This window comes from Ranitomeya variabilis, chromosome 2 (genome assembly GCF_051348905.1).
Source record: "Ranitomeya variabilis isolate aRanVar5 chromosome 2, aRanVar5.hap1, whole genome shotgun sequence".
NCBI classification, from domain to species: domain Eukaryota; kingdom Metazoa; phylum Chordata; class Amphibia; order Anura; family Dendrobatidae; genus Ranitomeya; species Ranitomeya variabilis.
Window position 1 is genome coordinate 881,630,941 of NC_135233.1, and position 72,089 is coordinate 881,703,029.

The following is a 72,089-nucleotide window of genomic DNA, read 5'->3' on the forward strand; positions in this document are numbered from 1 at the left end:
CGTTCAAAGGCACTCAAATCACCTTTCTTCCCCATACTGATGCTCGGTTTGAACTGCAGGAGATTGTCTTGACCATGTCTACATGCCTAAAAGCACTGAGTTGCCGCCATGTGATTGGCTGATTAGAAATTAAGTGTTAACAAGAAGTTGGACAGGTGTACCTAATAAAGTGGCCAGTGAGTGTACAGCTGTATATAGACACTGCATTGCAAATATTGAGCCTCATGTTCTGTGTGAATGTTTCATACTGTTCTGCCGAGGATAAACATTTCACTGTGAATTTAACCGAAGCAACAAGGAGATTCTTCAGGGTCCTGTCTCAGGGGATGGATCAGCTGCAGAAATTTCACAGCAGCAATATTTGCCCTAAAACCTATGACTATCACAGCTGTTTCAGCTACACAAATACTGATCTACTGCAGACCGCATCGCAAAAGCTGGAATCCATGCAGGAATTGTAATAACTCAGCAATTTTGCTCCATTTCTGTTGCAGGTTTTCTCCGCGGCTTGTGTGTGAGATTACATAAAATCACTACAAAGCCCAGCAGATTGCCCATAACCTAATGTTCAGATTGTTTCCTAAATCTCACTGAACTGAAGAACGTCAGCGATTTTTCTACCCAGGAGCCTATAGGTGATGTACACATTTGAGAATGTCGAGGTTTAATGCAGAGCCTAGAGTGTTGGGTGCTTATTCAGGGATCCCCCATGTAGGCTCAGTGGGGTGAAACAAGTCTAAAATATGACATGTAGACAGTCCGACCTTCTGTCAGGCAGTTTCCACCTTTTACGATGGACACTATCGCAGTCTACCAAATGGAGCAAGATGTCATCTTTTCTACTCTTCTAACTGAAATTCTATGTCAGGACAATTTCCGAACACGGATTTTGGCCAGTGTCTGTACGGCTAAAGCCTCTTTCACACTTCAGTTGTTTGGCGTCAGTCTAAATCCGCCATTTTCCTCAAAAAACGGATCCGTTTTTTTTTCGACGGATCCGTTTTTTTCCCCATAGACTTGCATTAGCGACGGATTGTGACGGATGGTCGTCCGTTCCATCCGTCATGCGACGGATCCGTCAAAATTTGGCGGACGTCATCTAGACATTGACGGTCATTGCAACGTTTTTTGTCTGCGTTGAAATGGCGGATCGCGACGGATCCGTCGCGTCCGTCATTTCATAGAATGGCCACCTATGGGCGACGGATCCGTCGCGACCGTCATTTCGGCGGATCCGTCGCCCAATCCGTTTTTTCAATTTTTTTCAATTGCGCATGCTCCAAAAAGTATATACAACCCCCGAGTAACGGATCCGTAAAAAAAACCGGATCCGTTACATCCGTTTTTTCAACTATTGTGACGGATCCGTCATTATGTCGGAAGTGACTGACGCCAAAAAACTGAAGTGTGAAAGAAGCCTAAGTTCAGACTAAGACCCAGAGTTGGCTTATTCCTATTAATACGACCTCCACCCTAAATCACCCTACTATAGCCAGTGAGGCTCATCGGGTGCAGATTGGGCCTGTCATGGGACTGATCCGTCTCCTTCAGTCCTGTTGTTCTGTTCTTATACTACTGCAATCTATATATTTTTCCACGCCTGTCTTCTGAGGTGATGACAGCACAGAGGAAGAAGGATGCGAGTCTCAACAAACTGCATGAAAATGGTAAAGTTCATTGCCTGCATTCACCATATGGAGCTAACGTAAGCCTGCAAGCGTCAGGTTACAGTCTGGATTCCGCTTATTACAGCGCTCATTCCGATAGGATCCATGTTGCTGTTGTTACTAAACTTCTGTGCACGGCACTACATTATTAAAATGACAATGTAAAGACCTTGTAAAGGGATTGTATCATCACAAAATGGCCGACTTTTAAAATCAGGTTAACTATATTTTAATAACTTTGGCATTTTTTTTTCATATTCCAATCTGTAGTTAACAAAAAAATCTTACATTTTTTGCACTGGCTAACAATCCATTTTATACATCATGTTTTTTTCAGGAAGAGTTTTCAGTAGCTATATTATCATCACAGACAGGATAAAATAACCAGCAACCCCACTATACACAACTAATAACATTTACCAATCACAATAGGTGATGTCACAGCTCTCCTCCTCCTTCCTTCCTTCACAACGACGTTTGTGGACACGATAAATGGCTATGTAACCTGAGAGCAGCATGATGTAGAGACCCGGATTCTAGCAATGTATCACTTACTGGGTCGCTTGGCGTAGTTTTGATGAAACCAATGTTTTCTATGCTGCCGATCTCTCAGTCCTCTGAATGCTGAGCTCCGTATAACCCACCCACATCACTGATTGGCAGCTGTCTAGTACACTGGTGAGGAGGGGTTACAAAGAGCAGGACTACGTGGCACAGGGCAACTAGTCCTCTAGTGATAATCCCCTGCTGATAAAACACTGATTTATTGACACTGTATCAAGCAGGAATCAGTGTCTTTGCCCCTACATCATTCTGTTCTCAGATTACGTGGTAAAAAAAAACCCTGACAGAATCTCTGCAATACAAAAAAAGTGTTTGAGTCAGTGTATTGCTGCCAAGGTACATGGTGGACGTACAATGTGAAGTTTAAATGGCCAGAAACCTAATTTTAGAGAATTTTAAGAGGACTTCATGAAAGGGCAAGAAATACGCGTTTATGATAGACACAGTGGTCAATGTGAAACTTGCAAAATTTCTACAGATTTTCTTTTTAATACAGATAGTTAAAAAAAATTAACATTAAAAACTTGATTTACACAGCAAGACATTTTCTGATGACACATTCTCTTTAAGATCAATGTACACGTAGCAGTATCTAGAATAGAAAAGACCCAGAATAGAATAGAAAAGCGCCAACAGTCTAATCCTGTTCTTGGCACTGAACACAGCAGAGGATTTTCTTTTGTACCGTTTGTGATTTTCTTGCATGAGAATCAAAATGCTGCTGGTTGAGGTCTGAATGAAAATCCTGTTTTCACTTGTTCTTTGTGTGCTGCTGTGATATTGGAAAGCTTCCATACGAGCTCTCTGCTTCTGTATGCTGCTTTTTGCCAACTGGCCTGTACCATCTGTTTAACAAGCTCCTCCGTATTGCATGGTCAGGTTAGTACGGCTTTGGCATGTTTATCTTAGACTATTACTAATGATGAGGGAGCGTGCTCAGATATAGCGTTATCTGCACATACTCAAGTGTTATCCAAGTATCGAGTGTGCTCGAATAATATGTCAGAGTCCCCGCGGCTGCATCATTCGCCGCTGTTAGACAGCCACACACCTGGTGATTCCCTAACATACAGGCAATCCCTGCTGTCCGGATAACGCTATATCTGAGCACGCTCACTCATCACTAGCTATTACCCTCAGAAATAATGTTCACATTTTAGGCGTCCAATCTATTTACTCCTTTTTGCTCAATTTTAAACAGCAGGAACAGTTTCTCTAGAATTGGGTTTCTGGCCCTTTAAATTCACAGCATACCTCTGCTATGTACAAAAGATAGGATCAGGGGATCAGAGTCTCTTGGGATAGACATGCAAATTGCCTCTTCCTAGAGAAAGAGGACAGAAGAGAATTTGCATATTTAATTTCCCAGAGGAGCATTGCATGGCCTATAAGTCTCCTTACTCCGACATGTCACTTTCCACAAGGAGAACCTTTACCCCTTAGGGTATGTGTCCACGTTCAGGATTGCATCAGGATTTGGTCAGGATTTTCCATCAGTATTTGTAAGCCAAAACCAGGAGTGGGTGATAAATGCAGAAGTGGAGCATATGTTTCTATTATACTTTTCCTCCAATTGTTCCACTCCATGTTTTGGCTTACAAATACTGATGGAAAATCCTGACCAAATCCTGATGCAATCCTGATCGTGGACACATAGCCTTAGGGTATGTCTCCACTGTAAGGATGGGCGGCGGTATCGCCGCAGCGGCGAAGCCGCTCGGCGCTAAGCCCCGCCCCCTTTCTGGGACGCGATCATGCCGGATGTGTTAACTCTTCACATCCGGGATGATCGCTCTCTCCCATAGCGCCCTGTGATATGCCTTGCGGGGACGCTGCGTCCCCGCAAGGTGTACGGACATGCTGCGATCTGAAAAGACGCGCAGCATGTCCGTAGTCGCAGGGCCGCCGCGTGCGGGTTTCCACACATAGTGGAGACGGGATTTGATAAAATCCCCTCCACTATGCTGGAACATCTGGACGCTGCTTGTTTGACGCTGCAGCTCCTGATTGCGTCAGGATTTGGTCAGGATTTTCCATCAGTATTTGTAAGCCAAAACCAGGAGTGGAACAATTAGAGGAAAAGTATAATAGAAACACATGCACCAATTCTGCATTTATCTCCCACTCCTGGTTTTGGCTTACAAATCCTGACGTAAAATCCTGACCAAATCCTGATGCAATCCTGAACGTGGACACATACCCTAAGGGTATGTGTCCACGTTCAGGATTGCGTCAGGATTTGGTCAGGATTTTCCATCAGTATTTGTAAGCCAAAACCAGGAGTGGAACAATTAGAGGAAAAGTATAACAGAAACACATGCACCACTTCTGCATTTATCACCCACTCCTGGTTTTGGCTTACAAATACTGATGAAAAATCCTGACCAAATCCTGATGCAATCCTGAACGTGGACACATACCCTAAGGGTACTGTCACACAGTGCAATTTTCGTCGCTACGACGGCACGATCCGTGACGTCGCAGCGTCGTATGATTATCGCTCCAGCGTCGTAGACTGCGGTCACACTTTGCAATCACGGCGCTGGAGCGATGCCGAAGTCCCCGGGTAACCAGGGTAAACATCGGGTTACTAAGCGCAGGGCCGCGCTTAGTAACCCGATGTTTACCCTGGTTACCAGCGTAAACGTTAAAAAAACAAACAGTACATACTTACATTCCGGTGTCTGTCCCCAGCGTCTCAGCTTCTCTGCACTGTGTAAGCACAGCGGCCGGAAAGCAGAGCGGTGACGTCACCGCTGTGCTCGCTTTCTGGCCGGCCGGCGCTCACAGTGCAGAGAAGCTGAGACGCCGGAGGACAGACACCGGAATGTGAGTATGTACTGTTTGTTTTTTTAACGTTTACGCTGGTAACCAGGGTAAACATTGGGTTACTAAGCGCGGCCCTGCGCTTAGTTACCCGATGTTTACCCTGGTTACAAGCGAACACATCGCTGGATCGCTGTCACACACAACAATCCAGCGATGTCAGTGGGTGATCAAGCGACGAAAGAAAGTTCCAAACGATCTGCTACGACGTACGATTCTCAGCGTAATGTCTGATCGCAGTAGCGTGTCAGACACAGCGATATCGTAACGATATCGCTAGAACGTCACGAATCGTACCGTCGTAGCGATCAAAATTGCACTGTGTGACAGTACCCTTAGGCTTCAGATAGACAGACTCAGAGCAGCAGGCACACCAAAGAGTTCATTTAAAACTTCAGGCTTTCTTTTAAACTTGCCTGAACCTACTTAATTTGCTTCTTATGGAAAGTAATCACATCAATGGTAAAAAGAAAATCATATTTGATCTGATCAGCAACTACTAAGCATCATCATTTGCCTGGCTATCTGGGTGAAGGTCTCCATAATCAGGACTCTCACTGGTTCTGAGATGTGTAATTAAGGGCTCATTCAGCCGTCTGTTTTTCACGGACAGAACTTGTACCTACGAGAATGGATATGTGAATAGACTATTTCTTTATTGGATGGAGTGGTCCACGCAAAATTGTTGAGACATGTCCAATAGGGTTGAGCGGCTTTTGCTTTTTTAGGATCGAGTTGGGTTTTGTGAAACCCGACCTTCTCGAAAGTCGGATCGCGTGAAATCGGCCGATTCTACTGTAAAGTCGGGTTCCGGACCGGAACACGAAACCCAATCCAAGTCAATGTGGATTATTTTTTACATTTACTTAATATCTCTCTCTCTCCCCTCCGTGCAAAGCATATGTTGTGTTTGACTGCGGAAATCACTGCAGCCCAAATGGTAATATGACTCTATGACGCCGCAGAAACCAGGCCGGAACCTATGTCATCACGCTACCCACACTCCTTAATTGGCTGAAAAAATGGCGGGGAAGGCGTCATACAAAACGCGACTTTGGCGCCAAGATCGCCGACCACGTGGCCGATCACACGCTGGGGTCGGGTCGGGTTTCACGAAACCCGACTTTGCCAAAAGTTGGCGACTTTTGAAAATGACCGATCTGTTTCGCTCAACCCTAATGTCCAATATTAATCCGAGTGCTAGATCAAAATTACCAATGTTAGTATATGTATTCATGGAGAAAAAAAAAAAAAAAAAAAAAAAAAAATCAGGCAGCAACTGGATGCCATCCGTGAGTTGTCCCATTTTCATGGACTAATTGAAAGGAGAAACTTTTCATTTGAGATAAACTGATGAATCTCGGTCTGTCTATCTCATACATGAAAAAAACGGATGTCTGAACGAGCCCTAAGGCCATGCAAGCAAATCTGTGCACCCCAAACTATTTTCCGAAGATTTTGCAACTTTTGTCATTGGCTACACGTTATATCTATTAATTTAGCAGATTCTCACAAACATATGGTCAGAGCACTTTACCCCAAATAATAGTATAAGGGGTAGAAACTTTACATACTGCAGGTCAGAATCACAATTTACCATCCACCAAAGACAGAAAGTAAGAATATGCTGCTGGTGGCAGATTACGTCTGTGACCGATCAGATTATGGCAGGCAGAGCACATGTCCTGCACAGTTACACAATGGCATGAAACTAAAGTTCCTGGACATTATAAGCGGATTCTTTTCTAGCTTAAAAGTTCTTAAATGCACCAAGTCTGTTCTTTATCCTAATCAGGACAGGTTTCAGCTTACACCCGTGCCTGTCATTTACTCACCCCTTTATGGGGACCCCTGAAGACAAAACTGAACAATAGACGATTCAGCCCTGGAATGATGACCAGATTTATTGCACATGGCAGCTATTGTCACAACTGCTATTGGACAATAGAATATTGGAATATTAAAAACTGAATTGTGGTAATAAAAATGTACAGCGCTGTTCAAAATTTCATCAGTCCACGATTTCACACTCATGCATCCAAATGCTTGTTAAGCCTGCGGACTTTCTCTTTCTTATTCCGGTTCCCATGCTTTTTCCAGGGCTTTCCTGTAAGTGTCTCTGTGCTGGTTGTAGTTAATGGTATAGGACCACTGCCAGGCTTGTATCCCATTACGGACTGCACACCTTTGGTCAGAGCTCGAACATTTTCCTGTAAAAATGAATAAATACTTGCGTCAATATAAAACTGAATGGCGATGACATGCTCTTTAAGCATAAATGGCAGGACTGAAAGATGAAGCTTGCTTTACTTCATTAACCCGTACATATACGTCATAGGTCGTGTCCCTGCATTCATAGTGGGCTCTGGCAATGAGCTGTATGTTTTCTGGCACATGACAGCTGACATGTTCCCCTAACAGCCGTGGGTGGAATCACGATCCACCCTTGGCTGTTAACATGTTAAATGCTGCTGTCAATCTCCGACAGCAGCATTTAACATGGCCGTGCTGGAAGCACATCACTAATCCAGCCCATCGACGCCCCGTCGCATGACCGCGGGGCGCCAATGGGCTGACAATCTGGGGTCCGCAGGAGACCTCTGTGGTTGTCATTGCCACTCTGCTATGAGTGTCGCCTTGCGGCCGGCATTCATAGCAGATGACGATTTTTGCTTCAGCCCTGCTATGTGCAGCACAAGTGATCAGAAGATTGCAGCTACAAGTCTCCTAAGGAGACTACTGAAGCATGTAAAAAGTAGAAAAAAAAGTTTTTAAAAATATTAAAAAATTTCAAGTTCAAATCACGCCCCTTTTGCCCCATATAAAATAAAAATAAACATTTGGTATCGCCACGTTCAGAAACGCCTGATTTATCAAAATATAAAAATAATTCGATTGGTAAACAACGTAACGAAAAAAAAAAAAAAAAAAAGTCAAAAACGCCAGAATTACATTTTTTTTGGTCGCAGCAACATTGCAATAAAGAGCAATCAAAACATCGTATCTACACCAAAATGGTATCATTAAAAACGTCAGCTCGGCATGCAAACAATAAGCCCTCAATTACCCCCAGATCCCGAAAAATGGAGACGTTAAGGGTTTCAGAAAATGGCGCCATAGTTTGCAAACTTTGGATTTTCTTTTCACCACTTTCACGCTCGGGTCGGTAGAGCAGTGGCTAGTCCAAGCATTGTGTTGCAATCGCTGTCTGAGTTATACAACCATCTGACTCTTCCCTTAAGGGTTAATACCTTCTACTTGTAATTCTCTGTTGAAATTTACCAAAAGTCATGGAAAATGTGCATTCAAAAACTGTACCTGATGAAAAAACGTTTTGTCCACCACATTCTCAATATGTCTGACTTTCTTGCTGCCATGACCTTTTGCCTCTGCCATGGCGCCTAACGCAGCCGTCTCCCCGTACAGAGAATGACGGAGCTGGAACTCCGAAGCATCTACCCCAGGGGGAGGGTGGCAGTACAGCAGTTTACCCTAAAATGGAAAAAAGCAGCATTTCATTGACATGCCCCACCTGGTTGACAAGCATGATTTTCGATTTGGCACAACTATGTATATATGAAAGGAGGAGAAAAAAAAAAAAGTAGAAAACAAACCCCTATGACGTACATTGACATAGTCTTTCAATATGTACCGGGCAGACCTTGGCTGATCAGGCTGTCCATGTGCAGTCATAAAACCTCTCATATCTGTGAAAGCAAGATGTAAACTCTGTAAAGGCATAGTTCGCTGAATAAATGCTCTCATTTGTGTCGATTCCTGAATTCATAGCCCCATGTACATCACTTACACCCGTACGCAGCTAGCAGTTCTTCTGAAGTGGGCGCACGGTCCTGATCCTCATCCTCCCGAGGCCTAATGATATTTATGCCATAAGTGGCTTCTACCACGTTTCGTGGAATCCGCTGCGCGATGTTAGCATGTTAAGGAATATATAACTAAATACCATCCGTTACATCTCAAATTGGACCAGTCAGCTCTCCGGAGAGCGGCAGTAAGGGAAGGTTTTCACAGTCAGGTTTGTGATGCAATTTTTGAAACCAAAACAAAAAAAAAAGGACTAAACAACCATAGAGCGGTAATTTGGGGCACGCTTCATTTGCAAGGGGAATGGTAACATCCAGATGTTGATATATCCAGACATTCCCAAAATAAATAAGAAAAGAATAGCAAATTACAGAGCTGTAAGAAAAGATGCTCTAAAATTCTTTTTTTGTAATGGGTAAAAAAAAAGATATATCCACCAAAAAGACATCTCAGGGAAGCAGACGGGTCTACTTTGGTCATCCGTGTAATGTGGTGATATGAACTGACGAGTGTATTTAGTGTCAGGTCATCACAGTAATGGCCTTTTCTAATACGTGTTTGACAATTTACGGCTTTTCTTTGAAGGATATGAGAGAGATGGGTGGCACATGGTCTCTCATTTGATCGATTGGCAGGATCCCACTGCATATCATCTCAGCTTTTGTGGACACAAATGATGGCATCACAAGGCCAGGGCAATCACAGAGGCATAGGCCGGGCTCCACATACAGCGTCTACAGGGGAGGAGAAAATAGGATTTAGAAATGAGAAGATGCAATATGAAGTGATGGTTGTTCCCAATCTACACTAATAGCCATTAGCCCCAAAACACCTGGAGAGTTACCGACAACTAATCAGACAAATATTACAGTCCTCATGTGATAACCAGCCATATCCAGAATGTACAAGGCTAAAGGCCGGCGGTCTAATGTGTATGGGGACACAGGATTCCTGACTAAGGGGAGGTCAGAAGAGAAACATATCGGCAGAAGGTGTTTTTCCGTCTGTCAGCTCTTACATTTATGGGGCCTCAAGCCTTACAAACGTGTCCATCTCGTATATCCAGACAAGCGTTTAGTGACCATGGTGTAGTAACCAGAGCAGTGCTTTGTAATACTGTCTAACTAGTAACGGACTAATGTAAGCACAATGCCAGGCTGCTGGCTCATGTCGCTGCATACTTTGTAGCATGCCTTTAATAAACCCTAGTCAGTTTACAAGCATTAGACACAGGATAACAAATGGTTTTGGTTTGTTGGCTGTGGCTACATTGTGTCTTTAGCCATGACCTCTCGTGCGCCCAAGTTAGCGTGGCAATACAAGTGAATGAGATTGCACTGTGATCCCAAAGGTACTCCGAGTGCAACTAAACAGATGAAGCTGGACTTCTTGTGACTTGTCGCTGTGCCCTCAGGGGTCACAATGTGATCCCATTCACTTCGAATGCTCTATATTGTGGCTGTGATACCTACTGAACTTTATCAGCTGTCACAGGGAAAGTCGCCATGTAGCCATACACTTAAAGGGAAGGTGCCATAAAAAAAAAATTTTTTTTACAGCAATTGTAAAAATGTAAAGAATTAATGTTTAAATTTTCTTAAAAAATATTTTCATTTGTTTATAATTTAGTAAAATATGAAAAATAATTTGAAAAGTTTTGGAATTTCCACTTTTAAACACTAGGGGGAGCAGCTGCTGAAATTTGACAAAAACCTAGTGTACAACTAGCTCACATTACAGCACTGCAGTAATTATGGGCGGAGTCTGCTGACGTGTGTGATGTCTCCTCCCCTTCTGGGTGTTTGCTAAGGGATAAGAGAGGATGATATTCAGGAACCCAGTGAGCAGCCATTTTGTTGGTGACTGCAGAGTAAGGCTGCCGTCACACTAGCAGTATTTGGTCAGTATTTTACCTCAGTATTTGTAAGCCAAAACCTGGAGTGGAACAATTAGAGGAGAAGTATAATAGAAACATATGCACCACTTCTGCATTTATCACCCACTCCTGGTTTTGGCTTACAAATACTGATGTAAAATACTGACCAAATACTGAATGTGTGACGGCAGCCTTACACTGACAAGTAGACCGTCACCGAGGATGGCAGGCAGCAAGGATTCTGGGAGATATATGGTTGAGGGAGCAGGGTGACAGCAGCACAGAGTATTTCAGGAGAGCAATGTGCTGGTCTATGGCGGCACCATGTTCAGTGCGCAGAGCAGCCAGGGATTGTACATAGAACGCTGTCTTTTATACACATGGATGGACCGTCTGCTCCACAGAAATCCAGGAAACATTTCTGCGGATTGATGACCTGTTCTGATCCAGACATTGCATGCAAAACCCATTCCCCTCCTCAGATCCTGTCTTCTCCATCCTGTCCTGGCGATGTGTGAAAGTGAGACGACAGGCGAAGTACGGGGTGACGCTGGGAAGGAAATGTAGCCATATAGTAACGATAAAAATGAGACCCCTCTCTTCAGCTGCCTCACCAACCTTCCCCTGACTGCACCTAACTGGAGGTCATGCTGCCCCCTCTATTACCCCAGACCCGCGTGCAGGTGCTCAGCCAGAACCACCATAGAATGGGTCCGCTTTCTGAAGATAATACTGCCATAGTGTTCTCACATAATGCCACCATATAGATCACACATAATACCGCCATATACATCACACACAATACTATCAAATAGATCACACAATACTGTCATACAGTTCTCACATACCACCATATAGATCACACATAATACCGCCATATAATTCTCACCTAGTACTTGCACATAGATCACACATAATCCCACAATATAGTTCTCATATACCACCGTCATATAGTTTTTACATCATTCCACAACACTGAGCAAACATAATATTGCCATATAGATCACATATAATACCGTCACATAGATCACACAATACTTGGCGGCATAATGTGTGATATTATATATATATTATAATATCCCGGCACAATGTGTGGTCTTTATGGGAGTATATGTGATATATATATCGGCATTATACGTGATCCATATGGTATTGTGCTGCTCTAGGGAGGTGAGAGACGTATGGTGGAATGAGCAGGGTGACAGGAGCACAGTATTTCAGGACAGCAGTGTACTAGTCTGTGGGTGGGAGGGTGTGCTCACACTCACACGCTCGCAACTGTATACTTATAGCCTTTACTGGCTATTAAAATGTTTGACACCCCCCAAAAAAAGACGTGGGGCTCCCTTATAATTAATAACCATCAAATATTATGCAGACAGCTGCGGGCTGACATTAATAGCCTAGGAAGGGGCCATGGATACTGTCCCCCCCCCCAGGCTAAAAACATCAGCTCTCAGCCGCCTTTTACATGCGCCTTTTCTGGCGCTTTGCCTGGCAATTTCCACTTACCCTGTAGCGGTAGCAAGTGGGGTTCATATTTGTGGGGTTAATGTCACCTCCATATTGTCCGGTGACATCAAGCCCACGGCTTAGTAATGGAGAGGCGTCTATAAGGCACCCATCCATTACTAATCCTATAGTTGTATTGTAAATAAAGACTCGGCCAGAATAAAGTCCTTTATTAATCTTTTTTAAACCATACCGAACGCATAATCCTCGACTCCCTCATCTCCCACAACAAAAATAATAAACCACAATGGGAAAAGACACGCAGGGGGGAGAGTGCATAGGAGAGGATTAGATACTGACTGCTGAGCCGTGTATCTAATCCTGGCCTGTGTGATACCGACAGCTGAGCCGTGTATCTAATCCTGTCCTGTGTGATACCGACAGCTGAGCCGTGTATCTAATCCTGTCCTGTGATACCGACTGCTGAGCCGTGTATCTAATCCTGTCCTGTGATACCGACTGCTGAGCCGTGTATCTAATCCTGTCCTGTGTGATACCGACTGCTGAGCCGTGTATCTAATCCTGTCCTATGTGATACCGACTGCTGAGCCGTGTATCTAATCCTGTCCTGTGTGATACTGACTGCTGAGGACACAGTACACGGGACAGGATTAGCTACCCAGGACAGAGGTAGCAGTGGTAGGTGTATATAGAGGCAGGTAGCAGTGGTATATAGAGGCAGATAGTGGTATACAGAGGCAGGCAGGCAGTGGTATACAGAGGCAGGCAGTGGTATACAGAGGCAGGCAGGGGTATACAGAGGCAGGCAGGGGTATACAGAGGCAGGCAGGCAGTGGTATACAGAGGCAGGCAGGCAGTGGTATACAGAGGCAGGCAGTGGTATACAGAGGCAGGGAGGCAGTGGTATACAGAGGCAGGCAGAGAGTGGTATACAGAGGCAGGCAGAGAGTGGTATACAGAGGCAGGCAGAGAGTGGTATACAGAGGCAGGCAGAGAGTGGTATACAGAGGCAGGCAGGCAGTGGTATACAGAGGCAGGCAGGCAGTGGTATACAGAGGCAGGCAGGCAGTGGTATACAGAGGCAGGCAGTGGTATACAGAGGCAAGCAGGCAGTGGTATACAGAGGCAGGCAGAGAGTGGTATACAGAGGCAGGCAGAGAGTGGTATACAGAGGCAGGCAGAGAGTGGTATACAGAGGCAGGCAGAGAGTGGTATACAGAGGCAGGCAGAGAGTGGTATACAGAGGCAGGCAGTGGTATACAGAGGCAGGCAGTGGTATACAGAGGCAGGCAAGCAGTGGTATACAGAGGCAGGCAGGCAGTGGTATACAGAGGCAGGCAGGCAGTGGTATACAGAGGCAGGCAGGCAGGTAGCAGTGGTATACAGAGGCAGGCAGTGGTATACAGAGGCAGGCAGACAGTGGTATACAGAGGCAGGCAGTGGTATACAGAGGCAGGCAGACAGTGGTATACAGAGGCAGGCAGGCAGGTAGCAGTGGTATACAGAGGCAGGCAGACAGTGGTATACAGAGGCAGGCAGTGGTATACAGAGGCAGGCAGACAGTGGTATACAGAGGCAGGCAGGTAGCAGTGGTATACAGAGGCAGGCAGACAGTGGTATACAGAGGAAGGCAGTGGTATACAGAGGCAGGCAGACAGTGGTATACAGAGGCAGGCAGACAGTGGTATACAGAGGCAGGCAGACAGTGGTATACAGAGGCAGGCAGACAGTGGTATACAGAGGCAGGCAGGCAGGTAGCAGTGGTATACAGAGGCAGGCAGGCAGTGGTATACAGAGGCAGGCAGTGGTATACAGAGGCAGGCAGTGGTATACAGAGGCAGGCAGGCAGTGGTATACAGAGGCAGGCAGTGGTATACAGAGGCAGGCAGGCAGTGCTAGGTGGTATATAGGGGCTGGTAGCAGTGGTAGATGCATAAGAAAATAAAAACGCTGTACTTACCTTCTTTCCTCTACCAGGAAGTGCTGAGTCATGTTCAGGGCAGAGCAGTGTGACGATCTCCCTGCTCTGCTCTGAACAGGTCGGCAGTGATTGCAGCCTGTACTGTAATACTAAGTACAGGCTGCAATCACAGCTCCTCGCTGCAGATATTTACCCTGGACCCTCGGCAGCAGCTTCTCCCAGCAGCAGCTTCTGCCATCGCACGCACTGAGCTGTGTGTTCGATGGCAGAGGGAAATAAACAAAATGGCCGCGATCTCCTCTCACAGCTGTGACGTAGCAGCTCAGTGGGCGTGCCCAAGTCACAGCTGTGAGGCAGGAGATGCGGTCGGAGCCCGACCGTTGGCTCCTATGTACATGGCTGCCGTAAGTGAGGAGTGCAAGTGTCGTGCCCAGACACTTACACCCACACTAATGAAAATGGCGGCCTCCAGTGGTGAAAGTAAAAGGGAATAAATAAAAAAGTATGAAAGAGGTACATTTACTTTTGTATTAAAAATAATTGATTGTATAATCAATAATTATTAATACAAAAACTAAAATCACGGCACCCTCCCTTTAAGGGCATCTTCACTTTATACTAATGCTCAAAGGGAATGTCCATTATGGAGGAATCTTGGTTTCAATACTTCAGAATATTCAGAAAATTAAACGTTAAGACTATGTATGACCTGATTTTCAATTGTGTTAATTTTGTTCTCCATGACACAATAGTGTAATGTTGTGTGACTCGTGTACAGCTCCTCGGTTACCTAGTGAATGCAGTCTGCAAACCATTTCCTGCATAACCAGGTTAAGTAGATGCCTCCATCAGACAACCCTGAACATGTTGTTACTATTCGGATAGGCTGCATATATACATTAATGGGAGCCCAGTGGGTGTTCTCTTTTATGGGGTTTTTTTTCAGTGTGACCTCACAGAACGCTATAGGTCAGAGCCTTAAAAAGAAAATAAATAAATAAAATCAAGACTTCAAACAAATACAAGTCTACAGTCACATAGAGTAAGAACCTTTTAACTCCTGCCAATTGTAAGTCCTGCGTACTGTGCGGATTCTCCGGGGCCGGGAGCGGGCTGTATATGATATGCATACTCCAGTCTAGTCAGAATGTGGCCTGGAGTATGCATAACACATACTTATGGTTACAAATAGCCGCCCACTCCTGGAGCCGGCATCAGAGAATCCTCATATTCTTTCTGCAGATAGTGACTGCAGACTCTTAGTCTAAGACTGGATAACCTCATTAAACTGAACCGTCCCTTTAAATTACCTGAAAATGCTTTGTGTGGCCTGGAGTTGCTGAAACAGAAACTTTCTTGTTTCCTAGAATGGTGTTGATTGTTGAACTCTTGCCAACATTGGGATAACCGACCTGCCGGAAAGGAGGGGACAAAAAAAAATGTTTTCAGATGAAACTACTTTACTGTCCAAAAAGCCTTCTCATGACATAATGTGATACACTCAGCTGTATATGGACCCAGTCATGTACACATGAGGGACGAGAGGTCCCCGACAGCGTTCACATTGCACAACATTTTTGAGACTACACCAGGTTTTTTTAGGTTACCTTCGTCTTGTTTTACATGCAAGGTTTGGTTAAAAAACAAAAAACACATTTTTTCAACTTAAAGGGTTTGTCCACTACTAGGACAACCCTTTCTCATGCTCCACGCTTGGCCCTGATTAAATAAAAGCTTGTACTCCCCTCCCGATGCCGTTCCAGCGGTGTCAGCACTCGCTCTCCCCGGAGCTCCCGTGCGGTTGTTGTGACCCCGACCCCCAATCAGCGCTGCCGTCACTGCCCCTGCCCTTCATATGAATTGCAGAGGAAGTCCGGCCTGCAGCGGATCTCTGACTTCCTCTTCACATTCAATTCGTCCGAAGGTGGGGACAGTAATGCCATCACTGATTGGGGGCCGGCGTCACATGTCACAACAACCGCACGGGAGAGCAAGAGCCAACAAAGCGGGAATAGTGCCGGCACAGGAGTATAAGCTTTTTTTTTCATTTTATCGGGGCCAAGCACGTGGTATGAGAGGGGGGGGTTGTCCAAGTAGTGGACAACTTCTTTAATATAAACAATGTATTTTATATTGGGTCCATTTTATAACTCCTTCCTGACACCCACCACACAAGTATGGTGCTAGGAGCTGAACAGTCACCAGACCCGGCAGATGCTGGCTATGTTAGGGATCTTTCAGACGTCCATTTTTCAGGTATTGCACTTGTACCTATAATAGTCTATGGGGCTGTTCACATGTCCAAGTACTGTATTATCCTGGACCAAGAGGTCAGGCATGTCTGATTTAGACCTGAGCCATGGATCAAACTCACAAATGGCAAACTATGGGGCCGTGAAAAAAAAAAAATAATAATTGGACAGTACTCAGATGCTATCCATGTGCTGCCTGTTTTTCACTGATGTGAAGCTTGAGAAACTTCCAGAGTTTTTTTTGCATACAAAAAAAAAAAAATGTAAAAATTGACACACTGTTCGAACTTTCACTGACATCTGAATGGGGCCTGTAACAGGAGCTGTTAACCCCTTAAATGCTGCAGTCAATTATATTTATGGCACATGATCTGGGGGTGGAGGAATTGGGCTTCATTTTACATGCCCATTACCCCCTTCCCGAGGTACAATCATGAGGATCTAGCCAGCAGAAGACATAACAATTCTCCTGGGTGGCCCAGTCTGTGTGGGTTTCAGAGGAGATTGTGATTTTCTGTATATACTGCAATACAGTAGTACTGCAGGATTTAGAACAAGCAATGACAACATTGCAGGTTCAAGTTGGTTAAGGGAATGTTAATTAAAAAAAATAGATTTTTTTTTCAGTAAATTGCATGGTAAAATGAATGGTGTCATTGAAAACTACAACTCATCATGCAAAAAAACAAAAATGCTGTAAAAGGTATGTGAAAGACCATATTATCCCATGTGCCAACCCAAGTACATTATCCAGTGTACCAAACCCAGGTACGTTATCCAGTGTACCAAACCCAGGCATGTTACCCAGTGTGCCAACCCCAACTTGGGGTAACGTTATCCAGTGTGCCAACCGAAACCCAGGTACGTTATCCAGTGTGCCAACACCAGCCCAGATACTTTATCCAGTGTGCCAACCCCAGCCCAGGTACATTATCCAGTGTGCCAACCCAAGTACGTTATCCAGTGTGCCAACCCCAGCCCAGGTACGTTACCAGTGTGCCAACCCCAGCCCAGGTACGTTATCCAGTGTGCCAACCCCAGCCCAGGTACGTTATCCAGTGTGCCAACCTAAGTAAGTTAACCAGTGTGCCAACCCCAGCCCAGGTACGCTATCCAGTGTGCCAACTCCAGCCCAGGTACGTTATCCAGTGAGCCAACCCCAGCCCAGGTACATTATCCAGTGAGCCAACCCCAGCCCAGGTACATTAACCAGTGTGCCAACCCCAGCCCAGGTACATTAACCAGTGTGCCAACCCCAGCCCAGGTACATTAACCAGTGCGCCAACCCCAGCCCACATACATTATCCAGTGTGCCAACCCCAGCCCAGGTACGTTATCCAGTGTGCCAACCCCAGCCCAGGTACGTTATCCAGTGTGCCAACCCCAGCCCAGGTACGTTATCCAGTGTGCCAACCCCAGCCCAGGTACGTTATCCAGTGTGCCAACCCAAGTAAGTTAACCAGTGTGCCAACCCCAGCCCAGGTACGTTATCCAGTGTGCCAACCCCAGCCCAGGTACGTTATCCAGTGTGCCAACCCCAGCCCAGGTACGTTATCCAGTGTGCCAACCCCAGCCCAGGTACGTTATCCAGTGTGCCAACCCCAGCCCAGGTACGTTATCCAGTGTGCCAACCCCAGCCCAGGTACATTAACCAGTGTGCCAACCCCAGCCCAGGTACGTTATCCAGTGTGCCAAGCCCAGGTACGTTATCCAGTGTGCCAACCCCAGCCCAGGTACGTTATCTGATGTGCTACTATTTGAATTCAGACAGTTGGAGGGTAATAAAGGACTACAACCACACAGCTGCACATAGAAATAGAACATGATACTGTGTGCCAACTATCACCCGGAACCATTTGTGTTTGTCCAGTAGACATTTCTCTATATATTAGGAACTGGGGTATATGCAATGCAAATACAACAACAATAAAAACAAAAAGAAAATACCAACGCACCAGCCCTACAGTGACTTGTTCCACTTTAACCCTCTTCCCTGTGTGTATTGATTTGAAGATTTCCAGGAGTTCATCTCTCTGCACCAAGTGGCTTTCATTACTAACAACTTTTTGTGCAGTCCTTTCAGAGTCAGGCTCTGGAATAACTCTTTCCTCCTCACCATCGGCATCTTCGGAGCACGTCTGCCAACCTTCATCATCCTCACAATCTTCATACTCCTCACTTGTGTCGCTAGCCTCACATTCCCCGTCAGGAGCAGTTTCTGTTTCATCCTCACTGTCTTCTTCATCTGTAGTCGTACTGTCACTCTGTACATCAATCTCTCCATCTTTGATTTGCTATTTGAAAAAAAAAAAAAGTGTGACAAAAATAAAGAGAACAAGTCAGCAAATCTCTTCTATGCAAAAGTCAATATAATGTGAGAAGTAGAAAAAGAGGAGTACATTACAGTAACATTATAAAGCAGTATAAAACAAGAGGATAAGGCGCTGCTATAGAGCGAGTGTAGGTGGTCATACTGGTGTCACCACAGGATTTGGCAAGTTATGTCTAAGGACCTACAGATAAACTTACGCAAACAGGGAAGTTATCCCCTTCATTAGTTTGTCCACTCATTAATTGAAAGTGTCCTTTTTGCAGTACCTCAACTTATTCCCTGTACTAAAGACAACCATAGATGCACAAATAAAAATGAAACTAGAAAACACTTTATATCATACATGTCAAACTCCGGCCCATGGGCCAAATCTGGCCAGCAGGGTAATTATATTTGGACTGCGAAGCCGACACAGTGCCCCCTCGCCTGGCATTGAACTTTCATCTGTATCGGCATCCTTGTTGCCGTTTCTGTTGAAGGCAATGATGAAAGAAAGATTCCGCCTGCTCCCTCATCCATCATTCTCTCCCTGCAACTGAGGTTTCTATTTCGTGCTTACTGTATTTGTTTTTAATGTGGAGCCCATTATTACTATGTTGAGCCAATTCTGTATGGTGGACTATGTGAAACCATTATTCTGTATGATGGAGGACTAAGTGGGGAGATTATACTGTCTGGATGGCTATGTGGGGGGATTATACTGTATGGAGGACTATGTAGGACCATTATACTGTATGGAGGACTATGTGGGACCATTATACTGTATGGAGGACTATGTGGGACCATTATACTGTATGGAGGACTATGTAGGACCATTATACTGTATGGAGGACTATGTGGGACCATTATACTGTATGGAGGACTATGTGGAGCCATTATTCTGTATGGAGGACTATGTGGAGCCATTATTCTGTATGGAGGACTGTGTGGAGCCCATTAATCTGTATGAAGGACTAAGTTGGGCCCATTAATCTGTATGAAGGACTATGTGGGGCCCATTATACTGTATAGAGGACTATGTGAGGCCATTATTATGGAGGAATGCGTCGGTCCACTATTTTGTATGGAAGACTATGTGGGCCCCACTACACTGTAAGGAGGACTCTATGAGGCCCATTATACTGTGTGGAGGGCTGTGTGGTGATCACAGATGGTGCATTATACTGTGTTGGGAGTCACCATACTTTACCAGGGAGATTGAGGGGTGGGAGGGTAAACTGTTTGTGTGGATGATACTGTGGAACAATTCACTGTGGGGATATCATACTGTATCTGGGGGGCACATTTGTTGGTATATTTTATGGGGGCAATGAAAGGGCAACCTAGGGTCTTCAATATGAGGAACATTACTTTGTAAGGCCTGTAAAGTTGTTGGATATACTCTTGTGACCCCACCAAATGTTAGGGAGTGTTTTTATTTGGGGGGGGGGGGGGGGAATTTTGCTATGGGCCCCATGATTTCTATGCAAGCCCCTCCCTGTGAGGAAATATGCAATGCTCCAGTCATGTGATCTGACTCTTAAGATCTGTTAATTAAAATGTACTTTGCTCGTAATTTTTTTTATACATATCAAGGCTGGCCTGCTACTTCATCCGAGTTTTTAATTTTGGCAGTCTGTGTGTTTGAGTTTGGCATCTCTGCTCTATATGTACAACTTAATTTGTTTAGTTGTTTGTTTTCATATGCAATAATACAATATCAAAATCAGGTATAACATTCATTAACCTGATGTTCCAGTTTTAATAATAATACAATTTAATATACAGTGGAGAAAATAGTAGTTCATACACTGCTGATTTTGCAAGTTTTCCCACCCATAAAGAATGGAGAGTTCCGTAATTTTTATCGCAGGTACACTTCAACTGTGAGAGACAGAGTCAAAAAAATAAAACCAGAAAATGACATTGTATGATTTTTAAATAATTACATTGCATTTTATTGCATGAAATAAGTATTTGATCACCCACCAACCAACAAGAATTCTGGCTCTCACATACCTGCTAGTTTTTCTTTAAGAAGCCTCCTACTCTGCACTCATGCCCCGTACTAGTACTGTGCATGTCGTGTCTCCCCCTTTGATGTGGGCTCCGGCGCTGAGCCCACATCAAAGTCGCGACATGTTAGCTGTTTTGAACAGATGACATGTGCCCGCAATAGCGGCGGGTGAAATCGCGATTCACCCACCGCTATTAACCAGTTAAATGCCGCTGTCAAATGCTGACAGCGGCATTTAACTAGCACTTCCGGCCGCGAGGCCGGAAATGCTCGCATCGCTGACCCCCATCACATGATTGGGGGTCAGCGATGCGTCAGGATGGTAACCATAGAGGTCCTTGAGACTTCTATGGTTACTGATGCCGGTTTGCCACGCTGTGGTCGGCGCTCATAGCAAGCCTGCATTTCAGCTACATAGCAGCGATCTGATGATCGCTCCCATGTAGCTGAGCCGATCCAGTTGTGCCAGCTTCTAGCCTCCTATGGAGGCTATTGAAGCATGGCAAAAGTAAAAAAAAAAAAATGTTTAAAAAAAAATATGAAAATAATAATAAAAAAAAAAAAAGTATAGAAGTTTAAATCACCCCCCTTTCGCCCCATCCAAAATAAAAAAAAAAAAATAAAAAAAATCAAACCTACACATATTTGGTATCGCTGAGTTCAGAATCACCCGATCAATAAAAAAAAAGCATTAACCTGATAGCTAAACAGCGTAGCGAAAAAAAAATCAAAACGCCAGAATTACGTTTTTTTGGTCGCCGCGACATTGCAATAAAATGCAATAACGGGCGATCAAAAGAACTATCTTAACAAAAATGGTATCATTAAAAATGTCAGCTCGGCACGCAAAAAATAAGCCCTCACCTGACCCGAGATCCGGAAATATGGAGACGCTACGGGTATCGGAAAATGGCGCAATTTTTTTTTTTTTTAGCAAAGTATAGAATTTTTTTTCACCGCTTAGATAAAAAAAATAACCTAGACATGTTTGGTGTCTGTGAACTCATAACGACCTGGAGAATCACAATGACAGGTCAGTTTTAGCATTTAGTGAACCTAGCAAAAAAGCCAAACAAAAAGTGGGATTGCACTTTTTTTGCAATTTCACCACACTTGGAATTTTTTTCCCGTTTTCTAGTACAAGACATGATAAAACCAATGGTGTCGTTCAAAAGTGCAACTTGTCCCGCAAAAAATAAGCCCTCACATGACCATATTGACGAAAGAAAAAAAAAAGTTATGGCTCTGGGAAGGAGGGGAGTGAAAAACGAAAACGTAAAAACAAAAAAGGGCTGCGGTGTGAAGGGGTTAACTGCACCTGTTTGGACTCATTACCTGTAAAAAAAAAAAAACACCTGTACACACAATCAATCACACTCTAACCTCTCCACCATGGCCAAGACCAAAGAACTGTCTAAGGAAAACAGGGACAAAATTGTATACCTGCACAAGGCTGGGATGGGCTACAGGTCAATAGGAAAACAGCTTGGTAAGAAGGAAAACACCTGTTGGCACAATTATTAGACAATGGAAGAAACACAAGATGACTGTCAATCTTCCTCAGTCTGGGGCTCAATGCAAAATCTCACCTTATAAGGTAAGGGTCATTCTGCGAAAGGTAACAAATCAGCCCAGAACTACACGGGATGACCTGGTCAATGACCTGAAGAGAGCTGGGACCACAGTCTCAAACATTACCGTTAGTAACACACTGCGCCGTCATGCATTAAAATCCTCCAGGGCCCACAAAGTCCCCCCGCTTACGCCAGCACATGTCCAGAACTGTTTGACATTCGCCAATGACATCTGGATTATCCAGAGGAGGCATGGGAGAAGGTCATATTTGCAGATGAGGCAAAAACAGAACTTTTTGGTGTCAACTCCACTCTCCGTGTTTGGAAGAAGGATGCGTACAACCCCAAGAACACCATCCCAACCGTGAAGCATGGTGGGGAAAACATCATACTTTGGGGGTGCTTTTCTGCAAAGGGGACAGGATGACTGCATCGTATTGAAGGGAGGATGGATAGGGTCATATATTGTGATATTTTGGCCAACAACCTCCTTCCCCCATTGGTGCATTGAAGATGGGTCGTTAATGGGTTTTCCAGCATGACAATGACCTGAAACAATCAGTCAGGGCAACTAATGAGTGGATCTGTAAGAAGCATTTCAGGTCCTGGAGTGACCTAGCCAATCTCCAGACCTGAATCCAATAGAAACTCTTTGGAGGGAGCCAAAACTCAATGTTGCCCAGCGACAGCCCCGAAACCTGAAAGATCTTGTAGAATATCTGTATGGAGGAGGGGGGCCAAAATCCCTGCTGCAGTGTGTGCAAACTTGGTCAAGAACTACAGGAAACATCTCACCATTGTAATTGCAAACCAAGGTTTCTGAACCAAATATTAAGTTCTGTTTTTCTACTGTATCAAATACTTATTTCATGCAATAAAATGCATGCTAATTATGTAAAAATCATACAATGTGATGTTCTGGATTTTTAAGATTCTGTCTGTCATACTTGAAGTGTAATTACGATAAAAATTACAGACTTCTCCATTCTTTGTAGGTGGGAAAACTTGCAAAATCGGCAGTGCATTAAATACTTACCGTATATACTCGAGTATAAGCCGAGATTTTCAGCCCAAATTTTTGGGCTGAAAGTGCCCCTCTCGGCTTATACTCGAGTCACGGTCGGCGGGTGAGGGGGAGAGGGCGCTGAGGCATACTTACCTGCTTCCGGGGCTCCTGGCGCACCCCCTGCCCGTCCCACGGTCTCCGGGTGCCGCAGCTCTTCCTCTGTCAGCGGTCACGTGGGACCGCTCATTAGAGAAATGAATAGGCGGCTCCGCCCCTATGGGAGTGGATCCCATAGGGGCGGAGCAGCCTATTCATTTCTCTAATCAGCGGTGCCGGTGACCGCTGACAGAGGAAGAGGCTGCGGCACCGAAGACCAGCTGTCCGGGGGAAGGAGCGGGACGCCGGGAGCAGGTAAGTATGTCATATTCACCTGTCCGCGTTCCACACGCCGGGCGCCGCTCTGTCTTCCCGGCGTCTCTCCGCACTGACTGTGCAGGTCAGAGGGCGCGATGATGCATATAGTGTGCGCGCCGCCCTCTGCCTGATCAGTCAGTGCGGAGAGACGACGGGACGCTGAGGAGCTGCAAGCAAGAGAGGTGAGTATGTGTTTTATTATTTTTATTGCAGCAGCAGCACAGCTTTCTATGGCACATCTATGGGGCAGTAAGGAACGGTGCAGAGCACTATATGGCACAGCTATGGGGCAATAATGAACGGTGCAGAGCACTATATGGCACAGCTATGGGGCAATAATGAACGGTGCAGAGCACTATATGGCACAGCTATGGGGGCAATAATGAACGGTGCAGAGCACTATATGGCACAGCTATGGGGCAATAATGAACGGTGCAGAGCACTATATGGCACAGCTATGGGGGCAATAATGAACGGTGCAGAGCACTATATGATACAGCTATGGGGCAATAATGAACGGTGCAGAGCACTATATGGCACAGCTATGGGGCAATAATGAACGGTGCAGAGCACTATATGGCACAGCTATGGGGGCAATAATGAACGGTGCAGAGCACTATATGGCACAGCTATGGGGGCAATAATGAACGGTGCAGAGCACTATATGATACAGCTATGGGGCAATAATGAACGGTGCAGAGCACTATATGGCACAGCTATGGGGCAATAATGAACGGTGCAGAGCACTATATGGCACAGCTATGGGGCAATAATGAACGGTGCAGAGCACTATATGATACAGCTATGGGGCAATAATGAACGGTGCAGCGCACTATATGATACAGCTATGGGGCAATAATGAACGGTGCAGAGCACTATATGGCACAGCTATGGGGCAATAATGAACGGTGCAGAGCACTAAATGGCACAGCTATGGGGCAATAATGAACGGTGCAGAGCACTATATGGCACAGCTATGGGGGCAATAATGAACGGTGCAGAGCACTAAATGGCACAGCTATGGGGCAACAATGAACGGTGCAGAGCACTATATGGCACAGCTATGGGGCAATAATGAACGGTGCAGAGCACTATATGGCACAGCTATGGGGCAATAATGAACGGTGCAGAGCACTATATGGCACAGCTATGGGGCAATAAGGAACGGTGCAGAGCACTATATGGCACAGCTATGGGGCAATAATGAACGGTGCAGAGCACTATATGGCACAGCTATGGGGCAATAAGGAACGGTGCAGAGCACTATATGGCACAGCTATGGGGCAATAATGAACGGTATGGAGCATCTATTTTTATTTTTGAAATTCACCGGTAGCTGCTGCATTTTCCACCCTAGGCTTATACTGGAGTCAATAAGTTTTCCCAGTTTTTTGTGGCAAAATTAGGGGGGGGTCGGCTTATACTCGAGTATATACGGTACTTATCCCAGTGTATATACACATATTTGTATACAAAACCTACAAGAAACAAAATGAGCAAAAACCCTGCTGTAACTAAAGAAATAAATAAAAAGCAAAAGTGCATGCATTTAAATAACACAGAGTTCTTAGTAATACTGTTTTTGATTAAAAACAGCATAAAAACCATCCCACCACGACAAGGTGACTGATCAGGACGGTCCTACACTGTCTAATATTAAAACCTTACCATGTATCAAAGTTAACCTCAGTGTGTGAATAAGGGAAGAAAAGGAGCGGGTCCCAACCAGTGGACGCCTGTCAGGGGAAGCCTTTAAGTGTAATTTACAGCTCAGAAAACGGAGGCCACACCCCGGTTTGCACAGAGTGCAAAAATACAATGAAAAAAATACTAAAGTTGAGCTTAGTTTGAGTTGGTATGAATGCAGCACATAAATGCATGTTCTTTTCTGAACTGGAAATTACACTTAAAGGCTTCCCCAGACTGGTGTCCACTGGTTGTCCACCCGGTCCGTTTGCCCTTATTCACACACTGAGGTCAACTTTGACACATGGTAAGTTTTTAATATTAGACAGCATAGGACAGTCCGTGTTACCGTGTCGTGGTGGGATAGCTTTTATGCTATTTTTTTTAATCAAAAACAGTATTACTAAGAACTCTTATTTAAATGCACTTTTACTTTTTATTTATTTAGATACAACAGGGTTTTTGCTCATTTTGTTTCTTGTAGGTTTTGTATGTTTTACGGCCAATGTGAACATGCGTTTGTGTTGCATGTATACCAACTCAAGCCAAGCTCAACTTTTGTGCTTTTACGTATATTTATTTGTGAATATAATATACAATTTTTTTTTTTTTTTCAGTTTATTGATCGACTTATCTTATATACTTATCTAGACACCTATATCTCTCTCAGTAAGGAGAAAGTTATGGGCTTCCAGACCTACTCTGCCCTATGCAAATAGTATACCTTCTCTCAAGTTTAGGTACATGACTTTGCACATAACATTTCTTAGGATATACAGCTTTAAGTGGAAAATGGCTGTAATGCATAGCAAGTGATAAATTAGATTAAAGGGTTGTATGAAATCGGAGAAAATGGTCAGCTGCTCCTTTAACCCCACAACACTGTGATTTCTGCATCGGTACTGCAGCATAACTAGTACTGGTATCTAGAGGCTTGAAAAAAAAAAAGAACACTTGTCTTCTATGCAAAACCTAATATGCCCCTTAAACATATTAACAAACATGACATTTAAAAAAAAAAAAAAAAAAAAAAAGTGTACTGAATACAGGAGACAATATAAATGAAATAAAGAAAATAAACATACTTTGGCTTCTTCAGAAAGTCTCTGGGCCTCAGCTAGTGCAGACCAGAACACGACTTTAACACCTTCTTTCTCAAAGTGGGCCGCCCAGGCCTGTCGCTGGTCTTCAGTTAACAAGTCTGCCTTGTTTATTAGGATTATATTTTCTTTATGTGGATTTACTTCTTTGACATATCGCTCCTTCGAAAAATAAAATGAAAACATTGTCATGCTGCTAACACAACTGTACTATTATATGTTACATCAAATTGAATTAGTTTGGAAGAAAGGGGCAGCTTTGAGGACTCCTTTTCCATGTTTTTAAACTTACCAAATCCTGGCATCTGAATAACAATGGATTTCTGCCATCCACAATCTGTACAACTATGTCACTGAAAAAAAAAAGTGTCAGCCACTTATAAAACTGAATTATATGGATGGTAATGATCTTAAAACGAAAATCAATAAGTACTTGCAGCATACCCCCAAACAAGACACTATATGTGACATTACATTTCCTAAAAGTTTTTTGTTGCAGAATTTAGAGACCAAATGGCTACAGATAATGCATATCAATTCAGCCCTTTATTATTTACCTCCTTTCTAAGACTCTCCAGAGCTGACGCCAGAAATCTAGATTACGTTCAAATGGTGTAAGTATCAGTTTCTTTTCTTCTTCAAGTCTAATAAAAAGGAAAAATAAGATCTACTTATCTATGATACATTCTACAAAAACCCAAATCACATGCTGCATTCGGTAAGAATTTACTTAGCGAGCTGACGCCTCCACTCCAAAAAATTCTCTCTCTCAGACTGCTTCAGCACCTCAGCGCTGGTGCTTCTGTCCCAGTGTGGCCTGCAAGCCACAAGAAAAATATGATGATGGTGTGTCTAAGAGCCCATGATGTACAAGAACATATGGAGAATTATGGACGATACATAGCAACACAGACTGTAACAAGACAACATTGTCTTACCTCCGGGGGATGCACAGAAACTGCTCATTTTCTTCATGAAGTTTATGGATTCTGTTAGATTCCTCTGATGTCAGCAATCCTGTCCTGGCTTCAGCTGGGACAAACTTTATATTGAGTTTCTCTACAGTAAGAAATCAAGACAGATCTTATATAAGTAGCTGGAAACTAACTTAAAAAAAAAACAAAACAACTGTTTCCCTTTTGGTTTTTCACATTTTTTTTTTTTTTTTTTTTTTTTTAGAAAAACCATTTAAAGGGAGTCTGTCACCTCCAAACAATGCCAACTAAACTGCAGAAACATTTATATAGGAGATGCAGCCCCTACAAAAATCACACTAGGCACGTGCAGTTTACTTAATATTTGCTGAAGAATTAACTTATTTAATATGCAAATGAGGGCACTTCAGTACACCCTTGGCGTGGCCTATGTCTTGGTGCACCCTTCTGTTTGCATATGAAAACCAGTTCCTTTTTTATGCTCATTGACAGCACTCCCTTGGTAAGATAAGTTTGATTGCCTGTGCACTGACATTGGAGGAGCACAGTGCCACGCTTCCAGTGTCTATGCGGGCACACACCATGTGGCAGTGGGCATACTCTGACGCCTGGTTCCTGCCTGTGTGCGGATTCCACTTGATTCAAAAAGCAGTGTAGTGAGCGCGTGGCTTCAGTGAGGAGACGAGGGCAATGTGCACACGCCATCTGCTCACTGCAATGCCCCACCTGATCACTAAAGCTGATGAAGCAGTGGTCAAAGACAGGTAAGAACCGGGGGTCCCACTAACATTGGAGTGCACCGCTGCGCTCAAGTGTCAGAATGCAAGCACAGACAGCGTTTGCTCTCATGAACGGAGCACTGTCGATCAAGGGACTGACTTATATGCGAATAGCAGGCTGTAATGGTGCGAAAAGAGTTAGGACATGCCAAGGGTGCACCAAAGCACCCTCATTTGCATATTGAATAAAACTAGATTTTTTGGTAAATATTAAGCAAAACTGTATATGTCTAGTATGTTTTTAGAAGGTTTTTTTTTTTTTTTTTACTTTTGGCCATTTTGGGGGTGACACACTTTCTTTAATAGCTCTCTACAATTCAACAAACACTTCACCCAAAAGCTAAAAACAGTATTCAATGGCCTTCAGCACGAGCAACTTCTTACGTATTGACAGAACTGACCACGTGAGGCTTTCTCCCACCAGGTTCTCTTTACTGCCCTGCTGAGAACATGAAATTCACACCAGTCCTTTCCCTGCTGCTGACTGCCGCCATAAGACAAGCTCTGCAGTAGGGATTAGGAAAGGTACCAGGGGTCGTCTCTAATGCTCTGTGGACACTTGTGTTGATGAATTTTATACATTTGTTCTTTTTGTATTTTTAACAACAAGAATGGTGCAGAATGGAGTAACATTCATGCTGCCAAAATAGAGAAACTCCTGGCTACCCCCAGAGAACTAGGTGTACTCTATAAGCTCACATTTATCGTTATGCAAGTAAAATCATTTGCAATTTATACATACAGTGCCCTGGATTTCCTCTTTTAATGAGTTTTTCAAGGCAGCTTTAAAAAGAACTTACTGTCCCAAAGTTCAGTGCTGTCTCTGCAATGTTCTTCCTCTACTGTGTACAGACTACAATGGTAGCATCACGTCTACAGAGCTGCAGCTACTCAATAAGCTCAGAATCTCCTGCCATCCAAATTAGAAGAGCTGGTGAGCGGAAGCAGTGCTATTAATATGACATCGAGCTGTAGCTTGCACACAATCACTGGAGCAGCGGTGCAGACAGTGCTGAATTTGGGGAAGGGGAGTAACAAAATCATTTCATTATTTTCGCACACTCATGAAGAATTACATTAAAAAAGTTGAAAGCGGAAAACCTCTTAAAGCTATTATAGGGAGAAATACATTCACAAAAAAAGTGATAATCAGTCTCCTTGCCTGCAGCAAACTCTGTTCCTGCCAACTCTGCCGTAGCAAGAAAGTCATCGATAGAGCTTTGTTCTGTCACAGACTGCAGGTTCAGCCGTCCCCAGTCATAGCCATCATTGAGTTCACTTGTGTGCAGCTGCAAGCAAGAATTAGAGAACAGAAGGGTTAACGAAGAACTAATGTTTCCTGAGAATTAGAAGATCTTAAAAGAAGCTTGTAGGCAAAACAGAATATCATGCCCAGCGCAGGGCAGAAAGGGAGGAGAAAAGTTAATCTCTGTGTCACACTCCGCTTCCTCATGACGGAATCTAGCAGCAGCTTATTCCCTACTAGCCATCCTGGCGATCGCCTGTGGCAGACACCCGCGGAGGCAGACGCCCGTGGTGGCAGATGCTCGCGGTGGTAGACGCCCGTGGTGGCAGATGCTCGCGGTGGTAGACGCCCGTGGTGGCAGATGCTCGCGGTGGTAGACGCCCGTGGTGGCAGATGCTCGCGGCGGTAGACGCCCGTGGTGGCAGATGCTCGCGGCGGTAGACGCCCGTGGTGGCAGATGCTCGCGGCGGTAGACGCCCGTGGTGGCAGATGCTCGCGGCGGTAGACGCCCGTGGTGGCAGATGCTCGCGGCGGTAGACGCCCGTGGTGGCAGATGCTCGCGGCGGTAGACGCCCGTGGTGGCAGATGCTCGCGGCGGTAGACGCCCGTGGTGGCAGATGCTCGCGGCGGTAGACGCCCGTGGTGGCAGATGCTCGCGGCGGTAGACGCCCGTGGTGGCAGATGCTCGCGGCGGTAGACGCCCGTGGTGGCAGATGCTCGCGGCGGTAGACGCCCGTGGTGGCAGATGCTCGCGGCGGTAGATGCCCGTGGTGGCAGATGCTCGCGGTGGTAGACGCCCGTGGTGGCAGATGCTCGCGGTGGTAGACGCCCGTGGTGGCAGATGCTCGCGGTGGTAGACGCCCGTGGTGGCAGATGCTCGCGGTGGTAGACGCCCGTGGTGGCAGACGCCCGTGGTGGCAGATGCTCGCGGTGGTAGACGCTCGCGGTGGTAGACGCCCGTGGTGGCAGATGCTCGCGGTGGTAGACGCCCGTGGTGGCAGATACTCGCGGCGGTAGACGCCCGTGGTGGCAGCTCTTCTGCATGAACACTGGGATGATCGATCACAAGAGTAGGGAGAAAAGCTGTCGGCCGTGTGAGCTCTGCAGTGTGGTCCTGTCTGGCATCTGTGTGTTCTCTGCTATAGGGAGAGCAGGGGAAGACACAATAATGGCCTCCCTGCTCCTCTGCATGGAGCCAGGTGACATGGCACTGATCATTCATGTGTCACCCTGTGCTGCCAGCTGGGCATGTGCACTGAGGAGGATGGCACCCTGACAAATCAAAGTGCTCCCCAGACATGACCATGGGTGCTGCCCTAGTGCCCACGCCCACCAGTGTAAGCTCGGGAGGGGACAGAGATGGCGGCGGAGTGTACTCACCCACGAGTCTTTAGCTCGCAGCCCCCGCTGGCTCTGTGCTCGGTCCTTCATCAGAGCTCTCCCCAGCCCGCTTGTTGCTTTCTTTTTCCCCATGACATCCACATGCGATCTACAGAGGAAACTACAATCGGAAAATGTGATCACACAGGAACCAGCGGTGGTACCACATGGAAACAGCTCCCCTCGTGCCGGCACAAAGGTTCCGCACCGCTCCGGAGCACAGTGCAGGGGGCGCAGACAAGTAGGGAGAGCTGTGTGCTTATACACAGAGAGCAGGTGGCAGGGCGAGGGCACAGAGGCTGGGGGCTCGGGGCTCCACACACAGTGGATGACAGATAACTGATCTGGGAGGTGTAGCTGCCATGTAAAAGTATTTATGTCATGGTACACGTCCTCCCATCAGTGTGCCAGCCACAAATACCCCAGTGGGAGTGTGCCAGGCAAGCCACAAGGACCACTGTAAGAGTGTGTCAGCTACAAGCACCCCTATACCAGTGTGCCAGCCACAAACCTATTGCAAGAGAGTGCTAGCCAAAAAATACCCCTATAGGAGTGTGCCAGACACATACCCCATATAGGAGAGTGCTAGCCAAAAAATACCCCCATAGGAGTGTGCCAGACACATACCCCCTATAGGAGAGTGCTAGCCAAAAAATACCCCCATAGGAGTGTGCCAGACACATACCCCCTATAGGAGAGTGCTAGCCAAAAATTACCCCCATAGGAGTGTGCCAGACACATACCCCATATAGGAGAGTGCTAGCCAAAAAATACCCCCATAGGAGTGTGCCAGACACATACCCCCTATAGGAGAGTGCTAGCCAAAAAATACCCCCATAGGAGTGTGCCAGACACATACCCCCTATAGGAGAGTGCTAGCCAAAAAATACCCCCATAGAAGAGTGCTACCCCAAAAAATACCCCCTTAACCCTCCGTCAGGGGCAACTGATCTGACAGGCGCAGCTCACTTAGTTTCATTTCTCTATTTTCAGTGGTTTGTCTAGGAAACACCCTCCTCCTAGTACCTTCCTAACTTTAGGGGTATGTGCACACGTTGCGGATTAGGCTTAGGAATTTCTGGTGCGGATTCTGTCTCTCCTGGCAGAAAACGCACCTGCGGTTTTTTGTGCGGTTCCTGAGCATTTTTGCTGCGGTTTTCTTGCGGATTTGCTGCGGTTTTTACCCCTGCGGTTTTCTATAATGGAGTGGGTACAAAAACGCTGCAGATTCACAAAAAAGAAGTGACATGCTACTTCTTTTAAACCGCAGCGTTTCCGCAGCGGATTTTCCGCAAAGTGTGCACAGCATTTTTTTTTCTCATTGATTTACATTGTACTGTAAATCAATTGCGGATCTGCAGCGTTTCTGCACCTCAAAAAACGCTGCGGATCCGCAGAGAATCCGCAACGTGTGCACATACCCTTAAGGCCGGCGTCACACTAGGCGTAAGACAATACGGTCCGTTTTTTACGGCTGTAATACGCAGAAATGTTCCCAAAATAGTCATCCATATGTCATCCGTAGGCAGGGTGTGTCAGCGTATTTTGCGCATGGCATCCTCCGTATGTAATCCTTATGGCATCCGTACTGCGAGATTTTCTCGCAGGCTTGCAAAACCGACATCTAATGGATTTATGTGCTCAAATGTTCGTTTAAACATATATACAGTATATATATATATATATATATATATATATATATATATATATATATATATATATATATATATATATATATATATGTCATTAAGACACATATATATATATATATATACACTCACCGGCCACTTTATTAGGTACACCATGCTAGTAACGGGTTGGACCCCCTTTTGCCTTCAGAACTGCCTCAATTCTTCGTGGCATAGATTCAACAAGGTGCTGGAAGCATTCCTCAGAGATTTTGGTCCATATTGACATGATGGCATCACACAGTTGCCGCAGATTTGTCGGCTGCACATCCCAAAGATGCTCCATACAAGGCAGGATGGATCCATGCTTTCATGTTGTTCACGCCAAATTCTGACCCTACCATCCGAATGTCGCAGCAGAAATCGAGACTCATCAGACCAAGCAACGTTTTTCCAATCTTCTACTGTCCAATTTCGATGAGCTTCTGCAAATTGTAGCCTCAGTTTCCTGTTCTTAGCTGAAAGGAGTGGTACCCGGTGTGGTCTTCTGCTGCTGTAGCCCATCTGCCTCAAAGTTCGACGCACTGTGCGTTCAGAGATGCTCTTAGGCCTACCTTGGTTGTAACGGGTGGCGATTTGAGTCACTGTTGCCTTTCTATCAGCTCGAACCAGTCTGCCCATTCTCCTCTGACCTCTGGCATCAACAAGGCATTTCCGCCCACAGAACTGCCGCTCACTGGATTTTTTTTCTTTTTCGGGCCATTCTCTGTAAACCCTAGAGATGGTTGTGCGTGAAAATCCCAGTAGATCAGCAGTTTCTGAAATACTCAGACCAGCCCTTCTGGCACCAACAACCATGCCACGTTCAAAGGCACTCAAATCACCTTTCTTCCCCATACTGATGCTCGGTTTGAACTGCAGGAGATTGTCTTGACCCTGTCTACATGCCTAAATGCACTGAGTTGCCGCCATGTGATTGGCTGATTAGAAATTAAGTGTTAACAAGAAGTTGGACAGGTGTACCTAATAAAGTGGCCAGTGAGTGTATATATATTCTGTATTTATATTTAATTCAGCGCGAGATATGTGAAAAGCCGGTAATTCAATTGCCGGCTTTTCATTTCTCCTTCACAAACCCGACAGGATATGAGACATGGTTTACATACAGTAAACCATCTTATATCCCTTTTTTTTTTGCATATTCCACACTACTAATGTTAGTAGTGTGTATGTGCAAAATGTGGGCACTGTAGCTTGCAAAATAAAGGGTTAAATGGCGGAAAAAATTGGCGTGGGCTCCCGCGCAATTTTCTCCACCAGAGTGGTAAAGCCAGTGACTGAGGGCAGATATTAATAGCCTAGAGAGGGTCCATGGTTATTGGCCCCCCCTGGCTACAAACATCTGCCCCCAGCCACCCCAGAAAAGGCACATCTGGAAGATGCGCCTATTCTGGCACTTGGCCTCTCTCTTCCCACTCCCGTGTAGCGGTGGGATATGGGGTAATGAAGGGTTAATGTCACCTTGCTATTGTAAGGTGACATTAAGCTAGATTAATAATGGAGAGGCGTCAATTATGACACCTATCCATTATTAATCCAATAGTACGAAATGGTTAATAAAACACACATTATTTACTAGTATTTTAATGAAATAAAAACACAGGTTGTTGTAATATTTTATTATACTGGTAATCCACCTGATGACCCTCGTCCTGTAATAAAGGAAAAATAAAACCCCCCGGGAATGAATGGATTGCAGGGGAATGACCTGTAATTACCTTGAGTTGCGGTGAGGCGCCCTCTGCTGGATGTCCTCATGAACTGGAGCCTGGTAAAAGTTCCCAGGCTCGAGTTCATATGAGGATCCAGCAGAGGGCGCCTCACCGCAACTCAAGGTAACTACAGGTCATTCCCCTGCAATCCATTCTTCATTCCCGGGGGTTTTACAGCCACGAGCACTGCTTTAGCACAGCTCCTGGCTGTAAAATGATTTAACCCCTTCAGATGGATTTACTACATGGGACTTGACCTGAGCGTCGGAAGGTATGAGATATTATTGAGTTTTTATTTTTCCTTCACAAACATGTTTCATATCATGTCGGGTTTGTGAAGGAGAAATGAAAAGCCGGCAATTGAATTACCGGCTTTTCTATAGAACACCGCTGCGTATTTCTCGCAAGTCACACTGCTGGTCCGCGTGTAATACGTAATTTTTTTTTTCCCCCATAGACTTTAATTGGCGATTTTTTTGCGCAATAATGTGACAAACACAGCATGCGGCGATTTTGTACGGCCGTAGAAGACCGTATAATACGGATCCGTAAAACACGGCTGATAGGAGCTGGGCCATAGAGAATCATTGGGCCGTGTGTTATGCGTATTTTACGGGTGTATTTTCTGCGCTCATACGTCCGTAAAACTCGCCAGTGTGACGCCGGCCTTACATTGCAAAGAAAATGTGAAATTTTCCACCCAGAAGATCCAGATGGAAAATTCACAGCATATATGACACGTGTAGCAGCCACATGTGCAGTTTGGACGTCATAGACGCCTCCATAGCAGCTACAGGCAGAAAGACCTTGCAACATTGTCTTTTGCAGCACACAAGGGAGACAAGTCCCCACAAGTGTTGCTGACAACCTCCATAGTTTTGCAATGTGGGTGATATATATCACTTCAAAATGTTGGGACTACAAAAACAGTCCCTGAATCTAGGCCACAGAGTACTGCCATACTTACCAACAGTTAGGCTATGTTCACAAATTGCATTTTTGCAGTAGGTTTTTTTAATGCAAATTTTTAGCTGCATTTCACAGTACCAGCAAAGTCTATGAGATTTTAGAAATCTCATGCACACACTGTTTTTTCTTTTTTTTTTCATGTTTTATCAAAGAGCTACGTTTTAGCAAAATACAGCAAGTCACTACTTCTGCTTTTTGGTGCCAAAACCTGATGAAGTTGAATCGGATTATTTTTTGCATGCACTAACTTTTATCTGCATGCACAAGAGGCAAATGTACCCTGACAAAAACGGAACAAAAGCTAAGCAAAACCTGCTTTTTGTAAGCAACTTAAACACAGCTTAAAGTTTGCAAAAAAAAAAACACAGCAAAAATGCAACGTGTAAACATAGCTTTACAGTGACAAATGCTAGGAAGACCCAAAAAGGGACCACTTTTATGCATTTGCAGCATAAACGTCACTTCTTTCATGATCCAGAGAGAAAAGGAGTGGGGATCCATGATGGATAAGAGCAAATAGTGCACTGTGTGTCCTTCACTAGGATCCCAAAATATCAGACGGATGGGAGTATTCAAACCATTTTATGGCATTCCAGTAAGGCCTGTTTCACACGTCAGTGGCTCCGGTACGTGAGGTGACAGTTTCCTCACGTACCGGAGACACTGACACACGTAGACCCATAAAAATCAATGCATCTGTGCAGATGTCATTGATTTTTTGCGGACCGTGTCTCCGTGTGCCAAACACGGAGACATGTCAGTGTTCGTGGGAGCGCACGTATTACACGGACCCAATAGAGTCAATGGGTCCGTGTAAAACACGGACATTCTCCGTCTGGGGTCCGTGTGCGTGCAGGAGACAGCGCTACAGTAAGCGCTGTCCCCCCCACATGGTGCTGAAGCCGCCATTCATATCCTCTCTGCAGTAGCGTTTGCTGCAGAGAAAATATGAATAATAGTGTTTAAAATAAAGATCTATGTGTCCGCCGCCCTCCCACCCCCTGTGCGCCCCCCCCCCCCGCTGGTCGGAAAATACTTACCCGGGTCCCCAGTCGGCTGTTGCTCCTTCCTGGTCTGGCCGCGGCTTCTAGTGTATGCGGTCACGTGGGGCTGATCATTTACAATCATGAATAGTCGGCTCCGCCCCTATGGGAGGTGGAGCCACATATTCATGACTGTAAATGATCGGGCCCACGTGACCGCATACACTAGAAGCCGCGGCCAGACCAGGAAGGAGCAACAGCCGACGGGGGACCCGGGTAAGTATTTTCTGACCAGCGGGGGGGGGCGCACAGGGGGTGGGAGGGCGGCGGACACATAGATCTTTATTTTAAACACTATTATTCATATTTTCTCTGCAGCAAACGCTGCTGCAGGGAACATATGAATCGCGGCTTCAGCATGATGCAGAGTGGGTACCACACGCTCCGTGTGGTACCCACTCGCCATACGGGCGGCACACGTGTGCCGCACGTATGGCCTCCGTGAGTTCCCAGGCACACGGACACGGATAACTCCGGTACCGATTTATTCCGGTACCGGAATTATCTGGACGTGTGGGACAGCCCTAAGGAGAAGATGAGGTAAAGAGGCGTATAATATTCTAAAAAAAAAAAAAAAAAAAAGTTTTCATAATATTATGAGCTTGGTAATCCCTTTAATTATTGTTATATGGCATTTTGAAGCACTTGGCCGTTGTAGCAACTCCAAACAAACTAATATGCATAGTCTTTTTCTTTTTGTAATACAAACTGTCACTGTTTACCATGACAGAGAGGAGCCAGAAGCCCGCAGCATCTGATTTTTCCTATTCCTGCACTGGTAAGGAGCACTTCACCTTGTATTAAATTTGTTTTGGCATCTGCTCTGTTGAGAGCTCCTGGAGAGTTTAGACACTCAGCTGTGCACTGTTAGCCACTTCAATTTCCTATATAAACTAAGCCTTGGCTAGCACTCATTGTCAGAGTAGCTTTTGCTGCATGGCTGGAGCTTTTTGTTGAATGTTATTCGAGTAGGCGGTTGGTAGATTTATCTGTGACTGTTGCTACTTTTTGAGTGTGTGATAATTCCTTTTCTTCTCCTACTTTGGTTTAACACCATCCTTCACTCACCAGTGCATACCTTTGTTATTTGTGTGTATTTGTATGTTTGATATTTTTCGTTACCCCTGTTCATATTACCTTGTTAGCCTGGTTGGTGTATTATGGTACAATACTACTACCCTCTTCCCTGGGTGGGGGAAGGGTTCAGACTGAGGGTGGATTCGGGAGCTAAGGCAAGGTACGTGGCCTCAGCATCTTCACCATCAGAAGAAATCCAGGGAACAGCCCATGGTCCCGGGACACAAACGGGGGAGAAGAGGGCCTTTGTTTTCCCAGATGGAAACAGAACTGGCACCTGGAAGTGGAAGCTATCACATTTATGGCATGTATTTTAGATATGCCATACCTTTTCAGATAATGACAATATAATGTTATTTCCAGTGAAAATCTGCCTTTGTGCATTTGGGAACAGGAGGACAGGACTCTGGAAACAGCCAAGCAGACTGCACTACGCTTGATTCTTTAACTCCTACTGAAATAGTCTCCAAAAGGATCCAGAGAAAGCGCAGCCTGATCAGCTGCTTCCGGAGTCCTAGCCTCCTACATTCAGCTCAGAGGAATAGATACATCCATCTTGGCCATGAATGCATGAGACAAGAATAACCTTTTAAGTTTAATTGTGGCCCATGGGACCTATTCAGTCCGGCAGTGCAGCCTTTGGCATACAGAAGGCTGTGCATCGATGTTCTACAAGTGATTCTCACTAAATTAGAATATCATCAAAAAGTTAATTTATTTCAGTTCTTCAATGCAAAAAGTGAAACTCATATATTATATAGAGTCATTACAAACATAGTGATCTATTTCAAGTGTTTATTTCTGTTAATGTTGATGATTATGGCTTACATCCAATGAAAACCCAAAGGTCATTATCTCTATAAATTAGAATACTTAATAAAGCCATCTTGAAAAATGATTTTATAATCCGAAATGTTGGCCTCCTGAAATGTATGTTCAGTAAATGCACTCAATACTTGGTCGGGGCTCCTTTTGCATCAATTACTGCTCTGCATCAATGCGGAGTGGCATGGAGGCGATCAGCCTGTGGCACTGCTGAGGTGTTATGGAAGCCCAGGTTGCTTTGATAGCAGCCTTCAGCACATCTGCATTATTGGGTCTGGTGTCGCTTATATTCCTCTTGACAATATCCCATAGATTCTCTTTAGGGGTTAAGGTCAGGTGAGTTTGCTGGCCAATCAAGCACAGTGATATATTCTAATTTAGTGTGAAGCACCTGTATAATTAGGTGCATCCATAAGTGAGCTGGTTAGGTGAAGCCCAATAAGTATGTCAGGGAGGTAGGGCAGGAAGGTGGAGGAGCAGGTCAGGAAATGGATAAAGGTTTTTCAGGAGGAAAATGAAGTTACACTAAAAAATGATTTCTGTTCTTCACTTCCTTCCCCAATATATTTGACCTCCATATGTGAGATAAAGATGATAGCACAAGGGGATGTCCTGAAATGTTGCAACTAATCAGTAACAATAACATACAACGTTTCGACTGTTTTTTTTTTTTTTAGTAAAAAAGGAAGATTGCGTGTTGTTGTTGCATATTGGCAAAAAAGAAGAAATTTCTGGCTGGGCTAAAAGAATTAGCCAAATATACAGCCTGGCAGCTGCAGACCTGTCAGTCCAATTATTTAGTATTACCGTGAATTGGATTATGGGAGGGAGTAGCAGCAGAAGCGCACGGATCAAGCAGCGGTGATTAGTCTCCCCGTGTGATGTCCTGAAATTTCACAGGTGTGCGGAGCTGGATTCTGCGTTTGGAAACTGGATTATGAGGGCAGACACAGAGCGAAGTGCAGAGTGAACAAAGCCAGCGCTTTTTCCATCTCCTTGTATACATTGGACATCAGAAAGCAGGTCCATTTTTCAATTCTGATGTCTCATTTTATGTGGCAGTAACTTTTCTCTTATCTAAGTGACACTGACCTTGAACATTTAAGCTAATAGTTTTTTTTAGGTCAATATGTTTTAATTTTCTAAAAAAATCTAACATTTACAAAACAAATGAAAAAATAGCACTGAGAGCTTTTTTATGGTAAAAGCTGCTGTATTTATTGGTACATGCATCTTTTTGATCACTTTTTTTTTCAATTTATGGGAGATAGATGACCATAATCAAATGGCTTTTGCAGATCTAAAGCCTTGGTCACTGCAGCTCTATTCTGAATCCATCACTGCCTCCTCCAGCTTGACTGACAGCCTCTATCCTGTGTAATTTCAGACAAAAGATCCGTCAGTCAAGCAAGAGGAGGCAGCACTGGGTGGATAGTAGAGCTGGAGTGACAGAGGCTTCAGATTTCCAGACTCATTTGCATATCAATTCAAATACTGATTTCTCAGTAATGGAGGATCAGACCGGTGATGTAAAAGTATTGATGTACTTATCTTTGAAAGAGCTACATGCACATATAAATAGTTTGTGGTGGAATCCTGCTGAAACAGGGGCTTGCAAAAGTATTCACCCACTTGAAAATTTTGGTGTTTTGCTACTTCACAGCCTGGAATTTCACTGGATTTTTTGAGGGTTTGCATCAGTTCATGCATGCCTACAACTGTGAACGTTTTTTTTTATTGTGAAGCAAACAACAAATAGTACAAAATAATTCTAAACTTCAGTGTGAATAACTATTCACTCCCCTAAAGTCAGTACATTGTATAGCCTCCTTTTGTGGCAATTACAGCTGCTAGTTACTTTGGGTAAGTCTCTATGAGTTTTCCACATCTTGCCACTGGGATTTTTGCCCATTCCTCAAGGCAAAACTGCTCCAGCTCCTTAAGTTAGATGGTTTCCTCTGGTGAACAGCAATCTTCAAGTCTGACCACAGATTCTAAATTGGATTAAGGTTTGGGCTTTGACTAGGCCACTCCAAAAAAGTTACATGTTCTCCCTTAAATCACTTGAGTGTTGCTTTAGCAGTATGCTTTGGGTCATTGCCTTGTTGGAAGGTGAACCTCGGTCCCAGTGCCAAATCATTGAAACAGGTTTTGCTCATGAATTTCCCTGGATTTCGCACCATCCATCTTCCCCTCGACTCAAATCATTTTCCATGTACCTGCTGCTGAAAAGCATCCCTACAGCATATTGCTGCCAACACCATGTGGCACTGTGGGTAATGTGTTCTTGGGGTGATGAGCTGTGCTGGTCTCATCTGATCACAGCACCTTCCATGATACATTTGGGGAGTCTCCCACATGTCTTTTGGCAAACTCAAAAATAGACTTACAATTTTTGTGTGTAAGTAAAGGCTTTATCTCTGACGTTCCCACAGGGCAGTGGGGTACTTGGTACCGGGTCCGGTCGACTATTAAAGGGATGTCACGGTGGCTGCGACCCGGTCCGTGGCCCTGGGCATCAACGTTAAAGGGGGTTAAATGTTCAAAGTTTGTTGTGACGCCACCTGTGGAGTTCGGTCAATAGGAGGACCGACGCTGCATTAGAGGGGTCCCCTGGGGGATGTTGCGGCAGCCCAGATGTTACACTTCCCACAGAAGCAGGGTCCCCAGGGGTCCTATGGTGTGTGGCGCAGATGGTAAGGCCAGTTAATAAATGGAAGACACAGGTTGTAAGTCTTTACCTGGTTTACTTGTGGGTGACAGACCACAGTCCAGGGTACTAAGCACAGATGATGGTGGTCCGGCCGGCTCAGAGGCAAGTGAGAGTTCTCCAGTACCAGTAGAGAACCGTGAGCCTTTCCAACTAGCGCCTTTCAAGGTGAGGTCCCTGCTGCCTGATGCTTCCTACAGGGTCCTCCAGTTTCCCTCTGTCCATTCTGCAGAAGCGATCAGCCTGCAGAAAATGATAGTCCCATACTGGGACAAAGTAAAAAAGTTAGAAAAAAGTAAAACAATTTTTTTAAATAATTGTAAAAATATATATATATATAAAAAAAATAATAATAATAGTAAAAAATCAAAAGATATTGTATTTCTAAATAAATATTGAATGAAAAAAAAGCAATAAAAGTACACATATTTGGTATCACCGCGACCCGACCTATAAAACTGTCCCACTAGTTAACCCCTTTAGTGAACACCAAAAAGGCAAAAAACTATGCTTTACCATCATATTGCCAAGCAAAAAGTGGAATAAAACACAATCAAAAAGATGAATATAAATAACCATGGTACCGCTGAAAACGTAATTTTGTCCTGCAAGAAACAAGCCGCCATACAGCTCCATCAGCAGAAAAATAAGAGCTCTAGCCCTCAGAATAAAGTGATGCAAAAATAATTATTTTTTCTATAAAATAGTTTTTATTGTATAAAAGCGCCAAAACATAAAAAAAAGATATAAATGAGGTATCACTGTAATCATACTGACCCCAAGAATAAAACTGTCTTATCAATTTTAGCACACATGGAACGGCATAAACTGCGCCCCCTAAAGAAATTCCTGAATTGCTGTTTTTTGTTCATTCTGCCTCACAAAAATCAGAATAGAAAGCGATGAAAAAATGTCATGTTTCCGAAAATGGTACCAATAAAAACGTCAGCTCGTCCCACAAAAAAGCAAGCCATCACGCAACTCTGTCAGCCAAAATATGGAAAAATTATATATTTTCAAAATGTGGTGATGCATACACTATTTTTTGCAATAAAAAGCATCTTTTAGTGTGTGACGGCAACAAAACATAAAAACCCGATATAAATCTGGTATTGCTGTAATCGCACTGACTCGAAGAATAAAGTCACCTAATCACTTATAGTGCACGAGGAACAGCGTAAAAAATAAAACCAATTCTTCACATGCTGTTGATTTTTTTTATTCTGCCTCCCAAAGATCACAGTAAGGCTCGGAGCTCATTTATCCTGCGCTCTGCGCTGAGCACTTACACCGGGTTTCCATGTGAATCTCTGAAATACGTGATCTGGCAGCAGATGGAGGCACTGCGGACACCATGTTACCTGTGATCCAGCAGTGTTTGTCTTTTTAGGATTGCATAAAAGTGCTGTCAGCCACAGTTTTGTGCTCTTCTGAAAAGAAGGGCACTGCTGAACAGAGGCCAGATGGAATCCAGAGTAACCATTTTGCCTCATTATAGTGAATGGATCCCTTGGGGGGTTTCATCTGAATCACGTCACTTGGAGATTTAGCTGGAAACCCCAAAGTAAGTGCTCAGCGTAGAGCGCTGGATAAATGTGATCCCAAACGTTATATAAAATGTTCCCAATTAAAGCTTCAACTCAACCCACAAAAAAGCAAGCCCTGGCTCAGGTCCGCCATCTGTTAATGGAAATATAGGGGGCTTCCATGTTATTGGTAGCACAAAGGCTCTGGAAAAGCGAAGTGGTTCCTCACCCGCCAAAAGAAATTCAGCAAATTCTCGGTTCTCAAATCCAAATGCCCCCCCCCCCCAGCTTCTGAGCCCCACAGTGTACCTAAACACGACATATTGCATCCACATTTGGCATTTCTAAAGCGATGAGAGCCCACCTACCTTATGGGTGCATGCCTCCAGAAGCATGGCCTGGGCATAATGTACTGGTGACTACAGTGTACTGGTGACTACAGCGTACTGGTCACTACAACAGCAGTTTGCAATCTCCACTCGGCAATATTCATTGCTGCTTGTTTCTGGAAAATACCCATGGAGTCAAAATCATCATTTTACCTGTAGATAAATTCCCAAAGGGGTATAATTTCCAAAATGTGGTCACTTGAGGGGGGATTCTGCTCTTCTAGCAATTAGTGGCTCTGTATATGGAGTCCTCAAACTGTTCTAGGAAAATCTGCACTCCAGGAGACAAATAGCGCTCCGTTCCTCCCAAGTCTCTCTGTAAAGCTAAGTAGTACTGTACCGCCACATATGGGGTATTGCCACGTTCAGTATAAATTGTGGGACACATTTTGGTGCCATTTTTACCCACTTCTTGTGTGAAAATGTAAAATCTGGGGCTAAAACTAAATTTTGGTAGTAAGAATGTAGTTATTTTTTCTTCACTGCCCAATGGGATAAAATTTTGTGACACACCCATGGTGTCAATACGATCACGGCAGCCCTAGATGAATTAATTGGGAGGTGTAGTTTGTAAAATGGGGTCACTTATGGGCAGCTCTGCTGTTTTGGTACCTCATAGGCTATCACAGTGGGTCATGGCACCTGCAAACCATAACCGTAAAATCTGGCGCTCCTTGCCTTCTGAGCTTTGCACTGTGCCTGAAAAATATTTCCCAATTACATGTAGGGTATTGACGCACTCAGGAAAAATGGAACTCAGTTTATTGTAAGAAAAATTCCCATTAGCCCTTAGAAAAATTAAAAACTTAGGACTAAACAACATTTTAGTGGTAAAAATGTAATTTATTCTTTCTTCCCCACTCAGTGGTATAAAATTCTGTGAGGCACATATGGTGTCAGTACGATCACAGCACCACTAGATGAATTCATTGGGGAGTGTTGTATGAAAATGAGTTCACATATAGGTTTTTTTTGTTGTTCTGGCACCTCAGGAGCTCTGCCAATGTGGCATGGCACCCTCAAACCATTCCGGCAAAATCTGAACTCCAATATGGTGCCTCTTCCCTTCTGAGCTTTGCACTGTGCCTCAAAAGTATTATTCCCCCACATATGGGATATCGACGTACTCAGGAGATATTGCGCAACAAATTGTATGGTGCAATTTCTCCTGTTCCCTTATGAAAATGCAATATTTTGTGCTAAAAACATATTTGTTGGGAAAATTTGATTTTTTTTATTTTTACAGCTCAATGTTATAAATTTCTGTGAAGCACCTGAGGGTTCAGGGTGCTCACCACACATCGAGATCAGTTTCCTGAGGGGTTTAGTTTCCAAAATGTTGTCGCTTGTTGGGAATTTTCACTGTTTATGCACATCAGGGGCTCTCCAAACGCGAGATGGCGTCCGCCAATTGTTCCAGTAAATTTTTAATTCAAAAAGTCAAATGGCGCTCCTTCCCTTCTGAGCTTTGCTGTGCACCCAAACAGTGATTTTCTCCCTCATATGCTGTATCAGCATGCTCAGGAGAAATTACACGACAAATTTTAAAGTCCATTTTTTTCCTCCTACCCTTGTAAAAATAAAAAAAAATTGGATCTGAACTAAATTTTTTTGTGAAAAAAGTTAAATGTTCTTTTTTTTCTTTAAAAAAATTCCTGTGAAGCACATGAAGGGTTAATAAACTTCTTGAATGTAGTTTTGAGCACCTTGAGGGGTGCAGTTTTTAGAATGGTGTCACTTTTGGGTATCTTCATTCATATAGACCCCTCAAAATGACTTCAAATTTGATGTGGACCCTATAAAAAATGACAAAAGAAAAAAGGAATATAGTCAGCTTACCGGTCTTGGACGAAATCTCCAGACCTGCCAACGCCCAGCACGGTTCAGGGTGAGCGCCCACAGCAAATGAAGACAAAAAGAGAAATCATCCAGCTGGAGGTGGAGGCAGTTCAAACTTTGTGATGATCATGAGTAAGACTTCATAGTTGAAACGCGTTGATCCTCCTCACTGGTGTGCCAGGTGTTTGCTATGTAAAGATTTTTCATTTTGAAGAACTATTTATCGGTTTAGTTGTCTAATAAAGTCTCACAAAGTTTGAACTGCCTCCACCTCCAGCTGGATCATTTCTCTTTTTGCCTATAAAAAATGGTTTTGGAAATTTTGTTGGAAAAATGAGAAATCGCTGGTCAAATTTTAACCCTTATAACTTCCTAACAAAAAATGTTTTGCTGATGTAAAGTAGACATGTGGGAAATGTTATTTATTAACTATTTTGTGTGACATGTCTCTGTGATTTAAGGGCATGAAAATTCAAAGTTTGAAAATTGCGAAAATTTCCAAATTTTTGCCAAATTTCAGGGGTTTTTTTCACAAATAAATGCAAGTCATACCGAAGAAATTTTACCACTATCATGAAGTACAATATGTAATGAAAAAATAATCTCAGGATCACCGTGATCCATTGAAGCCTTCCAGAGTTATAACCTCATAAAAGGACAGTGGTCAGAATTGTAAAAATTGGCCCGGTCATTAATGAGCAAACCACCCTCGGGGGTAATGGGGATAAACACAAGTTGTAATGTAACAAAACAGGTAAGAAGCCAAGGGAGCTGAATACTTTTGCAAGCCATTGTAGATTCTAGTGTTGAGCATTCCGATACCGCAAGTATCGGGTATCGGCCGATACTTGCGGGTATCGGAATTCCGATACCGAGATCCGATACTTTTGTGGTATCGGGTATCGGTATCGAAACAACATTAATGTGTAAAAGAAAGAATTAAAATAAAAAATATTGCTATACTCACCTCTCCGATGCAGCCTGGACCTCACCGAGGGAACCGGCAGCGTTCTTTGCTTAAAATGCGCGCGTTTCCTTCCTTCCGTGACGTCACGGCTTGTGATTGGTCGCGTGCCGCCCATGTGGCCGCGACGCGACCAATCACAGCAAGCCGTGACGTAATTTTCAGGTCCTCAATGCCTAATTCTAGGCATTCATGATTTTAAAATTACGTTCCGGCTTGTGATTGGTCGCGTCGCGGTCACATGGGCGACGCGACCAATCACAAGCCGTGACGTCACGGGAGGCAGGAAACGCGCGCATTTTAAAATTACGTCACGGCTTGTGATTGGTTGCGTGCCGCCCATGTGACCGCGACGCGACCAATCACAGCAAGCCGTGACGTAATTTCAGGTCCTGAATGCAGAATTAGGCATACAGGACCTGAAATTACGTCACGGCTTGCTGTGATTGGTCGCGTCGCGGCCACATGGGCAGCACGCGACCAATCACAAGCCGTGACGTCATGGAAGGAAGTAAACGCGCGCATTTTAAGCAAAGAACGCTGCCGGTTCCCTCGGTGAGGTCCAGGCTGCGTCGGAGAGGTGAGTATAGCAATATTTTTTATTTTAATTCTTTCTTTTACACATTAATATGGATCCCAGGGCCTGAAGGAGAGTTTCCTCTCCTTCAGACCCTGGGAACCATCAGGGATACCGTCCAATACTTGAGTCCCATTGACTTGTATTGGTATCGGGTATCGGTATCGGATTAGATCCGATACTTTGCCGGTATCGGCCGATACTTTCCGATACCGATACTTTCAAGTATCGGACGGTATCGCTCAACACTAGTAGATTCCCTTTCATGGCTAGTCAAACCCTGTCCTGCCCCAGCTCCTCCTCAGCTTTGCCCCTTTTGGCAGAGTTGCTTTAAACTGGCGTAAAAATGCCAAAAGTTACAAAATGTTTTTCTACTTTTCTGCCAGAGAACTTGTGTAAACACTTAGATGTATCTTCCCACAGGGTCTGCCTAATAGGCTTCCATATGTGGAAAATCAGGAGGCTATTGTTAGGTTTTTCTCTGCCAAAGGGAAACACTTCAGCTTCCCACATTGTGAGGGAATGATATCGTAGGAAGGGAGCTCTCTCCATTTGTCAACCACTTATAGGCATCGGTCAGTGTTGACAGCGTCATATTAGTGTTTTCATGGAAGAACCAACCCATGCAGTAAAACTTAGACCCATGAATAATGTTACAGGCTCTTTTTCTGAGCTTGCAATGCAAGTACTGTAAATATACCATGCTTTAATTTAAGTACATCCCACTGTGCCACAAACATACTTCGCAGGACTGGGGTGGGTTAAACTAATAAGGCAACCATGTAATGGCAATGTGCAGGCCAACATATAATAAGGAACTTTACCTATGCACAGGAACTGCAAGGATCTCATAAAAGTGCACACCCACCCCGACACGCGTTTTGGTCCTACCTACAAAGGTATGTTCCTGTGCATAGGTAGAGTTCCTTATTATATGTTGGTCTGCACATGGTCATTACATGGTTGTCTGCATATGATTATGTTTTTATATTACTGCTATTTAGCATTTGCTTCCTATGCAGGGACTTAATCATCATGGTATCATGGGATTACTGTTTGTGACTGAGAGATATATCGGTTAATCATGTTATACACTTTGTTATATGCAGTTATGCCCATGTTGTATGCGCCCCAGTCTTTTACAGCATATCTTGTGACACGTGTTATGTTCCCTTCCCTCCATACCTGTTGTTATCCTTTTTAATTAATAAAATGTATCTTGTTCATGATTTTGGACCGGTATATCATTTTTTCCTCCCGTTTATGCTCCATGTTCCATGACGATAGGTGCATGTCAGTCCTTTTGTATATACACAGGGCTTGCATTTCTGACAAAGTCTTCTTTTATTGATTACTATTAAACCATGTTTGTTATTCTTATGAGTTTCATTTACCGATTACTATCAATGTCCAGGCCCAATGGGAGACATGTCCTATTTGGATTCGAATTGCTTATCAATCTCACCATTGCAAGTAAATGGCTCAGAGAAAAAAAGCAGCACACAGATTTTATCCATGTGCTGCCCGTATTAATGGGTAGGAGAAGCCTGATGACATTTTTTTCATCTAAGAAAAATTGAATTCAACAAGGATTGTAAAAACTTACGCATGGATGAAAAATGGATCCAGCACACCCTATAACGTGTGGTGAAACCGGGTTTAGGGTATGTGCACATGTTGAGTATTTGTAGCAGACTTCTCTGTTGGCAGGAAAAATGCATTAAATATGGTCGCTTTTGACACTTTTGTGTATGCGTTTTTGATGTTATTCATTTGAATGAGTGAAAAAGGTTGCAAAAATGTTGAAATAATTGACATGATGCAGATTTGAAAAAACGCTTTGGTGGTTCAAATCTGCAAGGAAAAAATAATCAACATGTGCATGAGAGACGCATCATTCAATTTACTGGTACGGTAAAAACGGAGTCTGTGACCAAGTCCTTAGATCAGTGCTTCTCAACTCCGGTCCTCAAGATCAAGTTTTCAGGATTTCCTTAGTATTGCACAGGTGCTAATTTTTAGCACCTGCTCAAGCAATAATTTCATCACCAATGCAATACTAAGGTAATCCAAAACATGACCTGTTGGTGAGGACTGGAGTTGAGAAATACTGCCTTAGACGGTAATTATACAGTGACTGACGTGATGCATTTTCTTCAACCAAATACAGGAGTGGATACAAAAAGAAGGAAAAAGTGATACCTTAAAAAATGTACCTGCATCACACAATATTAACCGTAATAAATCAATGCATCAAAGAATAAATGCTACTACAGTCAAAGGAAATAGGGTAGAAATTGTGACAGTCAAAACATGCATCCCTTTAGCTGTAATCGTGAATAGCACCAGTAGGTGGCAGCATACGCCAATCAGTACTACAATTTTTCATTAAAAGGGAACCTGACAGATGGTACATGCAGCGGATCGACCATGGGCAGCATGTATCAGGCCCTGGCTGCATGATTTCAGCCAGGTATGTTTGACCCCGAAACACTGTGGCACTTCAGAGAAAATCATACCTTAACCCCTTCTCACCCAGGTGATTTTTTCCATCAATATAGCCGTAGGAGAGCTTGTTTTTTGCGGGACTAGTTGTACTTTTGAATGTCACCATTCATTCTGCCATATAGTGTACTGGAAAACAAGGGGAAAAATTCCAAGTGTGGTGAAATTACAAAAAAAAGTGCAATTCAACAATTGTTTTTTGTTTTTGTCATTTACCATGTTCACTACATGAATCTCGACTAACCAAAGTCTATTAAATTGGTGAAATTCCCATAAGACACAAGCGAACATATACAACCAAGAAAGAAAAAAGTGTGCGAGGAACAAAATACTGTAGAACAGTCTCTTGGTAAAATTTAACTTTTATTCAATAAATTAAAATAAATGTATATATGGCAGTGCATAATACAATGCAAGCAAACACCGGAGGGCAGGCACAGATAATAATAATTATAATAATAATTTTTATTTATATAGCGCCAACATATTCCGCAGCACTTTACAATTGAGCGGGGACATGTACAGACAAATTCAATACAAGTTAAGACAATTTAAACAGTGACGTTAGGGGTGAGGTCCCTGCTCACAAGCTTACAATCTACAAGGAAATGGGGGGGACACAATAGGTGAAAAGTGCTTGTTATTTCAGGTCTGGCAATTATAATAAATAGGGATTTTCATACAAAGCTGCATGATCCAGTCATCAGCCCGTGTGTTTAAGTGAAATAGTCAAGTATCAAGTGCAGTTATCTTGTGCATGGAGGGTGTGGAGACAGATGAATAGTAGGGTGCAGATTCAGAATAATATTTGGAAGGAGGGAACAGGGCAAAGTTAGTTTACTGAGTAGTTGATGTGGTAGGCTTGTTTGAAGAGATGGGTTTTTAAAGCGCGCTTGAACAGGTCGGGGCTAGGTATCAGTCTGATCGTCTGAGGAAGTGCATTCCAGAGAGCTGGCGCAGCACAAGAGAAGTCTTGGAGACGGAGGTGTGAGGTTCGGATTACGGGGGATGTTAAGGTACCTTCACACGAAGCGACGCTGCAGCGATAGCGACAACGATGCAGATCGCTGCAGCGTCGCTGTTTGATCGCTGGGGAGCTGTCACACAGACCGCTCTCCAGCGACCAACGATGCCGAGGTCCCCGGGTAACCAGGGTAAACATCGGGTTGCTAAGCGCAGGGCCGCGCTTAGTAACCCGATGTTTACCCTGGTTACCAGCGTAAAAGTAAAAAAAACAAACAGTACATACTCACCTGCGCGTCCCCCAGCGTCTGCTTCCTGACACTGACTGAGCTCCGGCCCTAACAGCACAGCGGTGACGTCACCGCTGTGCTTTCACTTTCACTTTAGGGCCGGCGCTCAGTAAGTGTCAGAAAGCAGACACTGGGGGACGCGCAGGTGAGTATGTACTGTTTGTTTTTTTTACTTTTACGCTGGTAACCAGGGTAAACATCGGGTTACTAAGCGCGGCCCTGCGCTTGGTAACCCGATGTTTACCCTGGTTACCAGTGTAAAACATCGCTGGTATCGTTGCTTTTGCTGTCAAACACAACGATACACGGCGATCGGACGACCAAATAAAGTTCTGGACTTTATTCAGCGACCAGCGACATCACAGCAGGATCCTGATCGCTGCTGCGTGTCAAACTAAACGATATCGCTAGCCAGGACGCTGCATCGTCACGGATCGCTAGCGATATCGTTACAAAGTCGTTTCGTGTGAAGGTACCTTTAGCCTTAGGTCATTTGTAGAACGGAGGGCACGTGTAGGGCTAGAGATGAGAGAGGAGATATAAGGCGGTGCAGAGCTTTGTGGGTGAGAGAGATGAGTTTATACTGGACCCTGTAGCGAATGAGTAGCCAGTGTAATGACTGGCACAAGATGGAGGCATCGGTGAAGCGGCTGGACAGAAATATGACCTTGGCTGCCGCATTCAAGATGGATTGGAGAGGAGAAAGTTTGGTAAGAGGGAGACCGATCAGAAGAGAGTTGCAGTAGTCCAGACGAGAATGAATAAGAGCGACAGTAAGAGTCTTAGCAGTTTCAAACGTGAGAAAAGGTCGGATTCTGGAGATGTTTTTGAGATGCAGGTGACAAGAGCGAGTGAGTGATCGGATATAGGGAGTAGAGGAAAGTTCGGTGTCGAATATGACCCCAACACAGCGGGCATGCTGCTTGGGAGTTATGGTTGAACCCTCTAGATGACAACAGAAATTGGTGAGTGAACTAATCGGAAAAATATAGTATTTATAGATATATAAACCTATGTAAAGATATATCAGCTACAGAATAAACCAAAGTAGTATCATGCATCGAATGGCTGATCTGTTGTTACCTATAGGTGCAGGACAACAGTGTACTAAACAGCTATTTATTCTAGCATGCCAAACTTATCTATGGACCACTTTCCAAGACCACATCAGTAATATAAGGTATAGTAATGTGTAGAAGGATACCAATAGGGGAGTACAATTATAAACAATGACCCAGGTCCAGAAACCATAATCATACATATATCCTAGCAGGATCAACCAAGATCCTATTGGAAACAATGCCCTGAGATACTTCCTAACCAGATATCAACCACAAAGAATTGAAGTATAAACAACCTCATAACAAATGTATTTTAGTCAAAAAAGTAAGTTTATTCAATAAAATACACAAACAAAGACTACAAATCCATAACACATATAAAGAAAATAGTCCGCTACAGAGTGTTTAGAATATTGGGTGCAGGTGCACCAAAAGAACACGCTACGTGTCACAGCCTGGAGAGGGAAAGACAATAAGGGAATAGAGTCACATGAATACCAAAGCTGGGTCAGAACTAATTTTAGTCCATATGACACTACCTTTCACATAAGTGAACCACCACTGCACTAGTACTAATCATAAGCCAAAATAACAGTCCAGTGACCAAATCTCCCGAATGCAGGAGGAACACTAAGTCTCAAATTTCTTACCCTTCTCCCTCTCCATGAAATCCGGGAAATCCCGGATTTCCCGGTGACCCGCACCGCCATACTGGCGCATGGGATGATGCGGCATTAGGCGCCCGCAATTGTCAGTAACATGCGCTGTTGTCTAGTGGCGGGGAAGAGTATAAAAACAGGATATCTGAAGATCAAGACACCGTGCTAGCCTCCAGACGAAGCGGTGGGCGAAACGCGCGTAGGGGCGTGTGTTTGCATCATGGAGAGGGAGAAGGGTAAGAAATTTGAGACTTAGTGTTCCTCCTGCATTCGGGAGATTTGGTCACTGGACTGTTATTTTGGCTTATGATTAGTACTAGTGCAGTGGTGGTTCACTTATGTGAAAGGTAGTGTCATATGGACTAAAATTAGTTCTGACCCAGCTTTGGTATTCATGTGACTCTATTCCCTTATTGTCTTTCCCTCTCCAGGCTGTGACACGTAGCGTGTTCTTTTGGTGCACCTGCACCCAATATTCTAAACACTCTGTAGCGGACTATTTTCTTTATATGTGTTATGGATTTGTAGTCTTTGTTTGTGTATTTTATTGAATAAACTTACTTTTTTGACTAAAATACATTTGTTATGAGGTTGTTTATACTTCAATTCTTAGGGGAGTACAATTAGTATATAGATGTTTAAGATCAAAAATACATGTGATCAGCGCACCCGCCAAGAGACCCGACACGTATTTCACCACAGCTTCGTCAGTACATGTTCGCTATTGGTAAAATTGCCATTATGATTCTCCAGGTCAGTACGAGTACGCAGATACCAAACATGTATAAGGGGTTTTTTTTTAATGTAAGTGTTTAAAAAAAAAAATCCAAAATTTGTATGGAAAAAATTTTCCAAGACACATAGAGTTTCCATTTTTCGGGATCTGTGGCTGGGTGAGGGCTTATTTTTTTTTCGGCTTGATCTGATGTCTTTTTGTTATATTATCTTGGGAGTAGATACGATATTTCGATTGACTCTTATTGCTGGCGTTTTGATTTTTTTCTCGTTACACCATTTACCGATCGGATTAATTTACTTTTTATTTTGATAGATCGGACATGATGGGGTTTTTTAACCCCTTTATGACCTTGGACGTATCCATACGTCCAGGTTGGTTGGTACTTACTGATTTTGGACTTATGAATATGTCATAGCGATTTTGTGCACACAGAGGCCGGCGTCACACTAGCGAGTTTCACGGACGTATGAGAGGTGCAGAAAATACGGATTGCATATGGTACAATGATTCTCTATGGCCCAGCTCCTATCTGCCGTATTTTACTGATCCGTATTATACGGTCTCGTACGGCCGTAGAAAATCGCAGCATGCTGCGTTTGTCACCGTATTGCGCAAAAAAAATCACCAATGAAAGTCTATGGGGGCGAGAAAAATACGGATTACACATGGACCAGCAGTGTGACTTGCGAGAAATACGCAGCGGTGTTCTATAGAAAAGCCGGTAATTCAATTGCCGGCTTTTTCTTTCTCCTTCACAAACCCGACAGGATATGAGACATGGTTTACATACAGTAAACCATCTCATATCCCTTTTTTTTTTGCATATTCCACACTACTAATGTTAGTAGAGTGTATGTGAAAAATTTGGGTGCTGTAGCTTGTAAAATAAAGGGTTAAATTGCGGAAAAAAATTGGCGTGGGCTCCCGCGCAATTTTCTCCGCCAGAGTGGTAAAGCCAGTGACTGAGGGCAGATATTAATAGCCTAGAGAGGGTCCATGGTTATTGGCCCCCCCTGGCTAAAAACATCTGCCCCCAGCTACCCCAGAAAAGGCACATCTGGAAGATGCGCCTATTCTGGCACTTGGCCTCTTTCTTCCCACTCCCGTGTAGCGGTGGGATATGGGGTAATGAAGGGTTAATGTCACCTTGGTATTGTAAGGTGACATTAAGCCAGATTAATAATGGAGAGGCGTCAATTATGACACCTATCCATTATTAATCCAATAGTACTAAATTGTTAATAAAACACACACACATTATTAAAAAGTATTTTAACCCCTTCCCGACATGTGACGGTATAGTACGTCACATGTCGGGACCCCCGCTTTGATGTGCGCTCCGGCGGTGAGCGCACATCAAAGTCGCGACATGTCAGCTGTTTTTTACAGCTGACATGTGCGCGCAATAGCGGCGGGTGAAATCGCGATCACCCGCCGCTATTAACTAGTTAAATGCCGCTGTCAAACGCAGACAGCGGCATTTAACTACCGCATCCGGCCGTGCGGCCGGATATGAGCGCATCGCCGACCCCCGTCACATGATCGGGGGTCGGCGATGAGTCAGGAAGGTAACCATAGAGGTCCTTGAGACCTCTATGGTTACTGATTGCCGGTGGCTGTGAGCGCCCCCCTGTGGTCGGCGCTCACAGCACACCTGCAAATCTGCTGTGTAGCAGCGATCTTATGATCACTGCTGCATAGCAGAGCCGATCGGGCTGTGCCTGCTTCTAGCCTCCCATGGAGGCTATAGAAGCATGGCAAAAGTAAAAAAAAAAAAGTTTTTAAAAATGTGAAAAAAATAAAAAAAATATAAAAGTTTAAATCACCCCCCTTTCGCCCCAATCAAAATAAATCAATAAAAAAAACCCCCAACCTACACATATTTGGTATCGCCGCGTTCAGAATCGCCCGATCTATCAATAAAAAAAAAGCATTAACCTGATCGCTAAATGGCGTAATGAGAAAAAAATTCGAAACGCCAGATTTACGTTTTTTTGGTCGCCACGACATTGCATTAAAATGCAATAACGGGCGATCAAAAAAACGTATCTACACCAAAATGCTATCATTAAAAACGCCAGCTCGGCACGCAAAAAATAAGCGCTCACCTGACCCCAGATCACGAAAAATGGAGACGCTACGAGTATCGGAAAATGGCGCAATTTTGTTTTGTTTTGTTTTTTGCAAAGTTTGGAATTTTTTTTCACCACTTAGGTGAAAAATAACCTAGTCATGTTAGGTGTCTATGAACTCGTAGTGACCTGGAGAATCATAATGGCAGGTCAGTTTTAGCATTTAGTGAACCTAGCAAAAAAGCCAAGCAAAAAACAAGTGTGGGATTGCACTTTTTTTGCAATTTCACTGCACTTGGAATTTTTTTCCCGTTTTCTAGTACACGACATGCTAAAACCAATGATGTCGTTCAAAAGTACAACTCGTCCCGCAAAAAATAAGCCCTCACACGGCCAAATTGACGGAAAAATAAAAAAGTTATGGCTCTGGGAAGGAGGGGAGCGAAAAACGAAAACGGAAAAACGGAAAAAGCTCCGGGGGTGAAGGGGTTAATGAAATAAAGACACAGGGTGTTTTAATATTTTATTAGACTCTTAATCCACCTGAAGACCCTCGTTCTGTAAAAAAGGTAAAATAAAAAATCAACAATATCCCATACCTTCCGTCGTTCTGGCAGTCCCACGATGTAAATCCATCTGAAGGGGTTAAATCATTTTACAGCCAGGAGCTGTGCTAATGCAGTCGCTCCTGTCTGTAAAATGTTGTGAATGAATGGAGTGCAGGGGAATGTCCTGTAGTTACCTTGAGTCGCGGTCATGCGCCCTCTGCTGGATGTCCTCATATGAACTCGAGCCTGGGAAAAATTCCCACGCTAGAGTTCATATGAGGACATCCAGTATCCATTTTGTACTATTGGATTAATAATGGATAGGTGTCATAATTGACGCCTCTCCATTATTAATCTGGCTTAATGTCTCCTTACAATAGCAAGGTGACATTAACCCTTCATTACCCCATATCCCACCGCTACACGGGAGTGGAAAGAGAGAGGCTAAGTGCCAGAATAGGCGCATCTTCCAGATGTGCCTTTTCTGGGGTGGCTGGGAGCAGATGTTTTTAGCCAGGGGAGGCCAATAACCATGGACCCTCTCTAGGCTATTAATATCTGCCCTCAGTCACTGGCTTTACCACTCTGGCAGAGAAAATTGCGCGGGAGCCCACGCCAGTTTTTTCCGCGATTTAACCCTTTATTTTACAAGCTACAGCGCCCAAATTTTGCACATACACACTACTAACATTAGTAGTGTGGAATATGCAAAAAAAAGGGATATGAGATGGTTTACTGTATGTAAACCATGTCTCATATCCTGTCGGGTTTGTGAAGGAGAAAGAAAAAGCCGGCAATTGAATTACCGGCTTTTCACATATCTTGCGCTGAATTAAATATAAATACAGTATATATATATATATATATATATATATATATATATATATACACTCACTGGCCACTTTATTAGGTACACCTGTCCAACTTCTTGTTAACACTTAATTTCTAATCAGCCAATCACATGGCGGCAACTCAGTGCATTTAGGCATGTAGACATGGTCAAGACAATCTCCTGCAGTTCAAACCGAGCATCAGTATGGGGAAGAAAGGTGATTTGAGTGCCTTTGAACGTGGCATGGTTGTTGGTGCCAGAAGGGCTGGTCTGAGTATTTCAGAAACTGCTGATCTACTGGAATTTTCGCGCACAACCATCTCTAGGGTTTACAGAGAATGGTCCGAAAAAGAAAAAAAATCCAGTGAGCGGCAGTTCTGTGGGCGGAAATGCCTTGTTGATGCCAGAGGTCAGAGGAGAATGGGCAGACTGGTTTGAGCTGATAGAAAGGCAACAGTGACTCAAATCGCCACCCGTTACAACCAAGGTAGGCCTAAGAGCATCTCTGAACGCACAGTGCTTCGAACTTTGAGGCAGATGGGCTACAGCAGCAGAAGACCACACCGGGTACCACTCCTTTCAGCTAAGAACAGGAAACTGAGGCTACAATTTGTACAAGCTCATCGAAATTGGACAGTAGAAGATTGGAAAAACGTTGCTTGGTCTGATGAGTCTCGATTTCTGCTGCGACATTCGGATGGTAGGGTCAGAATTTGGCGTAAACAACATGAAAGCATGGATCCATCCTGCCTTGTATGGAGCATCTTTGGGATGTGCAGCCGACAAATCTGCGGCAACTGTGTGATGCCATCATGTCAATATGGACCAAAATCTCTGAGGAATGCTTCCAGCACCTTGTTGAATCTATGCCACGAAGAATTGAGGCAGTTCTGAAGGCAAAAGGGGGTCCAACCCGTTACTAGCATGGTGTACCTAATAAAGTGGCCGGTGAGTGTATATATATATATATATATATATATATATATATATATATATAATGTGTGTCTCAATGGCATATATGTATATATATATATATATATATATATATATATATATATATATATATATATATATACTGTATATATGTTTTAACAACCATTTGAGCACATAAATCCAAATCGGTTTTGCAAGCCTGCGAGAAAATCTCGCAGTACGGATGCCATACGGATTACATACGGAGGATGCCATGCGCAAAATACGCTGCCACACCCTGCCTACAGATGACATACGGATCACTATTTTGGGAACATTTCTGCGTATTACGGCCGTAAAAAACGGACCGTATTTTCATACGCTGAGTGTGACGCCGGCCAGAGGCTGATTCTGACAGCTGACACATGGCACTCAGTGGACACTTTAACCCCATAAATTCCGTGATCGATATTGGTGGCAGTATTTAGCAGGCATGCAGAGGGAGGGAGCCGCCTCTGCTCTCCGATTTCCGATTGGCACCCCTCAATGTCATCGCGAGGAGCCGATCGTTGCTATTGTGACCCGATGTCGTCATAATGGGTCACCAGATCTAGCAAACTTGGTGTAGCAAGTTTGTCTGTCCCTGTAGCGCTGATGGTTTGTAAAGAGTAGCAAAGCTCCTGCTTTTCTATGCTTTACAAGTGATCAGACTGCAAAAAGTTTAAGTCTCATAGTGGGACAAAATAAAAAAATGAAAAAAAAAATGGAATTATTTTGTAAAAAATGATTAATCAAAAATATATATACTGTACTATTTAATAAATATTTTGTGAAAAAAAACAAAAAAGTACACTTACCATATATCCTCGAGTATAAGGCTTCTTTCACACTTCCGTCTTGTGACGGCCGTCATAATACGTCAGCGAGACGTATCGACGGACGTTGTAAAAAGATCGTTAAACGGATGTAACCTGACGGATGCGTCGAATTTGGTAGTACACAAATTTCAATGGATAAAAGAGAGAGAGAAAGAGATTTTCCCTGACTTGAAAAATCGTTCTGGGCATGCTCAGAAAGAAAAAACAGGATACGTCGCTGGATTCCTGTGTTTGACGGTCAGCAACGGATCCTGCGTCCATAGGCTTCCATTATAGCCAACGACGGACAGCGCAGGACCTGTCACTGAGTGATTTTCCGACGTGCAGAAAAAATGTTCCTCTGAACGTTTTCTCCGCACGACGGACCGCTATTTTCCAACGGATGAATTGCACGTCTGATGAAACGGATGGCCATCCGTCACAATCCGTTGCTAATACAAGTCTACGGGAAAAAACAGGATCCTGCAGAAAAATTTGCAGGATCCTGTTTTTTCAAAACTCGACGGATTTCGACGGGAGGAAAAAGACGGAAGTGTGAAAGAGGCCTAATCCGACCCGAGTATAGTCCCCCCGAATTTTGCCACAAAAAACTGGGAAAACTTAATGACTCGAGTATAAGCCTAGGGTGGGAAATGCAGCAGCTACTGGTAAATTTCAAAAATAAAAATAGATACCAATAAAAGTAGAATTAATTGAGGCATCAGTAGGTTATGTATTTTTGAATATCCATATTGAATCAAGAGCCCCATATAATGCTCCATACAGTTCATGATGGCCCCATAAGATGCTCCATGATAAAATATGCCCCATAAAATGCTCCATAAAGTTTATGATGTGCTTCATAGAAAATATGCCCCATACAATGCTGCAGAGATTGATTACGGCCCTATAAGATGCTCCATAGATAATGTGCCCCATATAATGCTGCATAGGTTGATTATAAGATGCTCCATATGCCCCATAAGATGCTCCATAGAAACATTTGCCCCATATGCTGCTGCTGCAATTAAAAAAAAAAATCACATTCTCACCTCTTGTCCTGAGCAGGCCCCCGCTACTTGCAATATTCACCTGTCCGCGTTTCACCGCTAGGCGCCGCTGTGTCTTCCGCGTCCTCCGCAGCGACTGTTCAGGCAGAGAGCGGCACACACACTAATTGCGTCATCTCGCCCTCTGACCTGAAAGTCACAGGCAGAGGACGCAGAAGACACAGTGGCGCCCGGCGGTGGAATGCGGGACAGGTGAATATCGCGCAATACTCACCCTCCAGTCCCCATTATACTCACCTGCTCCCGGTGCGATCCCTGGCAGCTTCTCACTGACAGGTGATCTTCGGCGCCCGCAGTGTTATGATCCCTAGTGGCTGAGGATCACAAATAGACCAGCAAGTGATTAAACTAAGGACGAGCTCTAGGGAGATGGTAACTGGACTGATCGCAAATCTGAACCTATCCAACACAACTAGAGGTAGCCGGTGAACGTGCCTAAAAAATTCCTAGATGTCTCGAGCCAGCCTGAGGAACTAGCTACCCCTAAAGAGAAAGAAGGACCTCGCTTGCCTCCAGAGAAATAATCCCCAAAGATATAGAAGCCCCCAACAAATATTAACGGTGAAGTAAGAAGAAGGCACATACATAGGGATGAAATCAGATTCAGCAAAAGAGGCCCACTAGTACTAGAAAGCAGAAAATAGAGCAGGGGTCTATGCGATCAATAAAAAACCCTTACAAAATATCCATCCTGAGATTTCAAGAACCCACACACCAACTAACGGTGTGTGGGGAGAAACTCAGCCCACTAGAGCAACCAGCAAGCGAGGGAATTACATTTTAGCAAGCTGGAACAGAAAACATGATAAACACTGCTGATCAAAAAATGAGCAAACAAAACTTAGCTTGTCCTGGATGGACTGGGAGCAAGGTAGTCAGAAGGAATCTGAGTAGCACTGATTACATCGACAGCCGGCAACAAGTGGAAGTAAAACAGAGCTATATAGGAACCTCCCAGAGGATAACGAACCAGCTGATAGCCAGAGACCAGCAGGATAACAGACAAAGCCACCAGGGGGAGCCCAAAGCAAAAGTCACACCATACCACCAGTGACCACAAGAGGGAGCCTGAACACAGAGTTCACAACAGTACCCCCCCCTTGAGGAGGGGTCAGCGAACCCTCATGAAAACCACCAGGGCGATCAGGATGAGCCACATGGAAGGCACGAACCAAATCGGCTGCATGAACATCAGAGGCGACAACCCAAGAATTATCCTCCTGACCATAGCCCTTCCATTTAACCAAATACTGGAGCCTCCGTCTAGAAATACGAGAATCCAAGATCTTCTCCACCACGTATTCCAATTCTCCCTCAACCAGCACCGGGGCAGGAGGCTCAACCGGAGGAACCACAGGCACCACATACCTCCGCAACAACGAGCGATGGAACACATTATGAATAGCAAATGATGCTGGGAGGTCCAGACGAAATGACACAGGGCCAAGGACTTCCAGAATCTTATAAGGACCGATAAACCGAGGCTTGAACTTAGGAGAGGAGACCTTCATAGGAACGAAGCGAGAAGACAACCACACCAAGTCCCCAACGCGAAGTCGGGGACCCACACAGCGACGGCGGTTGGCAAAGAGCTGAGCCTTCTCTTGAGACAGCTTCAAATTGTCCACCACATGATTCCAAATCTGATACAACCTATCAACCACAACATCCACTCCAGGACAGTCAGAAGGCTCCACCTGACCCGAGGAAAAACGAGGATGAAACCCCGAATTACAAAAGAAAGGAGAAACCAAAGTAGCAGAACTAGCCCGATTGTTAAGGGCAAACTCGGCCAACGGCAAAAAAGTAACCCAGTCATCCTGATCAGCAGAAACAAAACATCTTAAATAAGTCTCCAAGGTCTGATTAGTTCGCTCGGTTTGGCCATTCGTCTGAGGATGGAAGGCCGACGAAAAAGACAAATCAATGCCCAATTTAGCACAAAAGGTCCGCCAAAATCTAGACACAAACTGTGATCCTCTGTCAGAAACAATGTTCTCAGGAACCCCGTGCAAACGAACCACATTTTGAAAAAACAGTGGAACCAACTCGGAGGAGGAAGGCAACTTAGGCAAGGGCACCAAATGGACCATCTTAGAAAAACGATCACACACCACCCAGATGACAGACATTCTCTGAGAGACAGGGAGATCTGAAATAAAATCCATGGAAATGTGCGTCCAAGGCCTCTTCGGGACAGGCAAAGGCAACAGCAAACCACTGGCTCGAGAACAGCAAGGCTTAGCCCGAGCACAAATTCCACAAGACTGCACAAAGGAACGCACATCCCGCGACAAGGAAGGCCACCAAAAAGACCTGGCCACCAAGTCTCTGGTACCAAATATTCCAGGATGGCCCGCTAACACCGAAGAATGAACCTCGGAGATGACTCTGTTGGTCCATCTATCCGGGACAAACAGTCTCTCCGGTGGACAGCGATCAGGTCTATCCACCTGAAACTCTTGCAGCACACGTCGCAAATCTGGGGAGATGGCAGACAAAATCACCCCTTCTCTAAGAATACCAGCCGGCTCAGAATCTCCAGGAGAGTCAGGCACAAAACTCCTAGAAAGAGCATCAGCCTTCACATTCTTCGAACCAGGCAGGTACGAAACCACGAAATCAAAACGAGAGAAAAACAACGACCAACGAGCCTGTCTGGGATTCAGCCGCTTGGCCGACTCGAGATAAATCAAATTCTTGTGATCAGTCAAGACCACAACACGATGCTTAGCTCCCTCGAGCCAATGTCGCCACTCCTCAAATGCCCACTTCATAGCCAACAACTCCCGATTACCGACATCATAATTCCGCTCGGCAGGCGAAAACTTTCTTGAAAAGAAAGCACATGGCTTCATCACAGAGTCATCGGAGCTTCTCTGCGACAAAACAGCCCCCCGCTCCAATCTCGGAAGCATCAACCTCCACCTGGAAGGGAAGTGAGACATCTGGCTGACATAAGACCGGAGCCGAAGAAAACCGGCGCTTCAGCTCCCGAAAGGCCTCCACAGCCGCAGAGGACCAATTAGTCACATCAGAACCTTTCTTGGTCAAATCCGTCAAAGGCTTAACAACACCAGAAAAATTAGCTATGAAGCGACGGTAAAAATTAGCAAAACCCAAGAACTTCTGTAGACTCTTAACAGATGTAGGCTGCGTACAGTCATGAATAGCCTGAACCTTGACTGGGTCCATCTCAATAGTAGAAGGAGAAAAAATGAAACCCAAAAAAGAAATCTTCTGGACTCCAAAAAGACATTTTGAGCCCTTCACAAATAAAGCATTGTCACGCAGGACCTGAAAGACCATCCTGACCTGCCTAACATGAGACTCCCAATCATCCGAAAAAAACAGAATATCATCCAGATACACAATCATAAACTTATCCAGATATTCACGGAAGATGTCGTGCATAAAGGACTGAAAGACTGAAGGAGCATTAGAAAGTCCAAAAGGCATCACCAGGTACTCAAAATGGCCTTCAGGCGTATTAAATGCAGTTTTCCATTCATCACCCTGTTTTATACGCACAAGGTTATACGCACCACGAAGATCTATCTTGGTGAACCAACTAGACCCCCTAATGCGAGCAAACAAATCAGTTAACAATGGCAAAGGATACTGAAATTTGACCGTGATTTTATTCAAAAGGCGATAATCAATACAAGGTCTCAGGGAACCATCCTTCTTAGCCACAAAAAAGAATCCCGCACCAAGAGGGGAAGAGGACGGGCGAATATGTCCCTTCTCCAAAGACTCCTTTATATAACTCCGCATGGCAGCATGCTCCGGCACAGATAAATTGAAAAGTCGTCCCTTAGGAAACTTACTACCAGGAATCAAATTTATAGCACAATCACAGTCCCTATGAGGAGGTAGAGAATTGAGTTTGGGCTCCTCAAATACATCCTGGTAGTCTGACAAAAACGTAGGGACTTCAGAAGGAGTGGACGAAGCAATTGACACCACAGGAGCGTCACCATGAATTCCCTGACAACCCCAACTTGACACAGACATAGCTTTCCAATCCTGGACTGGATTATGAGTCTGCAACCATGGTAGACCCAACACGACAACATCATGCAAATAAATTATGCAATACAAGAAAGCGAATCACCTCCTGATGAACAGGAGTCATGCACATGGTCACTTGTGTCCAGTACTGAGGTCTATTCGTAGCCAATGGCGTAGAGTCAATTCCCCTTAGTGGAATAGGGAATTTTAAAGGCTCCAAATCAAAACCACAGCGCCTTGCAAATGACCAATCCATCAGACTCAGGGCAGCACCTGAATCTACAAAGGCATTAACCGAGTAAGATGACAGGGAACAAATCAGGGTAACAGACAAAATGAACTTAGGCTGTAAAGTACCAATGGTGACAGATTTATCAACCTTTTTTTTGCGCTTAGAGCATGCTGAGATAACATGAGCTGAGTCACCACAGTAAAAGCACAACCCATTTTGCCGTCTATAATTTTGCCGTTCACTTCTGGTCAGAATTCTGTCACATTGCATAGATTCAGGTGTCTGTTCAGAAGACACCGCCAAATGGTGCACAGGTTTGCGCTCCCGCAACCGCCGATCAATCTGAATGGCCAGAGTCATTGACTCATTCAGACCTGCAGGCGTAGGGAACCCCACCATGACATTCTTAATGGCTTCAGAAAGACCTTCTCTGAAATTTGCAGCCAGGGCACACTCATTCCACTGAGTAAGCACCGACCATTTCCGAAATTTCTGGCAGTACACCTCTGCTTCATCTTGCCCCTGCGAGAGGGCCAATAACGCTTTTTCAGCCTGGTTCTCAAGATTAGGTTCCTCATAGAGCAATCCAAGGGCCAAAAAAAACGCATCCACACTGAGCAATGCAGGATCCCCTGGCGCCAATGCGAAGGCCCAATCTTGAGGGTCACCACGCAAAAAGGAAATGATAATCTTAACTTGCTGAACGGCATCACCAGAGGAACGAGGTTTCAAAGAAAGAAACATTTTACAATTGTTCTTAAAATTCAGGAACCTAGATCTATCTCCAGAAAACAACTCCGGAATAGGTATCCTAGGCTCAGACATAGGACTGTGAACAACAAAATCCTGAATACTTTGAACTCTAGCAGCAAGATGATCCAGACTGGAAGCCAAGCTCTGGACATCCATGTCAGCAGCTGAACTCAGAGCCACACCAAGATTAAGAGGAGGAGAGAAGCTAGCACAGCAGCTAGACACACGGCAACAAGAAAAAAAAAAAAAAAATTCTCAAGGCTTCTTTTCTCCTGCTTCTGCCATGCAATTAACACTTTGTTGGCCGGCTGTACTGTTATGATCCCTAGTGGCTGAGGATCACAAATAGACCAGCAAGTGATTAAACTAAGGACGAGCTCTAGGGAGATGGTAACTGGACTGATTGCAAATCTGAACCTATCCAACACAACTAGAGGTAGCCGGTGAACGTGCCTAAAAAATTCCTAGACGTCTCGAGCCAGCCTGAGGAACTAGCTACCCCTAAAGAGAAAGAAGGACCTCGCTTGCCTCCAGAGAAATAATCCCCAAAGATATAGAAGCCCCCAACAAATATTAACGGTGAAGTAAGAAGAAGGCACATACGTAGGGATGAAATCAGATTCAGCAAAAGAGGCCCACTAGTACTAGAAAGCAGAAAATAGAGCAGGGGTCTATGCGATCAATAAAAAACCCTTACAAAATATCCATCCTGAGATTTCAAGAACCCACACACCAACTAACGGTGTGTGGGGAGAAACTCAGCCAACTAGAGCAACCAGCAAGCGAGGGAATTACATTTTAGCAAGCTGGAACAGAAAACATGATAAACACTGCTGATCAAAAAATGAGCAAACAAAACTTAGCTTGTCCTGGATGGACTGGGAGCAAGGTAGTCAGAAGGAATCTGAGTAGCACTGATTACATCGACAGCCGGCAACAAGTGGAAGTAAAACAGAGCTATATAGGAACCTCCCAGAGGATAACGAACCAGCTGATAGCCAGAGACCAGCAGGATAACAGACAAAGCCACCAGGGGGAGCCCAAAGCAAAAGTCACACCATACCACCAGTGACCACAAGAGGGAGCCTGAACACAGAGTTCACAACACCGCAGCTTCTCCTGTGTTCAGCGGTCACATCATACCGCTCATTAAAGTAGTGAATATGCGTCCATATTCATTACTTTAATGAGCGTTACCACGTGACCGCTGAACACAGGAAGAGCAGGAATGTGCAGAGATGCGCCGGGAGCAGGTAAGTATGATTTGACAGCTGCCACTCCCCCTCCCCAGCCGACCCCCTAGGACAATGACTCGAGTATAAGCCGAGAGGGGCACTTTCAGCCCCAAAAAATGGGCTGAAAATCTCGGCTTATACTCGAGTATATACGGTATTTGATATCGCCGCATCCACACTGACCAAACCTATAAAACTACCCCTCTTTAGTTAACACCAAAAAAAGGCAAAAAATGATGTTTTATCATCATACCGCCGAACAAACAGTGGAATTTTATCAAAAAGATAAATGTAAATAAAAATGGTATCTCTGAAAACGTCATCTTGTCTCGCAAAAAACAAGCCACCATACAGCTCAGTGGAAAAATAAAAAAAGTTATAGCTCTCAAAATAAAGCAATGCAAAAAGAATTTTCTATAAAATAGTTTTTATTGTGTGAAAGCCCCAAAAGGATATAAATATGGTATTGCTGTAATCGCACTGACCCAAAAAATAATTCTGCCTTATCAATTTTACCACATGCGGAACAACACAAAAAAAACAAAAAAACAATTCCTGAATTGCTGGATTTTGTTCATTCTGCCTCCCAAAAATTGGAATAGAAAGCAATCTAAAAATGTCATGTGTCTGAAAATGGTACCAATAAAAACGTCAATTCGTGTTGCAAAATACAAACCTATACATGACTATATTGACAGAAATATGGAAAAATTATAGCTTTAAAAAAATATGGCAATACAAAAACTAGTTTTTGCAATAAAAAGCACCTTTTCTTGTGTTACAGCAGCCAAACATAAAAAACTATATAAATCTGGAGTCGTACCAACCCGAAGAATAAAGTCATCTAATGACTTATACTGTATGAGGAACGGTGTAAAAAACAAATAAAAATTTTTTTTCTCCTGCTGTTGGTTTGTTCATTCTGCCTCCCAAATACAGTTAGGTCCATATATATTTGGACAGAGACAACATTTTTCTAATTTTGGTTATAGACATTACCACAATGAATTTTAAACAGAACAATTCAGATGCAGTTGAAGTTCAGACTTTCAGCTTTCATTTGAGGGTATCCACATTAAAATTGGATGAAGGGTTTAGGAGTTTCAGCTCCTTAACATGTGCCACCCTGTTTTTAGAGGGACCAAAAGTAATTGGACAATTGACTTCAAAGCTATTTCATGGACAGGTGTGGGCAATCCCTTCGTTATGTCATTCTCAATTAAGCAGATAAAAGGCCTGGAGTTTATTTGAGGTGTAGTGCTTGCATTTGGAAGGTTTTGCTGTGAAGTAAACATGCGGTCAAAGGAGCTCTCCATGCAGGTGAAACAAGCCATCCTTAAGCTACGAAAACAGAAAAAACCCATCCGAGAAATTGCTACAATATTAGGAGTGGCAAAATCTACAGTTTGGTACATCCTGAGAAAGAAAGAAAGCACTGGTGAACTCATCAATGCAAAAAGACTTGGGCGCCCACGGAAGACAACAGTGGTGGATGATCGCAGAATAATCTCCATGGTGAAGATAAACCCCTTCACAACAGCCAACCAAGTGAACAACACTCTCCAGGAGGTAGGCGTATCAATATCCAAATCTACCATAAAGAGAAGACTGCATGAAAGTAAATACAGAGGGTTCACTGCACGGTGCAAGCCACTCATAAGCATCAAGAATAAAAAGGCTAGACTGGACTTTGCTAAAAAACATCTAAAAAAGCCAGCACAGTTCTGGAAGAACATTCTTTGGACAGATGAAACCAAGATCAACCTCTACCAGAATGATGGAAAGAGTAATGTATGGCGAAGGCGTGGTACAGCTCATGATCCAAAGCATACCACAACATCTTTAAAACACGGTGGAGGCAGTGTGATGGCTTGGGCATGCATGGCTGCCAGTGGCACTGGGTCACTAGTGTTTATTGATGATGTGACACAGGACAGAAGCAGCCGAATTAATTCTGAGGTATTCAGAGACATACTGTGTGCTCAGATCCAGCCAAATGCAGCCAAACTGATTGGTCGTCGTTTCATAGTACAGATGGACTATGACCCAAAACATAAAGCCAAATCAACCCAGGAGTTTATTAAAGCAAAGAAGTGGAATATTCTTGAATGGTCAAGTCAGTCACCTGATCTCAACCCAATTGAGCATGCATTTCACTTGTTAAAGACTAAACTTCAGGCAGAAAGGCCCACAAACAAACAGCAACTGAAAACCAACGCAGTGAAGGCCTGGCAGAGCATCAAAAAGGTGGGAACACAGCGTCTGGTGATGTTCATGAGTTCAAGACTTCAGGCAGTCATTACCAACAAACAATTTTCAACCAAGTACTAGAAATGAACATTTTATTTAAAATTATTGAATCTGTCCAATTACTTTTGGTCCTTTTAAAAACAGGGTGGCACATGTTAAGGAGCTGAAACTCCCAAACCCTTCATCCAATTTTAATGTGGATACCCTCAAATGAAAGCTGAAAGTCTGAACTACAACTGCATCTGAATTGTTTTGTTTAAAATTCATTGTGGTAATGTCTATAACCAAAATTAGAAAAATGTTGTCTCTGTCCAAATATATATGGACCTAACTGTATCATCGTAAGGCTCGACTAACATTTATCTTGCGCTCTACGCTGAGCAATTACATCAGGGTTTCCATGTAAATCTCTGAAATATGTGATTCAGACGGAGACCCTGGTGGAAAATTCCCTATTTTGAGGCAGAAAGAGGCACTGTGGACACCTGTTGTGAACTGTGTTTCTGGGCTCCCTCTGGTGGTCACTAACGGTATTGTGTTAGGTATGTCTTGTTGCAGGCCTGAGCTCCAGCTGTGTCGTTAAGCAGCGGATGTTTCCTATTTGAGTCTCCTCTGGACTCAGTCTCTTGCCTGGCATCGTTGTATCCAGACCTATTTGGTCTCCTCCGGATTCCTTTCGGTCTGCCTCATGCAAGAAAAGCTAAGTCTGTTTTGTACAATTTGGATCGTTTGCATTATTCAGTGTTTTTGTCCAGCTTGCTTTACATTTGATTTTTGACTCGCTGGAAGCTCTAGGGGGCTGATATTCTCCCTCCACACCGTCAGTCGGTGTGGGGGTTCTTGAATGTTCAGCGTGGATGTTTTGTAGGGTTTTCTGCTAACCGTATAGTCCACTATCTATTTTCTGCTATCTAGACTATTGGGCCTCACTTTGCTGAATCTAGTTCATCTCTACGTTTGTGTTTTCCTCTTGCCTCACCGTTATTATTTGTTGGGGGCTTTCTTTATCTTTGGGGTTCAATTTCTCTGGAGGCAAGCGAGGTCTTATTTTTTCCCTCTAGGGGTAGTCCGCCTGCTGAGCGGAACTACGATGTTGGTAATCGGGAGTTGTTGGCCATGAAGTGGGCATTTGAGGAGTGGCGACATTGGCTCGAGGGAGCTAGACATCGTGTGGTGGTCTTGACTGATCATAAAAATCTGATTTACCTCGAGTCTGCCAAGCGCCTGAATCCTAGACAGGCCCGTTGGTCGTTGTTTTTCTCCCGTTTTGACTTTGTGGTCTCGTACCTGCCTGGTTCGAAGAACGTGAAGGCTGATGCACTTTCTAGGAGTTTTGTGCCTGATTCTCCGGGAGTCTCTGAGCCGGCTGGTATTCTCAGAGAGGGAGTAATTTTGTCTGCCATTTCCCCAGATTTGCGACGAGGGCTGCAAAAATTTCAGGCTGATAGGCCTGATCGTTGTCCACCAGAGAGATTGTTTGTCCCTGATGGATGGACCAACAGAGTTATTTCTGAGGTTCATTCTTCGGTGTTGGCGGGACATCCTGGGATTTTTGGTACCAGAGATTTGGTGGCCAGGTCCTTTTGGTGGCCTTCCTTGTCGCGGGATGTGCGTTCTTTTGTGCAGTCCTGTGGGATTTGTGCTCGGGCTAAGCCTTGCTGTACTCGTGCCAGCGGGTTGCTTTTGCCCTTGCCTATCCCAAAGAGGCCTTGGACGCACATTTTCATGGATTTCATTTCGGATCTTCCGGTGTCTCGGAAGATGTCTGTCATCTGGGTGGTGTGCGATCGTTTTTCTAAAATGGTCCATTTGGTGCCCTTGCCTAAGTTGCCTTCCTCCTCTGATTTGGTTCCTTTGTTCTTTCAGAATGTGGTTCGTTTGCATGGCATCCCTGAGAATATTGTATCTGACAGAGGATCCCAGTTTGTGTCCAGATTCTGGCGATCCTTTTGTGCTAAGATGGGTATTGATTTGTCTTTTTCGTCGGCTTTTCATCCTCAGACTAATGGCCAGACCGAGCGAACTAATCAGACGTTAGAGACTTATTTGAGATGTTTTGTTTCTGCTGATCAGGACGACTGGGTTACCTTTTTGCCACTGGCCGAGTTTGCCCTTAATAATCGGGCTAGTTCTGCCACCTTGGTTTCACCCTTTTTCTGCAACTCTGGTTTTCATCCTCGTTTCTCCTCGGGTCAGGTTGAACCTTCTGACTGTCCTGGGGTTGATTCTGTGGTGGATAGGTTGCAGCGGATTTGGAACCATGTGGTGGACAATTTGAAATTGTCACAAGACAAGGCCCAGTGGTTTGCCAACCGCCGCCGCGGTGTGGGTCCCCGACTTCGTGTTGGGGATTTGGTTTGGTTGTCTTCTCGGCATGTTCCTTTGAAAGTCTCCTCTCCTAAGTTCAAGCCTCGCTTTATCGGTCCTTATAAGATTTTGGAAATCCTTAACCCGGTGTCTTTTCGCTTGGACCTTCCAGCGTCTTTTGCTGTTCATAATGTGTTCCATAGGTCCTTGTTGCGGTGGTACGTGGTGCCTATGGTTCCTGCTGTTGAGCCTCCTGCCCCAGTTTTGGTTGAGGGCGAGTTGGAGTACGTGGTGGAGAAGATTCTGGATTCTCGTATCTCTAGACGGAAACTCCAGTATTTAGTTAAGTGGAAAGGCTATGGTCAGGAGGATAATTCCTGGGTTGTCGCCTCTGATGTTCATGCGGCTGATTTGGTTCATGCCTTTCACGCTGCTCATCCTGATCGCCCTGGGGGTCTTGGTGAGGGTTCGGTGACCCCTCCTCAAGGGGGGGTACTGTTGTGAACTGTGTTTCTGGGCTCCCTCTGGTGGTCACTAACGGTATTGTGTTAGGTGTGTCTTGTTGCAGGCCTGAGCTCCAGCTGTGTCGTTAAGCAGCGGGTGTTTTCTATTTGAGTCTCCTCTGGACTCAGTCTCTTGCCTGGCATCGTTGTATCCAGACCTATTTGGTCTCCACCGGATTCCTTTCAGTCTGCCTCATGCAAGAAAAGCTAAGTCTGTTTTGTACAATTTGGATCGTTTGCATTATTCAGTGTTTTTGTCCAGCTTGCTTTACATTTGATTTTTGACTCGCTGGAAGCTCTAGGGGGCTGATATTCTCCCTCCACACCGTCAGTCGGTGTGGGGGTTCTTGAATGTTCAGCGTGGATGTTTTGTAGGGTTTTCTGCTAACCACATAGTCCACTATCTATTTTCTGCTATCTAGACTATTGGGCCTCACTTTGCTGAATCTAGTTCATCTCTACGTTTGTGTTTTCCTCTTGCCTCACCGTTATTATTTGTTGGGGGCTTTCTTTATCTTTGGGGTTCAATTTCTCTGGAGGCAAGCGAGGTCTTATTTTTTCCCTCTAGGAGTAGTCAGTTCTCCGGCTGGCTCGAGACGTCTAGAACCAACGTAGGCACGTTCACCGGCTACTTTTAGTTGTTTGTGTCAGGATCAGGTATGCGGTTAGCCCAGTTTCCACCTCCCTAGAGCAGTCTTTATATTTTTGCTATCTTGCCGGAATATCAGAGCTCCTCTGCCATTGGGATCATAACAGAATGCCAGGCCAAAATAAAATGTTTAATGCATCGCAGAAGCGGGATTAAAAAGAAGTTCTGAGTTTTTTTTTTTTTGCTGCAGTTTGCCTAGCTTCTTCCATCCCCTTTTTCTCTGAGTGGCTGAAACTCTGCTGCAGATATGAATGTCCAGACTCTGACTTCTAGTGTGGATCAGCTTGCTGCTAGGGTGCAAAGCATTCAGGATTTTGTTATCCATAGCCCTATGTCTGAACCAAAAATACCTATTCCTGAGCCGTTTTTTGGAGATAGATCTAAATTCCTGAATTTTAGGAATAATTGTAAATTGTTTCTGTCTCTGAAACCTCGTTCCTCTGGTGATTCCGCTCAGCAAGTTAAGATTGTTATTTCCTTCTTGCGCGGCGACCCTCAAGATTGGGCCTTCTCTCTGGCGCCAGGAGATCCTGCATTGGTGAATGTTGATGCGTTTTTTCTGGCACTTGGTTTGCTTTATGAGGAGCCTAATCTTGAAAATCAGGCTGAAAAAATGTTGCTGGTTATCTCTCAGGGTCAGGACGAAGCTGAGGTATATTGCCAAAAATTTCGGAAATGGTCCGTGCTTACTCAATGGAATGAGTGTGCACTGGCCGTAAATTTCAGAAATGGTCTGTCTGAAGCCATTAAAGATGTGATGGTGGGGTTTCGTATCCCTACAGGTCTAAATGATTCAATGGCTCTAGCCATTCAAATTGATCGACGTTTGCGGGAGCGCAAATCTGTTAATCCTTTGGCGGTGCTGTCTGAACGGTCACCTGATTCTATGCAATGTGACAGAATTCTGACCAGAGCCGAGCGACAAAATCATAGACGTCAAAATGGGTTGTGTTTCTACTGTGGTGATTCAACACATGTTATCTCAGCATGCTCTAAACGTTTAAAGAAAAAAGTTAATCCTGTCGCCATTGGTACTTTTCAGCCTAAGTTTATTTTGTCTGTGACTTTAATTTGTTCATTATCTTCTTACTCAGTTATGGCTTTTGTGGATTCTGGTGCTGCTTTAAGTCTGATGGATTTGTCGTTTGCCAAGCGCTGCGGTTTTGTCCTGGAGCCTTTGGAAAATCCTATTCCTCTTAGAGGAATTGATTCTACGCCATTGGCAGAGCATAAACCTCAGTATTGGACGCAAGTGACCATGTGCATGACTCCTGTACATCAGGAGGTGATTCGTTTTCTGGTACTGCATAAAATGCATGATGTTGTCGTTTTGGGTCTGCCATGGTTACAGGCCAATAATACAGTTTTAGATTGGAAAGCTATGACTGTGTCTAGTTGGGGGTGTCAGGGGATTCATGGCGATTCTCCATTGGTGTCTATTGCTTCTTCTACTCCTTCTGAGATCCC

At 44.2% G+C, this 72,089-nt stretch overlaps 1 protein-coding gene across 1 annotated transcript; it reads right to left on the reverse strand.

Moving 5' to 3' along the window:
* Positions 1-6,931: 6,931 nt before the first annotated feature.
* Positions 6,932-31,396, reverse strand: LSG1 (large 60S subunit nuclear export GTPase 1). The gene is made up of 14 exons (XM_077290360.1): positions 30,853-31,396; positions 29,389-29,515; positions 27,451-27,571; positions 27,243-27,329; positions 27,070-27,156; positions 26,805-26,865; positions 26,498-26,674; positions 18,360-18,698; positions 15,463-15,564; positions 9,473-9,616; positions 8,866-8,989; positions 8,685-8,764; positions 8,376-8,549; positions 6,932-7,267 (listed from the first exon to the last, which is right to left on the reverse strand). The coding sequence occupies exons 1-14, from the start codon at positions 30,943-30,945 to the stop codon at positions 7,088-7,090; spliced, it is 1,896 nt and encodes a 631-aa protein (XP_077146475.1). The 5' UTR covers positions 30,946-31,396; the 3' UTR covers positions 6,932-7,087.
* Between the last annotated feature and the right edge of the window lie 40,693 nt (positions 31,397-72,089).

Excerpts from the sequence above, each read along its gene's own strand:
- LSG1 (XM_077290360.1), bottom strand. The coding sequence starts at position 30,945 with ATGGGGAAAAAGAAAGCAACAAGCGGGCTGGGGAGAGCTCTGATGAAG. Across the intron at positions 18,699-26,497 it reads GACTTTCTGAAGAAGCCAAA|CAAATCAAAGATGGAGAGAT; the intron begins GTATGTTTATTT and ends TTTTTCAAATAG. Across the intron at positions 8,990-9,472 it reads ATGTGCCACCCATCTCTCTC|ATCGCGCAGCGGATTCCACG; the intron begins ATATCCTTCAAA and ends TAACATGCTAAC.